The sequence below is a fragment of the Cervus elaphus genome, chromosome X, assembly GCF_910594005.1.
Source record: "Cervus elaphus chromosome X, mCerEla1.1, whole genome shotgun sequence".
NCBI lineage: Eukaryota > Metazoa > Chordata > Mammalia > Artiodactyla > Cervidae > Cervus > Cervus elaphus.
Genome location: NC_057848.1, coordinates 50,834,081 through 50,906,169, shown reverse-complemented (window position 1 = coordinate 50,906,169; position 72,089 = coordinate 50,834,081). Strand labels below are relative to the sequence as shown.

General features: G+C 37.5%; 1 pseudogene; it reads right to left on the bottom strand.

Annotated features, from left to right (window-relative positions):
- Positions 1-18,886: 18,886 nt before the first annotated feature.
- LOC122690305 lies at positions 18,887-48,841 on the bottom strand (annotated as a pseudogene).
- Positions 48,842-72,089: the final 23,248 nt, after the last annotated feature.

Here is a 72,089-nt window from a genome sequence, read left to right as displayed (position 1 = left end):
TTCTCAAAACTAGATTCTTACAATCTCCATAGTTGCATATTAACCACACACTAGTATAGATAGGTAAAATCAGTTCCCTGCTGTTTTCTGATAAAGGAAAATTTTTTTATTAATAGTGGAATATATTTTCTTTTCATTGTTTTTATAGGTATTGTTGTATGGTACAATGGTTAATTGCCTGGCTATTTTATTTTGCATTAGTCTGAACACTGCTGTTTAATAAGACAATGGCTTACATTTTAACAATTACCATCCTATTCATTGAGATGGAGGCACATTTGCATGCTGACAATAAATGAGGGACAAACAAGAGTTTGTTTGAAGGCTGAACAGGAAACAGAAACACTAAGTGTAAAGTCAATAATTAGAATCATTACTTATGTGCCACTGAGGATTTATTTTCATTGGCAATAGTTATTATAACAAGTTGATGATTCTTGGAAAAATAATTCTCTATTTTGAGATGGATGTTGTCATAATTTACCCTGGCAATCTCTTAATCCTCTAGCAACCATAAGATTAATATCCATTAGTTAACAATCATGCTTAGGTTGATATAAACTGAATAGAATATTTAACTGATAGCTGATGTCCTAGCTGTGAATGTTCAGTTCTATTGCTCAGTTGTGTCCAAATCTTTGCAAACTCATGGACTGGGGCACTCCAGGCTTTCCCTGTCTATCACCAACTCCTGGAGCTTGTTCAAACTCACGTCCATCGAGTCGGTGATGCCATCCAACCATCTCATTCTCTGTTGTCCCCTTCTCCTCCTGTCTTCAATCTTTCCCAGCATCAGGGTATTTTCCAATGAGACAGTTCTTTGCATCAGGTGGCCAAAGTATTGGAGCATCAGCATCAGTACTTCCAATGAATATTCAGGGCTGATTTCCTTTAATATTGACTGGTTGGATCTCCTTGCAGTCCAAGGGACTCTTATGAGTCTTTTCCAGTACCACAGTTCAAAAGCATCTGTGAATGTTAGCACATTACATAAACATTTTTTAAAGCAGAGTATTACACTTGTGTCCATTTCTCCCCTTTCCCAAATTTGTAAAATATTTTTTGCTGTTCTGAAAATCATGTATGATGACTGAGAATAAAAATATTAAATTAAAACTACCAAATTTTATTATAATTTATAGATTACCATAATTGCAATAGTATGTCTGACTATCAGTGCATTTGCAACATTTCCACAGACTAACTTTTACACACCCTGAAAGTCATTGTACCAGGACTGTCAGAATTTATCTCAATTGTTTCTAACCTAGCTTTGTGCCTTCACTCTTTTTTTCCCTCTTGAATAACTGTAATCGTCATCAAATTCCTTCACTCATCAAAAAAATACATTGAGAAATCTAACAAAAATTCTTTAGTGTAGATCAAATTTCTATTCTTGATGATAGTCTTGTTCACACTACTTGCTTGGATTCTGAGTTCTTGTAGCTTAATCTAATTGCTAAGACCTGATGTAATTCACCTTGGCATATGATCCAACTCTAATTCTGAACTATGAAACTTTCAAGTCTTATTTTCTCACCTATATAGATTAATTTTCTATTGTTGCTGAAGCAAATTGCAATAAACTTGTTGAATTAAAACAGTGCAAATATTTTATCATTCTGTACCTCAAAATTCTGAGATGGGTCTTACTGGGCTAAAATCAAGTTTTTGTCAATACTGCATTCTTTTCTGGAGGCTTGAGGGGCAAATCCATTTATTTTTCTTTTCCAGCTGCTATAGGCTTTCTGCATTCCTTGGCTTGAGAATATCTTCCTCTATCCTGTCCTCAAAGCCAGCAACCATGGGTTGAGGTCTTCTCACATCAAATCACTTTGAACTATACTTCTGCCTCCCTCTTCTACTTTTAAGGATGCCCTTCATTTGGTTCCATCCAGATAAACTACCATAATCCTGTTTTAAGGTCAAAGGATTAGCAACATTAATTCCATCTGCAGTCTTAATTCCCCTTTACTATGTAACCTAGCAAATTCACAGGTACTAAGGATTAGGATGTGCGCATATTTGGGGGCAATTATTCTGCCTACCACAGTTACAATAAATATCTCAATTTCACTTCTGATCAACATTGAACTGGACTTACCTTCCCACCTAAAATAATTTAAAATTCAGAAAAAAATATATGAAAAAATAATTTCCAGGTCAAGTAGAACAGGACAGTAATTTCTAAAAACAGGGTAAGGAGACAAGGTGAGCCTTATAATTGTCCCAGATTACTGCCTAGAAAGAGTTTAAAGGTTTCAGTGCAGGGATCAGGAACCCAGACAAAGCCTGGCAATCTCTTTGAGTTGAGGAGATAGAGGCACAAGTCTGGGAAGACTAACACAATTAAAGTTCACAGGACAGAATAAAATAAGATGATCTTCCTCAATTTTTCTGCTGAGTACTATTTTAGTGCATGCAAATGAGGAAACTACCTGAGGTCAAATAAACAACCAAAAAGAGCCAGGGAAATAATACTGTTAACTCACTTTGGGAATAGTTCTTGTTTCCACAGGCCAAAGTTGGAAACCTCATAATATATGGGGTGTTAGAAATAACACTCAGAAGGGTATTTTCTAAGTAGGGAGACAAAATTAACACTAGATAAAGGTTTCTGTGGTCCTAACTAATAAACTCAAAGTAAAATCCCCAAAGTAGAAACTATTTCCAAGTAACATAATGGTGTCCAAGACGAATGCTAAACTATATTTATTGGAATACAATGATTTCCAGTACTCAGTGGCAAAACAAAATCACAATATAAGATATTCAAAAAAAAGTTGCAGTGCATGAAAAGAAGTAGGAAAATATAACACCAAAAAGAGAAAATTGATAGAAGCAGTCTCATCAATGATGGAAATTATATAATTAATATACAAAGACATGAAAATAATATTGAGTATATTCCATATGTGGTCCACTGGAGAAGGGAATAGCAAACCTCTTCTGTATTCTTGCCTTGAGAACCCCATGAACAGTATGAGAAGGCAAAATGATAGGATACTGAAAGAGGAACTCCCCAGGTGGGTAGGTGCCCAATATGCTAATGGAGATCAATGGAGGAAATAACTCCAGAAAGAATAAAGTGATGGAGCCAAGGCAAAAACAATACCCAGTTATGGATGTGACTGGTGATAGAAGCAAGGTCCGATGCTGTAAAGAGCAATATTGCATAGGAAACTGGAATGTTAGGTCCATGAATCAAGGCAAATTGGAAGTGGCCAAACAGGAGATGGCAAGAGTGAATGTCAACATTCTAGGAATCAGTGAACTAAAATGGACTGGAATGGGTGAATTTAACTCAGATGACCATTATATCTACTACTGTGGGCAGGAATTCCTTAGAAGAAATGGAGTAGCCATCATGGTCAACAAAAGAGTCCGAAATGCAGTACTTGGATGCCATCTCAAAAACGACAGAATGATCTCTGTTTGTTTCCAAGGCAAACCATTCAATATCAAGGTAATCCAAGACTATGCCCCAACCAGTAATGCTGAAGAAGCTGAAGTTGAACGGTTCTATGTAGACCTACAAGACCTTTTAGAACTAACACCCAAAAAAAGATGTCCTTTTCATTACAGCGGACTGGAATGCAAAAGTAGGAAGTCAAGAAACACCTGGAGTGACAGGCAAATTTGGCCTTGGAGTAGGGAATGAAGCAGGGCAAAGGCTAATAGAGTTTTGCCAAGAGAACGCACTGGTCAGAGCAAACATGATCTTCCAACAACACAAGAAAAGACTCTACACATGGACATCAACAGATGGTCAACACCGAAATCAGATTGATTATATTCTTTTCAGTCAAAGATGGAGAAGCTCTATACAGTCAGCAAAATAAAGACCAGGAGCTGACTGTGGCTCAGATCATGAACTCCTTATTGCTAAATTCAGACTTAAACTGAAGAAAGTAGGGAAAACCACTAGACCATTCATGTATGACCTAAATCAAATCCCTTATGACTATACAGTGGAAGTGAGAAATAGATTTAAGGGACTAGATCTGATAGACAGAGAGCCTGATGAACTATGGACAGAGGTTCATGGCATTATACAGGAGACAGGGATCAAGACCATCCCCATGGAAAAGAAGTGCAAAAAGGCAAAATAGTTGTCTGAGGCAGCCTTACAAATAGCTGTGAAAATAAGAGAAGTGAAAAGCAAAGGAGAAAAGGAAAGATATTCCCATTTGAATGCAGAGTTCCAAAGAATAGCCAGGAGAGATAGGAAAGCCTTCCTCAGCAATCAATGCAAAGAAATAGAGGAAAACAACAGAATGGGAAAGAGTAGAGCTCTCTTCAAAAAATTAGAGATGTCAAGGGAACATTTCATGCAAAGATGGGTTTGATAAAGGACAGAAATGGCATGGACCTAACAGAAGCAGAAGATATTAAGAAGAGGTGGCAAGAATACACAGAAGAACTGTACAAAAAAGATCTTCATGACCCAGATAATCACAATGGTGTGATAACTGACCTAGAGCCAGACATCCTGGAATGTGAAGTCAAGTGGGCCTTAGAAAGCATCTCTACGAACAAAGCTAGTGGATGTGATGCAATTCCAGTTGAGCTATTTCAAATCCTGAAAGAAGATGCTGTGAAAGTGCTGCACTCAATATGCCAGCAAATTTGGAGAACTCAGCAGTGGCCACAGGACTGGAAAAGGTCCATTTTCATTCCAATCCCTAAGAAAGGCAATGCCAAAGAATGCTCAAACTACCGCACAATTGCCCTCATCTCTCACGCTAGTAAAGTAATGCTCAAAATTCTCCAAGCCAGGCTTCAGCAATACGTGAACTGAGAAGTTCCAGATGTTCAAGCTGGTTTTAGAAAAGGCAGAGGAATCAGAGATCAAATTGCCAATATCTGCTGGATAATCGAAAAAGCAAGAGAGTTCCAGAAAAGCATCTATTTCTGCTTTATTCTGTGTGGATCACAATAAACTGTGGAAAATTCTGAAGAGATGGGAATATCAGACCACCTGACCTGCCTCTTGAGAAACCTGTATGCAGGTCAGGAAGCAACAGTTAGAACTGGACATGGGACAACAGACTGGTTCCAAATAGGAAAAGGAGTACGTCAAGGCTGTTTACTGTCACCCTGCTTATTTAACTTATAGGCAGAGTACATCATGAGAAATGCTGGGCTGGAAGAAGCACAAGCTGGAATCAAGATTGCTGGGAGAAATATCAATAACCTCAGATATGCAGATGACACCACCCTTATGGGAGAGAGTGAAAAGGAACTAAAAAGCCTCTTGATGAAAGTGAAAGAGGAGAGTGAAAAAGTTGGCTTAAAGCTCAACATTCAGAAAACTAGCATCATGGCATCTGGTCCCATCACCTCATGGGAAATAGATGGGGAGACAGTGGAAACAGTGGCTGACTTTATTTTTTGGGGCTCCAAAATCACTGCAGATGTTGACTGCAGCCATGAAATTAAAAGACGCTTACTCCTTGGAAGGAAAGTTATGACCAACCTAGACAGCATATTAAAAAGCAGAGACATTACTTTGCCAACAAAGGTCCGTCTAGTCAAGACTATGGTTTTTCCAGTGGTCATGTATGGATGTGAGAGTTGGACTGTGAAGAAAGCTGAGTGCCGAAAAATTGATGCTTTTGAACTGTGGTGTTGGAGAAGACTCTTGAGAGTCCCTTGGACTGCAAGGAGATCCAAGCAGTCAATCCTAAAGTAGATCAATCCTGGGTGTTCATTGGAAGGACTGATGCTGAAGCTGAAACTCCAGTACTTTGGCCACCTCATGCGAAGAGTTGACTCATTGGAAAAGACCCTGATGCTGGGAGGGATTGGGGGCAGGAGGAGGAGGGGACAACTGAGGATGAGATGGCTGGATGGCATCACCAACTCGATGGGCATGAGTTTGAGTAAACTCTGGGAGTTGGTGATGGACAGGGAGGCCTGGCGTGCTGCATTCATGGGGTCACAAAGAGTTGGACACGACTGAGTGACTGAACTGACTGACTGATATTCCATATGTTCAACAAGGTAGGGGGAAGATCGAGTATGTTTAGTAGATGCATGAAATATATAGAAACACCCAAATAGAACTTCAAGAGATAAAAAAAATACAATGTGTGGAGGTAGAAAATAATTGTATGAGATTATGCAGTTTAGACACTACAAAAAAATTTGTGAACTTGGAGATAAAGCAACTGAAACTATCCAAATGAAAAGCTAAGGCAATACATGATCTGATTTTAAGCTATATTTTAAAGCTATAGTAATTAAAACAGTGTGGTACTGGCATGAAAATAGATACATTAATCAATGGAACAGAGTTGAGAGTCCAAAAGTCAACCCAGGCATATATGGTTAACTATTTGACATGGGAGTCAAGAACACTTGAAGTAAAAGCAGTCTTCTAAATAAATGGCACTGGGAAAGTTGGATATTTATATGTAAAAGAATGGAAGTAGACCCCTATCTTATATCATACACAAAGATTAACGCAAAATGGATTGAAGACTTAAATATAAGACCTGAAATCATAAAACTAGATGAAAACAGAGGACAGACTTCTTGAAATGGGTCTTGGCAAAGATGTTTTGGATGTGATACCCAAAACACAAGCAACAAAAGCAAAAACAAACAAGTAGGACAATATCAACCTAAAATGCTTCTTCTGAGTAAAAGAAACCATAAACAAAATGAAAGGGAACCTATGTAGTGGGAGAAAGTCTTTGCAAATCGTGTATTTTCTAAGAAGTTAATGTCTAAACTATGTAAACAACTTTTACAAAATGATGATAATAATAATTTGTTTAAATGGGCAAAGGACCCATGTAGACATTGTTCCAAAGAAGATATTCACATGCCCAGCAGGCATATGAAAAGGTGCTTAGCATCATCATCATTAGGGAAATACAAATTAAAACCACAATGAGACATCACGTCACACTCATTAGAATGGCTGTTAGACAAGAGATAGCAAATGATGACAAGAATGTGGAGAAAAGAAAACCCTTGTGCACTGTTGGTGGGGATGTATGTTGGTGCAGCCACTATGGAAAACAGTATGGAGGGTCCTCAAAAAACTAAAAACAGAGCTACTATACTATCGAGCAATTCTACTTCTGGGTATATGGTGAAGGAAACAAAATCTCTATGACACAGAGACACCAGCACCCCCACATTTATTTTTTACAGTAACCAAGACAGAAACAACTAAAATGTCCATCAACAGATGAATACAAAGAAAATGTGGTATATATGTACAATGGAATACTATTCATCCATAAAGAAAAGGAAATCCTGTTATTTTCAACAACATAGTCAGACTTTGAATCTGCCTTGGGGCTCAGATGGTAAAGAATCTGCCTGCAATGTAGGAGACCTGGGTTTGATCCCTGGGTCAGGAAGTTGCCCTGGAAAGGGGCATGGCAACCCACTCCAGTATTCTTGCCTGGAGAATTCCATGGGCAGAGGAGCCCATGGGGTCACAAAGAGTCACACAGGACTGAACGACTAACACACACAGACAAACCTTGACTGTAGTTTGCTAAATGAAATAAGTCAGACAGTAAAAGTGCTGTGAGTTTGATTAACAAAGAGAACATGTAAAATTGTCATTAGAGATATTACAGAAATTTACCAACAAAAAAATACTTAGTAGGTTTTCCAGAGTGTATCAAAGGCTCACTTGAAGTCTGTGTTCTTTTCAGAGGAGTGCTGAAGCACCACATTTTATATAGCTATGCATCCTTGTTTCCTATAGCTACCATAACAAATTAACAAAATTGTAAGTGATTTTAAAAAATACAAATATGTTATCTCACAATTCTGGAGGTTAGAAGTTGAGAATGGGTCACACTGGGCTAAAATTAATGTTTTAGCAGAGCCATATTCCTTCCTGGAGGCTTTCTGTGCTTTTATTAAATTTCTAAGTCTGTGATAACAAATTACCACAAACTTAGTGGCTTACAGCATTACAGGTCGGGGCATAGACTTGGATTACCGTGATATTGAATGATTTGCTTTGGAAACGAACAGAGATCATTGTGTCATTTTTGAGATTGCATCCAAGTACTGCATTTTGGACTCTTTTGTTGACTATGATGGCTACTCCATTTCTTTTAAGGGATTCTTGCCCACAGTAGTAGATACAATGGTCATCTCAGTTAAATTCACCCATTCCAGTCCATTTTAATTTGGTGATTCCTAAAATGTTGACGTTCACTCTTGCCATCTCCTGTTTGATCACTTCTAATTTGCCTTGATTCATGGACCTAACATTCCAGGTTCCTATGCAATTTTGCTCTTTACAGCATCGGACCTTGCTTCCATCACCAGTCACATCCACAACTGGGTGTTGTTTTTGCTTTGGCTCCATCCCTTTATTCTTTCTGGAGTTATTTCTCCACTGATATCCAAAAGCATATTGGGTACCTACCAACTGGAGGAGTGCATCTTTCAGTATCCTATGTTTTTGCCATTTCATACAGTTCATGGGGTTCTCAAGGCAGGAATACTGAAGTGGTTTGCCATTCCCTTCTCCAGCGGACCACATTTTGTCAGAACTCTCCATGACTAGTCTGTCTTAGGTGGCCCTACACGGCATGGCTCATAGATTGAGTTAGACAAGGCTGTGGTCCATGTAATTACATTGGTTAGTTTTCTGTGAGTGTGGTTTTCAGTCTGTCTGCCCTCTAAAGGATAAGAGGATAAAGGATAAGAGGCTTTGGAAGCTTCCTGGTGAGAGAGACCAACTGAGGGGGAAACTGAGTCTTGTTCTTATTGGCCATGCTCAGTAAATCATTAATCCAATTTTTTGTTGATGGGTGGAGCTGTGTTCCCTCCCTGCTATTTACCTGGGGCCAAACTATGGTGGAGGTAATGAAGATAACGGTGACCTCCCTCAAAAGATCCCACACATGTACTGCTACACTCAGTGCCCCCAGCCCTGCAGCAGGCCACCACCAACTCACACCTCCACCAGAGACTCCAGGACACCCACAGGCAAGTCTGGGGCAGTCTCCTATGGGGTCACTGCTCCTTTCTTCTGGGTCCTGGTGCACAAAGTTCTGTTGTACCTTCTGAGAGTCTATTTCCCAGTCCTGTGTAAGTTCTGGCAGCTCTATGGTGGGGTTAATGGCAACCTCCTCCAAGAGGGCTTATGCCATACCCAAGTCTGCTGCACCCAGAGCCTCTGTCCCTGTGGCAGACCACCGCCAACCCGTACCTCCACAGGAGATGCTCAAACACAGTTCTGTGTCAGTCTCTGTGGGGTCCCTGGGTCCCGGTGCATTCAAGGTTTGTTTGAGCCCTCTAAGCATCTCTGGCGGGAATGGGGTTTGATTCTAAATGCGAATTCGCCCCTTCTACCACCTTACTGGGGCTTCTCCTTTGCCCTTGGACGTGGGGTATCTCCTCACAGCTGCTCCAGCGCCTACCATCTTACTGGGATTTCTCTGACCTTGGACTTGGCCAGTCCAGCGAAGAATAGCTACCGCTCCTGACCATGGACGTGGGGTATTTCTTCATAGCTGCTCCAGCAAAGCGCAGCTGATTATACAGTGCAAGTGAGAAATAGATTTAAGGGACTAGATCTGAGAGACAGAGTGCCTGATGAACTATGGGCGGACGTTTATGGCACTGTACAGGAGACAGGAATCAAGACCATCCCCAAGAAAAAGAAATGCAAAGAAGCAAAATGGCTGTCTGAGGAGGCCTTACAAATAGCTGTGAAACGAAGGGAAGTGAAAAGCAAAGGAGAAAAGGAAAGATATAACCATTTGAATGCAGAGTTCCAAAGAATACGAGGAGAGATAAGAAAGCCTTCCTCAGTGATCAATGCAAAGAAATAGAGGAAAACAGAATGGGAAAGACTAGGTATCTCTTCAAAAAAATTAGAGATACCAAGGGAATATTTCATGCAAAGATGGGCACAATAAAGGACAGAAATGGCATGGACCTATCAGAAACAGAAGATATTAAGAAGAGGTGGCAAGAATACATAGAAGAACTGTACAAAAAAGATTTTCACGACCCAGATAATCACGATGGTGTGATCACTCACCTAGAACCAGACATCCTGGAATGTGAAGTCAAGTGGGCGTTAGGAAGCATCACTATGAACAAAGCTAGTGGAGGTGATGGAATTCCAGTTGAGCTATTTCAAATCCTGAAAGATGATGCTGTGAAAGTGCTGCACTCAATATGCCAGCACATTTGGAAAACTCAGCAGGGGCCATGGGACTAGAAAAGGGCAGTTTTCATTCCAATCTCAAAGAAAGGCAATGCCAAAGAACACTCAAAGTGAGAGTGAAGTCGCTCAGTCGTGTTTGACCCTTTGCAACCCCATAGACTGTAGCCTACCAGGATTCTCCATCCATGGGATTTTCCAGGCAAGAGTATTGGAGTGGGTTTCCATTTCCTTCTACAGGGGATCTTCCTGACCGAGGGATCGAACCCAGGTCTCCCACATTATAGGCAGACGCTTTACCATCTGAGGCACCAGGGAAGTCCAAGAATGCTCAGATTACTGCACAATTGCATTCATCTCACATGCTAGTAAAGTAATGCTCAGAATTCTCCAAGCCAGGCTTCAGCAGTATGTGAACCATAAACTTCCAGATGTTCAAGCTGGTTTTAGAAAAGGCGGAGGAACCAGAGATCAAATTGCCAACATCTGCTGGATCATTGAAAAAGCAAGAGAGTTCCAGAAAAATATCTATTTCTGCTTTATTGACTATGCCAAAACCTTTGACTATGTGGATTACAATAAACTGTGGAAAGCTCTTAAAGAGATAGGAATATCAGTCCACCTGACCTGCCTGTTGAGAAACCTGTGTATGCAGGTCAGAAAGCAACATTTAGAACTGGACATGGAACAACAGACTAGTTCCAAATGGGAAAAGGAGTATGTCAAGGCTGTATATTGTCTCCATGCTTATTTAACTTATATGCAGAGTACATCATGAGAAATGGGCTGTATGAAGCACAAGCAGGAATCAACATTGCCAGGAGAAATACTAATAACCTCAGATATGCAGATGATACCACCCTTATGGCAGAAAGTCAAGAAGAACTAGAGAGCCTCTTGATGAAAGTGAAAGAGGAGAGTGAAAAAGTTGGCTTAAAGCTCAACATTCAGAAAACTAAGATCATGGCATCTGGTCCCATCACTTCATGGCAAATAGATGGGGAAACAGTGGAAACAGTGGCTGACTTTATTTTTTTGGGCTCCAAAATCACTACAAATGGAATTGCAGTGATGAAATTAAAAGACACTTACTCCTTGGAAAGAAAGTTATGGCCAACCTGGCCAGCATATTAAAAAGCAGAGACATTACTTTGTCAACAAAGGTCTGTCTAGTCAAGGCTATGGTTTTTCCAGTGGTCATGTATGGATGTGAGAGTTGGACTATAAAGAAAGCTGAGCACTGAAGAATTGATGCTTTTGAACTGTGGTGTTGGAGAAGACTCTTGAGAGTCCCTTGGATGGCAAGGAGATCCAACTAGTCCATCCTAAAGGAGATCAGTCCTAGGTGTTCATTGGAAGGACTGATGTTGAAGCTGAATCTCCAATATTTTGGCCATCTGTTGCAGAGAGCTGACTGATTTGAAAAGACCCTGATGTTCGGGAAGATTGAAGGCAGGAGGAGAAGGGGACGACAGAGGATGAGATGCCTAAGTGACATCCCTGACTCAATGAACATGAGTTTGGGTAAACTCCGGGAATTGGTGATAGACAGGGAGGCCTGGCATGCTGCGGTTCATGGGGTCACAAAGAGTCGGACACGACTGAGCAACTGAACTGACTGAAATGATTCATTGGAAGGACTGATGTTGAAGCTGAAACTGCAATACTTCGGCCACCTGATACGAAGAGCTGACTCATTGGAAAAGACCCTGATGCTGGAAAAGATTGAAGGCGGGAGGAGAAGAGGACAACAGAGGATGAGATGGTTGGATGGCATCACTGACTTAATTGACATGAGTTTGAGTAAACTCCGGGAGTTGGTGGTGGACGGGGAGGCCTGACATGCTGCAGTCCGTTGGGTCGCAAAGAGTTGGACACGACTGAGTGACTGAACTGAACCAAACTGTAGTGGCTTACAAAGGAGAGAAATTTATCCTTTTATATTCTGGATGCCAAAAATCCAAAATCAAGGTGTCAAAAAGGGCCACCGTCACTTTTTGGAACTCTAGGAGAAAATCCTTCCTTGCCTCTTTCAGCTTCTGGTATCTTAACATGTTCTTTGACTTGTAGCTATATCGCTTCAATCTGTACCTTCATCCTTAATTGCTTTCTTCTCTCCTCTGTCTTCCATACTTCTGTCCATCTCAAATCTCTCTGTTTCTTTCTTTAAATTTCTATTTTTACTTTATAATAATTTTATTTATTTTTTACTGTACTGGAGTTTCACTGCTGCATGGCTTTTCTCTAGTTGTTGTGAGAGGGGGCTACTCTCTAGTTGAGATGTGTGGGTTTCTCATTGTAGTGGCTTCTCTTGTTGCAGAGCACAGACTCTAGGGTATGTGAGCTTCAGTGGTTGCAACATGTGGTCTCAGTAGCTGTCGTACATGGGCTTAGTTGCTCCGACGCATGCGGGGCCTTCCCAGACCAGGAATTGAACCCATGTCTCCTGCTTTGGCAGGCAGATTCTTATCCATTGAGCCATAAGCGAAGCCCCTCCTTTTTTCTTTTCTTTTTTTTAACTCTCACTTTGTAGTGGTATATTTAGGATTAGGTGTGACACAGTTATTTATTGCTGAGTGAGCAAACCCCACCCCCTAGTGGGGTCTGCAAACTCCAGTGCTCCCCACACTGCCTGTGAGCTGCCAGCCCCTCTGAGCTGGCCGTCCTGCCAACACTGCCTGCACCCAGCCCCACTCCCCCTGGCTCCTAGGAATCCTCAGGTCCTCCCTTCAGGCTCCCCATCACCTGTTTTCTTTATAATAACATTTGTCTTTGGAATTGGAGACCACTCAGATAATGCAGGATAATCTGATCTCAAAATTTGTAGTTTAGTTGCATCTGAAAAATTATATTTCCCAAGTAGCATTTCGTTTACACATTGTACAGGGATTTTACATAGACATGTCTTTTGTGGGGCCATCATTTATCCCAATATGGACACAATTAGTTTTCTTATATTTTTCAGCTTTTGGATGCTGTCTGAGTTCTTTGTCTCATAGCACCTTTCCATCTTCAAAATAAAAAATGGATAATTGTGTCTCCCTCATACTATATGACCCTGACTCTGATTTTCCTGCTTTTGCATGAAAGAACCCTTGTGGTTACATTGCCTTCTCACCCCATCCTGATACTATCACTTTCATCCTGATATAAAAGTATAACATTCCCCTCTCAAAGTCACTTAATTAGCAACCTTAATTACCTAATTTAAGTTCAAGGGAATAGGAGTTGGATGTTTTGAGAGAACAAATATTCTGCCCACCACACTATAGAAAATAGGACTGCCCTTTGTTCATCAGAGATGCATATTTTCCCATATTTTTCATAAGTCTATTCAATGTTCATAGTAACAAAGTCAGGTGCATTTAATTTCCATTTAAGTTATTATCCAGTTGAATTCTAAACTGTCTGCACAATGTTTGTGTTATTCTCTCTGTAAGAAAGCAGAGACTGCTTATTAATTTTAATCACATTTGGATTTCATCATATATAACTTTGTGCTCAACTTGCTAATATTTACTCACATGCAGAGTATTTTTCTTTCCTTGGAAATGAAAATAAGTCAAGGGGTGTTGACTGGATTATGTTGATTTAATTATATTATTCTTACTATAGTCAAATAAAAGTTTTTAAAATAATAACTTAGAAGTCATATTGGGGGTTTTAGTTATAAAAGTTTTTGCAAAAGAAAAGCCAAGTGTTTGTCTTGGCCTATGGAAATGGAAATGGGCTGAATTTTTTGCTTCTTTGTTTTATTTTTGTTTTCATGCTCTTATTAATGGTGATCTTATGTTATTCAAGCAAATGTAATTATTACTGGTGTTACTGTTGATTTTTCATAGCGTTATTGTTCATACCATTACATACCATTTTTGCTTCCAGTTTTATTGAGATACAGCTGACATATAGCACTGAATAAGTTTAGGGTATGCTGCTAAGTCACTTCAGTCGTGTCCGACTCTGTGCGACTCCATAGACGGCAGCCCACCAGGCTCCCCTGTCCCTGGGATTCTCCAGGCAAGAATACTGGAGTGGGTTGCCATTTCCTTCTCCAAGTTTAGGGTAGACAGCATAATAATTTGATTTACATACATTATGAAATGATGACCACAATATGTTTAGTGAACATTTATCATCTCATATAGATAAAAAAATTAAAGAAATAGAAAAACATTTTCCTTATGATGTGCACTTTCAGGATTTACTCTCTTAACCATTTTCATACATACCATACGGTAGTGGTAACTGTAATCATCATGTTGTAGGTTACATCCCTAGTACTTATTTAACTTATCCCTGGGAGTTTGTGTTTTCTGATCACCTTCATCCAATTCCCACTCCTCGACCTCTCTTTCTGGAAACTACAAATATAATCTCTTTTTCTATGAGTTTGTTGGTTTGCTTGTTTTTGAAGAATCCATTAGTGATCTTTTAAAGGTAGAATTTGAAAAACTTCTGAACTAGGTTTACTTTAGTAAATATGAAGGTTTGATAATTTAATAGAATTTTATATTCTTCTTATAGTATAATGAGAAATATTCAAAATTGATTCATTGAAATATTTTTCTTATTTCCTGCATTTTATTAACCCAAAGTATAAAGTTTACTGATGTTATCAGTTTAACAATAATCTAAAAAAAATTTTTGTAAAATCAGGTATGTCTATAATCAATTACATTGACTGCATGATGATAAAAATAGATATGAGATATAGGTTTAATCAATAAAGGTGTATTTCCTGGTTTAGTGATATCACTCCAAAATGCTGAGCACCAAATGAGTCATAAATCTGAGAAAGATCAAGTCACAGTTGTATATATATTACTGAAACACAAAGTACATAGAGGATGAAATAATAAAATAACTAAGTTAGTATCATTCAGCAATCTATTCAATAAATATATTTTGATCATGTTATGTATGATGGATATAATAGATCAAACAAGCAAATAAATCTAATGCAGTTTGGTATATGCCACTGTAGAAGATATGCAAAGTCCTGAGAGTGTACATATAAAGCATTCTAATTCCTAGAATATGAAAACACTATAGAAGATATAATCCTCCAATTTTTTTTCTTCAATAAGTTCTATAAAGTTAAGTAAATTATATATGTATTAGCATACAAAGACAACAATAATAAATCAAATACTATAAAGGATTTGGAATATAAATGCTAAAAAGATGTAGAAAAAATAAAGGTCACTGGAGCAGTGAACTAATAGAATTTGAGCAGGACCCTGATGAAAGAGTTGGCCTTCAGTGAGTGGAAGTGTAGTGCAAGAATATTATAGTCAGAGTATACAACTTGCAATAGAGGAACAGTAACAAAAATGGCAGCTAAGAAGATGGGGAATAAAAAAGAGGCACAGTGAAGACTAGAACAAGAATTTTGTGGAAGGGGATAGTATGTGATAAGCTTGATTAAAAAAAATAGTGGGCCAAAATTGTGAAGTGTTAGAGATTTTTGGTTTGTTCAGGTCATTTATAATGAGCTCTTGGGTCAACCATAAAAATACAGCTCTAAGATCTCGTACTACAGAGAATGTAATAGAAGATTCCAGGAGCTGCCAGTGAATGACTGAATGCCACAGTGATACTAAGGCAGATCCATTCTTATGAGATGTAGGACTAATCTCACAGGGCAACTTTGGTCTCAGGACACTATATCAACCTGACCTTAATTTTCCTAAAACTGTATTGCAGTCTGAGACTCTTCATAGCTAATTCTTTCCTTCACAAAGGCCAGACTTGCAGTGAAGAGTAACAGTTCTTTCCCTCTTCTCTAGCTTCCTGTCTCAACTTCTCCATGCTCCCACAGGGCTTTATGGCAATAAAATTTCTTGCCCTTTGGATAACACAACTCTTATAAATTCTTAACCTGGAAAGTGCAATGATTAAAATGATATTTTATTAGGACTAAAATTGTAATGCTATACCAAAAGAAGTAAAAAGTAAAGCCCTGGAAATTGGGAAGGTATGGATTTATTTAAGAGCTATGTGAGATGACCACACTTATGGCAGAAAGTGAAGATGAACTAAAAAGCCTCTTGATGAAAGTGAAAGAGGAGAGTGAAAAAGTTGGCTTAAAGCTCAACATTTGGAAAACTAAGATCATGGCATCTGGTCCCATTACTTCATGGGAAATAGATGGGGAGACAGTGGAAACAGTGTCAGACTATTTTTGGGGGCTCCAAAATCACTGCAGATGGAATTGCAGCCATGAAATTAAAAGACACTTACTCCTTGGAAGGAGAGTTATGACTAACCCAGATAGCATATTAAAAAGTAGAGACATTACTTTGTCAACAAAGGTCCGTCTAGTCAAGGCTATGGTTTTTCCAGTGGTAGTGTATGGATGTGAGATTTGGACTGTGAGGAAAGCTGAGTGCCGAAGAATTGATGCTTTTGAACTGTGGTGTTGGAGAAGACTCTTGAGAGTCCCTTGGACTGCAAGGAGATCCAACCAGTCCATCCTAAAGGAGATCGGTCCTGGGTGTTCATTGGAAGGACTGATGCTGGGGCTGAAGCTCCAGTACTTTGGCCACCTGATGTGAAGAGCTGACTCATTGGAAAAGACCCTGATGCTGGGGGAGGATTGGGGGCAGGAGGAGAAGGGGACGACAGAGGATGAGATAGCTGGATGGCATCACCGACTCGATGGACATGAGTTTGAGTGGACTCCGGGAGTTGGTGATGGACAGGGAGGCCTGGCGTGCTGCATTCATGGGGTCACAAAGAGTTGGACACGACTGAGCGACTGAACTGAACTGAACTGAACTGAGATGATAGGAAATTCAAATTTGACAACACATATAGCAAGAAACCTGTGTTGGGAAGACTGCCCTGGAGGAGGGCATGGCAACTCATTCCAGTATTATTGCCTGGAGAATCCCCATGGACAGAGGAGCCTGGCAGGCTACAGTCCATGGGGTTGCAGAGGCGAACCTGACTGAGCGACCAAGCGCATCACAGATGGCAAGAAAATGGTAGAACAGGTATGATGTAGAATTATTTGCTCTGATAAAGAGAAGCAATACATATGTCCAATCAAGGATTTCCTTCCAAAACACACAATGAACTTCCTCAAATCAGTTTAATAAGACTGTTCAAGTCAGATTAGCTTAAACAGGTTCTTCCCTGTAGATGACGCCCAATCTCCAATAAACATATTAATATGTAGTCAGCATCAATTAGTCATTAAAGGGATGATAATTAAAATCAGAATGAGGAACTATTAAATGCTTGTAATAATGCCGAAATTTTTAAAAGCAGATAGATAGTACCCAGTTTTTGTTAAGATGTATGACAATCTGATTTCCTGTATACACCTGGTAGAGTAAACTGGTACATTCACTTTGGAAAAACATTTGGCAATAACTAATGTAGTTGACTATATGTAAACTCACTAGTCCAGGATTTCCATTTCATTCCTGGTATATTAATTCTCATTGCTGTGTAGTTTCTATTCTTTGAATATACTAAAGCTTATGTATTCATTCTACTGTATGTATATAAAGCCATATAAAGTTTGAAACCAAGGGGAACTAATCTGTGAAACTAAAAGTCAACACTGGTCATTCTTGGTTGAGTGTGCTCCAATGCTGTTGAAAATATTATATTTATTGGCTTGAATGATGGTTATCCATGTATTCACTTTGAAAATTCATCTAATTATATACTTATGACTTATGCATCAATAAAATATTGTATGTTGTGTGTTATACATGCATATTGTACTTATATATTAAGGGAAATTTTAAGATAACAAAAAGTTATGGTCTTGTGGCTTAGACAGTCAAGAGTCTGCCCACAACTTGGAAGACCAGGGTTCGATCCCTGGGTCAGGAAGATCCCATGGAGAAGGAATGGCAACCCACTCCAGTATTCTTGCCAAGAGAATTCCATGGACAGAGGAGCCTGGTGGACTACAGTCCATGGGGTCGCAAAGAGTCGGACACACTTTCCAAACTAAAATGTTCACATTATTCTTGTTCTATTGATCTTACTGTATACGGTTTTACTGTTGGATTTGTTCAATGTTTATTATTTTCTAGATTTATTGAGTTAAATAGGATTTGACTTTCCCATTAGAGAGCAAAATCTTGAGCACTAGGATAATCTTCATGTTCATTCATGGATCTCTCCTTAAACAAAACATACCTTGGTCCCAAAACCTTTGGTCATTGCTCTTGTATCTCCATTTCTTGTATGAAGGATGCACCAATACACACATATTCCATGTTTGTGTGTGCTAGGTTGAAAATTGTATGTATTTTTAACTTCCCAACATTATCACCTTAAATTTCCATTGCTATGTATTAATTATTAAGACCTTTTAATTATTTAAGACTTTTATTAACAGGTGCTTACAGTTTGTTGACGTTTTAAGAAAATCAAGCTGTAAACTTTTATTACAAATTAGAAATGAGGTTTTAAAAATATCAAAACTTGACCAAATATTAAACAATATTAAACAATTTTAAAAAAATGTATATAAAGAAAAACCAGGCTCTTCAGAAAAAAAAAAACACACACCGTTTTTATTAACAAAAAGAAATGTCTTTATCTAAAAATAATAAAAACTCCATGCTGAATAGATAATACAGACAGTTCTGGTTATCTGTTCAACAGACAAAAAGCAAGAACTTATGATCTTCTGTTCCAATATTTTGTTCATTTCTAATTGCTGGAATTTCATGTTAATTACTTCTTGTTGAATGACTAAACCAAATGATGGTAGAGATGATTAACTGTCATTGACTCAGCTCCTTTCTGCTCAGTCTAGGAAGCAGACAGATTCTTAGCTTATGGATCAGCTGCTTTTGTTTCTTTCCCATCTCCTGGTTGAGCATCTGTATCAGTAATTGAGGTTGCAGCAGTACCAAGGTTGAAGTGGTTGCTGACCTTGGGTCTCATCTTGATTTTCTTTATTTTCTTCATTGCTGTCCTCTCTGGGCTGTGTTTGGTGAGGAGGGCCCCTGTAGAACTGTGACCTAGGTATAATCCCATAGTTATTCTGTCTCACTGGTCTACTTTGTTCTATCGCACCCTGGTTGTCAGCACCCTCCATCACTTCCCCTGCAAATGATGGTTGGAACACTGTGATCATTGTCCATAGGGTCTCCATACGTACTAAAGTGGGAACGTTCGCCTGCCATAGGGCCTAGCATTCAGGAGTATTCTCCGATCTCTCATTCTCTTCCTCCTTCTCACTGTTCTGCTAATTGTGCTGGTAACTGGGTGGACATGGATAACTTCCCTAATGGTTCAGTTCAGTTCAGTTCAGTTACACAGTCATGTCCGACTGTTTGCAACCCCATGAACCACAGCACACCAGGCCTGCCTGTCCATCACCAACTCCCGGAGTCTACCCAAACCCATGTCCATAGAGTTGGTGATGCCATCCCACCATCTCATCCTCTGTAGTCCCCTTCTCCTCCTGTCCTCAATCTTTCCCTGCATCAGGGTCTTTTCAAATGAGTCAGCTCTTCACATCAGGTGACCAAAGTATTGGAGTTTCAGCTTCAACATCAGTCCTTCCAATGAACACCCAGGACTGATCTCCTTTAGGATCGACTGGTTGGATCTCCTTGCCGTCCAAGGGACTCTCAAGAGTCTCCAACACCACAGTTCAAAAGCATCAATTCTTTAGCGCTCAGCTTTCTTTATAGTCCAACTCTCACATCCATACATGACCACTGGAAAAACCATAGCCTTGACTAGACGGACCTTTGTTGGCAAAGTAATGTCTCTGCTTTTTAATATGCTGTCTTAGGTTGGTCATAACTTTCCTTCCAAGGAGTAAGTGTCTTTTAATTTCATGGCTGCAATTCCATCTGCAGTGATTTTGGAGCCCAAAAAAATAAAGTCAGCCACTGTTTCCACTGTTTCCCCATATATTTGCCATGAAGTGATGGAACCAGATGCCATGATCTTAGTTTTCTGAATATTGAGCTTTAAGCCAACTTTTTCACTCTCCTCTTTCACTTTCATCAAGAAGCTCTTTAGTTCCTCTTCACTTTCTGCCATAAGGGTGGTGTCATCTGCCTATCTGTGGTTATTGATATTTCTCCCGGCAATCTTGATTCCAGCTTGTGCTTCTTCCAGCCCAGCGTTTCTCATGATGTACTTTGCATATAAGTTAAATAAGTAGGGTGACAATATACAGCCTTGACATACTCCTTTCCCTATTCGGAACCAGTCTGTAGTTCCATATCCAGTTCTAACTGTTGCTTCCTGACCTGCATAGAGGTTTCTCAAGAGGCAGGTCAGGTGGTCTGGTATTCCCATCTCTTTAGGAGTTTTCCACAGTTTGTTGTGATCTACACAGTCAAAGGCTTTGACATAGTCAATAAAGCAGAAATAGATGTTCTTCTGGAACTCTCTTGCTTTTTCTGTGATTGAACAGATCTTGGCAATTTGATCTCTGGTTCCTCTGCTTTTTCTAAATCCAGCTTGAACATCTGGAAGTTCATGTGCTGTTGAAGCCTGGCTTGGAGAATTTTGAGCATTACTTTGCTAGCATGTGAGATAAGTGCCTCTGCCAGAGACTCCTGGACCCTCACAGTCTAACAAAACTTGCCCCACTGGAGAAGGCAATGGCAAACCACTTCAGTATTCTTGCCTTGAGAACCCCATGAACAGTATGAAAATTTGCTTTAGTAAATCTGAAAAATGCTGGTGCTCTGCAACTGACTTCCAAGCCTAGCAATGGTTTTAAGCACTTAATTCCTTGTATTAAATCCCTTTTCAGAAGAAATATCTAGAATGATTTTTATATCCCATATCATGCTGATATAGTCTCAATATTATAATGTTTGAGGAAATAACTACTTTTAGCAAACATAACTAATCCAATTACATTTTCTTAGGTGAAGTGTTCAATTCAGCAAGTACATGTGCTTTTATTGTTTTTAAAGTTCATTTTTATCCTTATATCAGCTTACGTTGGGGCTTCCCTGGTGGCTTAGCTGTAAAGTATCTGCATGTAATACAAGAGCCACAGGAAACACGGGTTCGATCTCTGGGTCTAGAACATCCTCTGGAGAAGGGAATGGCTACCCATTCCAGGATTCTTGCCTGGAGAATTCTATGGACAGAGAAACCTGATGGGCTGCGGTCCCTGGGGTCACAAAGAGTCAGACATGACTGACTAATACTTTCACAGCTTATGCTAGGGCACATGTAAATTACAATTATTCATTGATCATCTACAGGCGTGCCTCTGAGATATTATAGGTTTAGTTGAGTCAAGCAAATTTTTTGGCTTCCCAGGACATATGAAAGTTATGTTCATACTGTACTATAGTCTATTAAGTATACAATAGCATTATGTGTAAAAAATTTATATACCTTAATTATAAAGTAATGCTGAGGGGGAAGGATATATTAGGAGTTTGGGATTAATATATAGATATATACACACTACTATATATAAAATAGATAACCAAAGGACCTACTGTATAGCACAGGGACTTATGCTGTTTTCCATAATAACCTATAACAAAGATTCTGAAATGGAATATGTATAACAAAAGGTATATGTATAATTAAATCACTTAGCTGTATACTTGAAAACTAACACAAATTTGCAAATTAACTATCAATAAAAATAATAATGTTGTTGGAAAAATGATGCCTATACACTTATTTGAGGAAGGGTTACCACAAACCTTCATTATGTGAAAAGCACTATCTATGAAGAGTGATAAAGTAAAGTACATTAGAACAAGATATGCTGTACTATCTTTTTAACATTGTTCTATGTCCTGGTGTTATAAGAATATTTTATAACATACTTTTTGCTTATAATATTATATTAGAAATTATAATCCTTGGTTTGGTAACTAAGACTTCTGTTGTTATAAGGACAATTGGATTAAGTAAAATATTGTCTTATTTTATTCCACACTATAACCTGTCATATTGTAAGAATTGATTGCATTATAAACTTTACCATTTACTTAATAAACATAATTTCCTTCTATGTACAAAAATCTATGTTTGTTTGCAGAGTTACAAAGATGAATGCAATGTGGTCCATTTTGCAATACACACACAACCCAAGTGACAAGGATAAGCATAGTCATGGCAAATTATAATGAGTTTAGCTTATGTTGAACTCAACATAGAAGTATTAAAAAATGGCAAACTACGATAGCATAACCAAAGGGTTTCTTTCTGCATCAAGAGTTGAATAAACCTTGACATTTGAATAGAAATGTTATCTGCCCCTAATTTGAATTCAATCAAGGCTAACAAGGAAGAAGGACATTTTGGATATACAGAACAGCTAGAAAATAATATAAATGCATCAAAATCAAAGCACTATTAGGTAATCAAAAATATTACATGATATTGAAGTATAAATTTTATGCTATCAGGATGAGTTTGAAATTTATTCTCTAGGCAATCAGAAGCCAATAAAAGAGAGTTCGCAGTGGAAAACATGATCAAAGTTGAATTTAGAATTCCAGTGGTAATAGGAATTATGGAATAGAGGAGAGAATAATAGGTGTTCTGAAAATACCAATATCCTTCCTTTTCCTTGTCCTTAATGTCCATTTTGCAAAGGTGATGCTGTGTCATTGACATAACTGCTGGAGTGTAAGCGCTTGACATTAAACTTTTAAAATTATTGATTGTAATGTAAGTGTCTGATATTAAGTTTTTGATTGCCAAGGCATCCATTTCAAAGACATCCATCTCAAACATATTGTCAGCTATATGACATAGCTCAACTAAATGAAAAACCAGCCTGCCCCACCATGAGGTTTTCCTTTTAAAACCCTGAATAACCTAGGTTTACTGACAGTGACCTCTCTTTTTCCTTCCCATGCTCTAATTCCCACTCTTATGCTTAAATTCTCCAATAACGAGTGAACCTGTGGAGTCTTAGGCATCCCTTTTTTGGACACCAATAAAGGCAGAGCTCCAGGTTGGCATGCTTTCTCTCTATTTCCTCATGACTTTGCTATGTGGCCCTTGAGTGTGCCATCCATGTACCTTCTAGGACCTCTGTCTGAGTAATACATATCTTTTTTTTTTTTTTTTTTACTGCTACAGCCTTTTGTTTCACATACTACAAAAATAATGTTCATGACAGGAAATTTAGAAACTAGAGAAAAACAGAAAACAAGACAATAAAAATCACCCAGAGGTGATTATTAAGGTTTCTATCCAGAGATAACACTGAGTAATACGTATCTTTTTTCCCAAAAGTTCCTTGATGGATTTTTTGCTGATGTGCATCTTGCAATCAAAACAAGAACCACAAGAGCCTGTCCAGCCACAACACTGACTTTGGTTGGGAAGATATCTGTGGGGGATCTCATAAGTACATCAAACATTCCTAGACAACAGTGTCACTATTGATATGCTGAGAATGACAGTGAAAACCTGGCTTATAACAAAAATGAGGTACTTAACAACTGAAGTGCTTCAGAAGTGAAAATGAAAGTGAAGGTGGCTCAGTCATGTCCAACTCTTTGCAACACCATTGACTACACAGTCCATGGAATTCTCCAGGCCAGAATTCTGAAGTGGGTAGCCTTTCCCTTCTCCAGGAGATCTTCCCAACCCGGGGATCGAACCCAGGTCTCCCGGATTGCAAGCAGATTCTTTACCAGCTGAGCCACAAGGGAAGTTATTTAGACAAAGGTCCAAACCAATCTTTCAAAAATAATATTTTTTTGAATTCTGCTATGTATAATGAGAAATATTAATGCATGACTTCATGAACTCATACATGGTTTGTTACCTTAATATTATAATATTAATGTTTTGTTTTTTCAAAAAAGCATGCCCATTATTTGTATGGTTGGTCTAAATTCTACCCATTTGTATACTTTGTCTAATGACATTGTTGATCAATTTACTTTTTGAATAAATTTGGCCTATTATCAAATCCTCAATAAGCAGTGAAAACTGAGAAATCCTCCAAGCTAAAGAGAAGCATTAGTGATAGGATTTCAAACCTAAAATGGTTTATGACAGTCTATTTTATATTTAAGAAAATCAATGTAAAAGTGTCTAGTAAAAGCTAGCTCATTACCTATATTTCTCCAATTTTTCAAGGGCAAATATAATGTCTCTGATATTTTTCCCTTATTATTCTTTCTTTGGCTCTCTTTTTTGTCATTGAACACATTTTGCTGGATCCCAAGGGATGAAAAGTTCATTTTAAAGTCAAATATATAAGCTGTAATTAGGTTCAGGACTTGATTTTTTTAGTGAAAAAGCTGAGGTCACAGTATAGTTCTGGTTTACCCTTATGGATAAAGATGTTAAGATCCCTTCTTATTAAGTTTTGTACTTTTTTGATCATATTCAAGAAAGAAACAAAAAATTCAATTATTTAATCACTGTGTCTTTTTCTATGATGGAGTAATGGAATCATCATATTATTCCTCTGTTTTTATTATCCATCTTCCTAAGTTCTATTATGACTGATACAATGACAAAGTTAAAAACAATACTTTTTGTTCAATACTTCTGAGTGTCTTTGAATGCCATACTTTTGCACCAAACTAAACATTACTCTTAAAATTTATTATATTCCCAAAACAGGGAAGTTCCTCATAAGGAAATATTTAAAGAGTTTTACTTTCTCAAATTACCCTTGGATTGACTAGTGAGTGAAAAACAATGTTCTTGACTCACTGGGTTTTAATTCTCCATCAGAGTTATCTCCAGAGAACTGCGTTTCTACATCTAGGGAGACTCTTGCTTGTCATTCTTAATTGAGAGCAGCAGCCCAACTAACACAACAATGTAAAGAAAGACCATCAGTAAAAATGTCACATCAATATGAATTAAAGTAAATGGATTTTCTAGCTATCAGTGCATCTGTCAGGACATTGCCAGTCTAGATTCACATATCATATGTACGAACTGTTGATCATGGTTGATTTTTTCTGCTACAATATGTACACCAACAATTAGAGCAATTGCCTGCATGTTATAAAATCAGTTGGCATAAAGCTATAATAAAAATTGTGTGATACTGCTGGAAGTATGAGCATACAGATTAATTGGTCAAAACAGCAATTATAGAAGGACAAAGAGAAGTTAATTATTTAGTATATGACAAATAGAGCATACCAAATTGGAATGAAAAAAATTACTATTCAGTCAAGTATCTTAGGATAAATAGTGATTTAGGAAACATACATATGATTTCTATAACTGCATCTGTATGTTTACTTCATTTTTTTTTACTTCAATAGGTACTTTACAGACTAAAGCAGTGCTTTAAAGCCAGGAGATACATGTCAGAATAGCTTTTTCAGCTCTCTCAAAATATGCATTACAGCTGTATTCACTTGAAAAAATTGGGCAAACTAAAATATCAAAAACAGAAGATGTTATGTACTGGTACATCAAATTAAAAGACTATAATGGAAAAGATATAAGAATAACACCTAATTTTATTGATATGAAAAAACATCATAATATAATATTGAGAAAATTGACCAGGATACAAAACTACACGTGTAGTATACCAGAGGTAGGAAGAAAAAGAGAGAGAAGAATTAGAGAAAATACACCACAGAACAATAATGATTATTCCTAGATACTGGAATTAAAATAGATTTTTCCTATTTCCTATTTTTCCTGTTACCTTTGCTTATCTATATTTTCTAATTTGTCTTCCCTTGGTACATACTTCTTTTACATTAATAATATTATCAAAGTTAGAAGAAAGACTGAGTTATGTATTATGTGTTATAAATAATAATTATACATAAATAAGGCTTCCCTGATAGCTTACTTGGTAAAGAATCTGCCTGCAATGCAGGGGACCCCCGTTCAATTACTGAGTTAGGAAGATCCCCTAGAGAAAGGATAGGCTACCCACCCCAGTATTCTTGGGCTTCCCTTGTAGCTAAGCTGGTAAAGAATCTGCCTGCAATGTGGGAGACCTGGGTTTGATCCCTGGGTTGGGAAGATCCCCTGGAGAAGGGAAAGGCTACCCACTCCAGTATTGTGGCCTGGAGAATTCCATGGACTGTATAGTCTGTTGGGTCACAAAGAGTGGGAAGTGACTGAGCGGCATTCACTTTCATACATAAGTAATGCATTATATTATATTTAATGTGCAATTTCATATTATGTATTAGGGTTTCCCCAGTGACTCAGATGGTAAAGAATCTGCCTGCAATGCAGGAGACACAGGTTCGATCCCTGGGTTGGGAAGATCCCCTGGAGAAGGAAATGGCAACCCACTCCAGTATTCTTGCCTGGAGAATTCCATGGACAGAGGATCCTGGAGGGCTACAGTCCATGGGGTCACAAAGAGTCAGACACAACTGAGCAACTAACACACTAATATTATATATTATTTATATTCTGTATTATATGTGATATATTTCTATATTACTATAAATTTTATTCTGTATTATATATTATAATTTCTAAATTGTATTGTATAATTTATATAATTTCTATATTATATATAATATGTGCAATTTCTATAACCAGTTCTATTTCACCTAACATAATTATTTTTACTTACCTTTCTTTTTACTGTGTCAGCATGATATAAATATAACCTGTTGAACAGTGAAAATTGAAAAATCCAGTCAACTGTGCCTCTTTTCCACACATTTCTTCCTGTGAAGTGAATTAACTGAAAGATTGGATGACTTATAGAAACAGTGATAGAATACATTGGTAAATGAAAACTGTATCTGTCAAACTATAATCATTATAGATCTTTAAAATTGCAAAAGACTTTAGACATCATATAATATAATCCTATCTTTCTGGAAATGAGAAAACTGATTAATCAGTAGTCTTTTTGAAATATAGTATGGACTTTGAACATGTATTTCTCAAAAGACTGTATAGGAAACAGTGGAAACAACATAACAAGCCATACAAATTAAGAAGCAAGCCAGTGAAACACCAGCTACAATGTTCTGGTAATTCTTTCCAGGTATATGTAATTTTGAATTAAACTAAACTGTCCCTTTAGAGACAAGGTAAAAATCAGACCTAAGGAGTTGTTTTCAAAAGGAAAGGCTGATCATCTTGTTCTCCATGGCTTATCCTCATTCTTAAACTTGTATAAACATTTCTGAGCCTCATAGAAAAACGGTCTTCACTGTTATGGTGGTCAGATTTCAAGCAAATTAAAATTCCCAAGTAATTCACCTGGAACTAAAGCAATGGGGAAAAATAAAAGATCCACAAGTTCCAAAATCTTACTACAATTGGAAGACTCTGCCCATAAAACAGAAAGAAGCACAATGTATTGAAATTTCAATGAGGTGGTAGATTGAAGGCAGAATCACCATGATGATACCAGAGGCATACAGAATTAGAAGAGAAAATAAAACCAATATAGAAAGTTTTGTTGTTATAAAACAATTGTCACAGTGGTAAAGAATCCGCCTGCAATACAGGAGACAAGGGTTCCATCCCTGATCTGGGAAGATCCCACATGCCAAGGAGCAACTGAGCCTATGTACCACAACTACTGAGTCTGTGCTCTTCATGCTCAGGAGCTGCAACTACTGAAGCCCAGGCACCCTAGAGCCCGTTCTCTACAATAAGAGAAACCACCTCAATAGAGTAGCCCTTGCTTTCTGCAACTAGAAAATAGCCCGTACAGCAATGAAGACCCAACACAGCCAAATTAATTAATTTAAAAAATTGTCTATTACTATTCAAACTGCATCCATTTTTGTAATCAAAATGTATGATTTTTTTATTAATTAGTATTTTCTTTATTTAACACACATATATAGTGTATAGAGTCAAGCATGTTTTTTAATTTTATTTATTTATTTATTTATGTTGTTGCTCAGTTGCCCAGTCATGTCCAACTCTTTGTGACCCCATGGGCTGCAACAGAGGCTTCTCTGTCCCTCTGCATCTCCTGAAGTTTGCCCAAGTTCACGTCCATTGCATCAGTGATGCCATCCTGCCATCTCATCCTCTGATGTCCTCTTCTCCTTCTGCCCTCAATCTTTCCCAGCATCAGGGGCTTTTCCAAAGAGTCAGCTGTTCGCATTAGATGACCAAAACACTGGAGTTTCAGCTTCAATATCAGTCCTTCCGACAAGTATTCAGGGTTGATTTCCCTTAAGATTGACTGGTTTGATTTCCTTGCTGTCCAAGGGACTCTCAGGAGTCTTCTTCAGCACCACAGTTTGAAGGCATCAGTTCTTCAATGCTATGCCTTCTTTACAGTCCAGCTCTCACAACTGTACGTGACCACTGAGAAGACCAGAGCCTTGACTATAGAGACTTCTGTTGGCAGAGTAAGGTCTCTGCTTTTCAACATACTGTCTACGTTTGTCATAGCTTTCTTGCCAAGAAGCAATTGTCTTGTGATTTCATGACTGCAGTCATCATCTGCAGTGATTTTAGAACCGAATAAGAGGAAATCTGTCACTACTTCCACCTTTTCCCTCTCTGTTTGCCATGAAGTAACGGGGCCAGATGCCATGATCTTATTTTTTTTTGGTACTTAGTTTTAAACTAGCTCTTTCACTTTCCTCCTTCACCCTCATCAAAAGGCTCTTTAGTTCCTCTTCACTTTCTGCCATTAAAGTGGTAGTATCTGCGTATCTGAGGTTGTCAATGTTTCTCCCGCCTATCTTGATTCTAGCTTGTAACTCATACAGCCCAGCATTTCTCATGATGTGCTCAGTGTATAGATTAAACAAACAGAGTGACAGCAGACAGCCCTGTCATACTCCTTTCTCAATCTTGAACCAATCAGTTGTTCCATACAGGGTTCTAACTGTTGCTTCTTGACCCGCATACGGGTTTCTCAAGAGACAGGTAACACAGTCTGGTATTCCCGTCTCTTTAAGAGCTTTCCACAGTTTATTATGATCCACACAGTCAAAGGCTTTGACATAGTCGATGAAAGAGAGGTGGATGTTTTTCTGAAATTCCCTAGCTTTCTGTATGATCCAGTGAATGTTGGCAATTTGATCTCTGGTTCCTCTTCCTTTTATAAACTGAGCTTGGCCATCTGGAAGATCTTGGTTTGCATAACGCTGAAGCCTAGTGTGCAAGATTTTAAGCATGACCTTACTAGCATGGGAGATGTGTGCAATTGTCCAATAGTGAAATGGCAACCCATTCCAGTATTCTTGCCTGGAGAATCCCATGGATGGAGGAGCCTGGTAGGCTACAGTCTACGGGGTCATGAAGAGTCAGACACGACTGAGCGACTTTTCTTTCCCTTTCCCTTTAGCACATTCTTTAGTACTACCCTTCTTGGGAATTGGGATAAGGATTGATCTTTTCCAGTCTTGTGGCTACTGCTGGGCCTTTCAGATTTGCTGACATATTGAATGCAACACCTTGATGGCATCATGCTTTAGAGTTTTGAATATTTCCACTGGAATTCATCACATCCACTAGCTTTATTAACAGCAGTGCTTCCTAAGGCCCACTTGACTTTGCTCTCTGGTATGTTGGGCTCTGGGTGGCTGACCACACCACTGTAGTAATCGGGTTCTTTAAGATCTTTTTATTTATACCTGATTTATATTCTCACTAGACTTTCTTTCATATGATAACTTCTCCATTATTTTGTTTTATCTCTCAGTTTATATTTATGTCTTCAATTGTTATTTTCAAGATAAGTAGACAGTTTATTTTCAAATTTTTTACATATTACAACTTCATTTCTGTTGTCATTCATTAAAACAACTTGGTTGGTAGAACTGCTTGGTTCCAAATTATATCGGCTCACATTCTCTGAATGTTTCTTTATGTCTTGCCCAGAATGTTTCAAGAGAGTAAATCTGATGACAGCTTGATTCTTTTTTTTTTTTTCTGTTTGAACCAATTTGCTTTTCAGGTCTTAACGCATAAACAATTGTTTTGTAAATATTTGAAATATTTTATTTTGCCCGGATGTGTCCATATGTGGGCCGTTTTCTCTTGAATCCATGGCTGTATGGTGATTGTGGCTTATTGATTGTAAAATATTTTTGAGCACTGTTGAAGTAATCCTAGTATGAAAACAAATAAATTAGGGTGTAGTCTTTAGCCATTGAATGATGATCATTTTTTTTTGGGAAGGATTGATGCAAGGCTAGAACCTTATTTTTATCAGTTGCATGTGTGAGTCATCAATCAATTACATGGGCCTAGTGACAAAGGATAGTGAGGGAAAGTGTTTACTTTTAGTTTTTATTCGTGTAAGGCTCAAACTGGGAATTTCTTCTCATATTATCTTCATTATTACTACTGTATATCATCTCCACTGCATCAGAAAATATTTTATCTTAGGCATTTTCAGCTTTTGAAGTTTAAAGCTTGACTTTGGAAAGAATGTGCTGTACTGAGGCTCTGTAAATATTTAGAGTTTACTGTTTTAGGTTGAGACTAATTCAGTGATTTGATGTTGCAGGTGTGAATCTGTCTGATACCCAGTTACTGTCTGTCTGTCTTATAATGTGTCAGGGTAGATAAATAGGCCCATTATAAAGACTGAAAATATTAAAAATGTCAATAGTAATAAAGTCCAGAAACTGAACATATGTCATTATTATGTGTATTCTATACACCCTAATTTATATGAGTCTGATGGAATATGGATGATGGGAACTGGTTGCAAAAATCTACAAGTTAATGAAATTAAACTGTATTGTTTGTGATGGATGAAGTCTCAGTTACCAGATGTTTAATAATAGTATAGATAATGCAAGAACTGAAAAGGGATTCTGGTTTAATTATGTGTTTTCTGTGTAGCTTTGCTAATGAATTTAATTGGTCTCTGGGAGATAGCACAACTGAGATGTCAAAAAACATTTTCAACCTCCCAACCCAAAGTGGAATGGCACTTTAAATAACAATCCTTGAGTAATAGTAAAAGAAATAATATTAGAAAGATCTATTGAGATAAATACATGCAATTGTAACTAAAGCATAATATCATATAATTCTGTACAGCATCTGTGTATATAAACTATGAGAATTAATTCTTTGTATTTACTTTTTTTGATAATTCCCTGTTTTGAGTTTGATATATTAACACTTAAATCTCCTCTTAAAAAAATATCAGGAGTATGCTGTTTGCTGTCCTCTAAGCCATATGCTTTTTAAACGTCCCTATTAATTACTTTTACTTTTTCAAGTTTGATATATGCCAGCTGTCTTGGTTATTTTGGGTTGCTGTAACAAAAATTCCTTGGAAACACTTATTTCTTACTGTTCCAGCTTCATTGTCTGGTGACGGTTAACTTCCTGGTTCACAGATGGCCATCTTCTTGCTATATCCTTACATGTTGAAGGGGGAGAACTCTGGTCTTTCCAGTCTCTTATAAGGGAGCACTGTTCCCATTTTTGAGGGTTCCACCCTCATGCCTTAATTACCTCCCAAATGTCCCAGCTCCAAATACAAGCACACTGGGGACTTAGGCTTCAACATATGAATGTTGGGTGAAAACAAACATTCGGAGCATAGCACCAGCAAACTAAGGTATTTCATAAATTAAGATTGCTACATTATTATTTTCTAAAATTTATACATAAATGTTGGGGGCAAATGTAGAGGTTTTTCTCTACTTACATGCCAATATTGGAAGGTTTATCCATATTCTCACCATGATTTGGGCAATAGAGGATATTTTTCCCCTACCTTCTTAAGTATTGTCTGTGCATGAGGCTTGAAGGAATATTGATGCTTTCTGGGTTAGACTTTGTATGAGAGATGATTACTGAAAATCTGACAGACTGATTTTTAAAAATTCAGCAGATAGAAACAGCAAGCAAAAGTCAGTGGTCTTTTTTTTAAAAAATTATTTATTTGTTCATTTTTGGTTGTGCTGGGTCTTCATTGCTGTGTGGGCTTTTCTCTAGTGGCAAGCGGGAGTTACTCTCTAGTTGTAGTGAATGAGTTTCTCGTTGCAGTGGCTTCTCTAGCTGCGGAGTGGGGACTCTAGGGTGTGTGGGCTCAGTAGTTGCAGTTCCCAGGCTCTAGAGCATAGGCTCGGTAGTTATGGCACACAGGCTTAGCTGCCCAGCAACACGTGGGATCCTCCCTATCCAAGGATCGAACCCGTATCTCCTTCCTTAGCAGGCAGACTCTCCACCACTGAGCCACCAGGGAAGCCCCAAGTCAGTGATCTTTTACTTGCAAGAAAATATTGCCACATTTGAGCTATAGAAGGCTTTCCTGGTGGCTCAGCTGGTAAAGAACATGCCTGCAATGCGGGAGATCTGGGTTCTATCCCTGGGTTGGGAAGATCCCCTGGAGAAGGGAAAGGCTACCCACTTCAGTATTCTGGCCTGGAGAATCCCATGGACTGTACAGTCCATGGGGTTGCAAAGAGCCAGACACGATTGAGCAACTTTCACTTTCACTTTGAGCTATAGAAAGGACCTGCGTGATATAGAGAACAGACTTGTGGACACAGGCGGGGAAGGAGAGGGTGGGACAAATTCAGAGAGTAGCATGGAAACGTATACATTATCATGTGTAAAATTAGATAACCAGTATGTTATGCAGAGAGCTCAAATCCAGTGCTCCCTGGTGGGATCCGGTGAGAGGTGTGAGGAAGGTTCAAGAGGGATGGGACACACGTATACCTATGGCCTGATTCATGTTGATATATGGCAGAAACCAACACAATATTGTAAAGCCATTATCCTCCAATTAAAAATAAACAAAATTAAAAAAAAATACTAAGTGCCTTACCGAGACAACGATATCTGAGTTGAAAGGGAATGGACAGATCTGCTTTCATGGGATACAAATACATTCTAAACACACGTTACCCAGAAATGCAGTTATTAAAACACTGAGCCATTTTTGTATCAGAAGAATAGTCCAGGTTTTTGCAAAGCAAGTCCACTCATTCTGTGATAGAAAAGGTTGAGAATGAAAATTTGGCTTGGCTAAGACTTGTCTAATGCCACCTTCCTTAGTATGCACATCACATCCTACCTGCTGTACTGCAGGGAGCAAGCAGTTATCACACAAACGAGCATCCTCCAAGCCCGAATAAAAACACCGCTACTCTTCATCGAAACTAGTTTTATAGACGGAAGATAAAATAAATAGGGGCAAAAAAAGATGGACGGAGAATGATGAAAGGGGAGAATGAAATAACCCTTTTCTAAGAAGGCAACAACCAATAGAATCATTTTTTTTTTTTTTACCATTTTCTACTAGAAAAAATAAGTGTTATCTCAACCACTAAACCGAAGAGCCAATGACTAGGGTTCCAGGCTGTGAAAGGAAGTAGCAACTTATACCAGGTAGAAATTCCTTTCTGTCTCCTCTTTAATTTTTCTAAACCATGATTTCTCTATTAAAATCCTAGTACTGACTTCTAGAGATCTGGTGTCTGTCCTCTACCTGTTCCTGAATGAAAAAGCCCTTGGGGAAACTTCATTAATGACCTTCAGGATATTTATTGGAAAGGAGAGGAGGCAGTGCAATAAAAGGAGGCAGTCTCTACTTCTATTTTCTTGAGCAGAGGTCTGTGGAACATTAGGATGCAGTTGACAAAACTGCAGCTGTTGCCTATCTATGAACTCGTGTCCCAAATTAGTAAAAATTAGCTGTTTTGCAATTATAGAAACAGCTGTTCTGCTTATTTAGGAATACTGTTGCAATAGCTTTTATAAAACCTATCACCATATGTTTTGTTCTGTACAATAGGTGAAGTGGCTGAGGGTACTCAGACATGCTACAACTTAACATATTGTTTCCGTTTTCTGAATACGTTACACATATTTCATTCATAGTTTTTCAGCACTGAGTTTCTTTAGTGGCAGTTGTTTTTCTTACAAAAAATGGATGTCTTTCCCTTTTTCTACTGTATATATTTAGCAATGTATGCTTTTTCCATTTCCTGTACCTATTGGGATTTGAATGTGGAAGGCATTCTTGAATTTATTCATTTTACTGTGCTTCATTTATAAAATTCTTAGATAGTGAATAATTTATTACAAAATTCTTAACTTGATATTCATTGTTTTCTTAGCTCTCCTCTCATTTCTCATATTTAACTTGATTTGTATACTTAATTTCACTCAAGCCTTCATTTTCTGTATTAGATTTAGGTTAGAAAAGTGAGTTTTCAATCTGCATTTACTAAAATGGAATCTAAAAAAAAAATGATACAAATGAACTTATTTACAAAATAGGAACAGATTTAGAGAACAAAGAACTTATCATCACTGGAGGGGAAGGGTGGGGTAGAGGGATAGATAGGGAGTTTGGGACTGACAAGAAAAGAATCGTAAATTACTATATTGTGCACCTGTAATGTATATGATGTTGTATACACTACACATCAATAAAAAAGAAAGTGAAAAAAATTAATAAAGTTATGCTTCCTCTCACAATGAGTGGCTATTTTATGTTAAAATGTCTTTGAATTGAGCTTAATAAGATCCCTGTTTTCAAAAGTGGGATTTCAAACACAGTCATCATAACTCACCTAAGTACTAATATAAAAAATTATGGTAAATTAATGCATTATTATGAATGATCCATCTTAAAGAGTCTAACATCATGTTTGCAGTGTGACTAACTGTTTTGATTCATATGACTGTAGGGAGATTTATGCCATATATAAAGGAGGGCAATCCATTTAATGTGTGAATAAAATTAAGAATAAAATACTATGTGTGGGAAATTCTCTAGTGGACCAGTGGGTAGGACTCTGTGCTTTTACTGTCATGGCCCAGGTTAGATCCCTGGTCAGGGAACTAAGGTGCTGCAAACCATGGGGCACAGCCACACAAAAAATTATGTGTGTTTTATGATAGAACTGTGAAGTAAGGTTTTTGTTTTTATATTTGTCTTTGTAACTCAAAAATGAGAGTCAATATTTATTTCGCTACAAATTTTGTGCATACATAGGACTTATTTAGACGCATACAACTTTTAAAATACACTTAGGCTATTATCACCAAGAAACCAGTCAGTAAAAGCAGTGCACCATTAGTATTTTTTTAGTTCATTGTGATCAATTAATGTTTTCAACACAATGATTGCTACATAAAGTATCAGTATCCCCATAGAGGTGGCTTTTGGAATTGAATTATGCATGTGCTATAGTGTTTCCCCCAATAAGAAAAAAATAGAGAATTTATAAATTTTAAATGTAAAACATAATTTTACAAATAAACATCTCCTATTTGGTGTATTTAAAGGCAGCAGCACCTAGCATATGTGTGTAATAGAAAGATATAGCATTTCACATGACTGTTTCATTGTTCTTAGACTCAGCACTGTTCATTTATTTATTTTTGAATTATCTGCATTAATGAAAGATAGTGATGGCTCATATAAAATTGGATGATGGATGGTGTTCATTCACATTGTATTTGGTACTGGAAGAGACTTTTATTCTTCTGTTCAAATATGGATTCTGGGAATTCCTGACAATGCAGTCCAAAAACCAATCTCACAGAGAAAAAAAAAATCAGTAGATAGCTTCTGCATCTTTTGTTTTTCGCTCAGCCTCTTCTCTTGCCCTTTCTTTATGCACGACCTGATTTCATGTTCAGTACAAGAGAATCTCACAATTTGTACAATACCACATATACTGCTTTAATTGCCATTACATCTCTGTCAACTAGTCAGGAAACCTCAGTTGTAACATTTCAGGTAATAAGGATCATTATCTCCCTTTGGACTCTTTTGAACCTTTCTGAATACAAGTCAATTGTTCTATGTTGAGCAAAGTCAGATTGCATAGCATATTTAAGTGCTTTAGTTCTAGAATCAGAAAAACCTAGTTATGAATATTAACTCTCAAAGATAGACAAGTTGCTTACTTTCTGTGAGCTCAGATTCTTCTACACAAAATGGGAATAATAATAGCATTACCTGCTACGGTTGTGACAATTCAGTGAGCTAATGTACCGACAAAAGCTAAGCTCAAGTGACTTGAAAATAGTTCATTTCAGTTCAGTTCAGTCGCTCAGTCGTGTCCGACTCTTTGCAACCCCATGAATTGCAGCACGCCAGGGCTCCCTGTCCATCACCAGCTCCCGGTGATGCCATCCAGCCATCTCATCCTCTGTCGTCCCCTCCTCCTCCTGCCCACAATCCCTCCAAGCATCAAGGTCTTTCCCAAAGAGTCAACTCTTCGCATGAGGTGGCCAAAGACTGGAGTTTCAGCTTCCTTATCAGTCCTTCCAATGAACACCCAGGACTGATCTCCTTTAGGATCAACTGGTTGGATCTCCTTGCAGTCCAAGGGGCTCTCAAGAATCTTCTCCAACACCACAATTCAAAAGCATCAATTTTTCGGTGATCAGCTTTCCTCACAGTCCAACTCTCACATCCATACATGACCACTGGAAAAACCATAGCCTTGACTAGACGGACCTTTGTTGGCAAAGTAATGTCTCTGCTTTTTAATATGCTATCTAGGTTGGTCATAACTTTCCTTCCAAGGAGTAAGCATCTTTTAATTTCATGGCTGCAATAACCATCTGCAGTGATTTTGGAGCCCAGAAAAATAAAGTCTGACACTGTTTCCACTGTTTCCCCATCTATTTCCCATGAAGTGATGGGACCAGATGCCATGATCTTAGTTTTCTGAATGTTAAGCTTTAAGTCAACTTTTTCACTCTCCTCTTTCACTTTCATCAAGAGGCTTTTTAGTTCCTCTTCACTCTGCCATAAGCGTGGTGTCATCTGCATATCTGAGGTTTTTGATATTTCTCCCAGCAATCCTGATTCCAGCTTATGCTTCTTCCAGCCCAGCATTTCTCATGATGTACTCATAAGCAGGGTGACAATATATAGCCTTGATGTACTCCTTTTCCTATTTGGAACCGGTCTGTTGTTCAATGTCCAGTTCTAACTGTTGCTTCCTGACTTGCATACAGGTTTCTCAAGAGACAGGTCAGGTGGTCTGGTATTCCCATCTCTTTAAGAATTTTCCACAGTTTATTGTGATCCACACAGTTGAAGGCTTTGGCATAGTCAATAAAGCAGAAATAGATGTTTTTCTGGAACTCTCTTGCTTTTTCGATGATCCAGCGGATATTGGCAATTTGATCTCTGGTTCCTCTGCCTTTTCTAAAACCAGCTTGAACATCTGGAAGTTCTCGGTTCATGTACAACCCAATAAATATTAGCTATTTTTATTACTATTAACTCTCACCTACAAATCCTAGTTCTAGCTTTCATATTGTGGAAAAGTTGACAAAATCCTGAATGAAATCATGTATAAAAATTTCAATAAAAATTTGAGATTAAGGTTGGTCTTCAGAGTGTTCATATTGGAGATAATCTAAATTTTCTGCATGCAATCAAAAGTCATCTACAGGATATATATTTGCATATCTATATACATATGCCCATATATACAAAGGTATTCACAAATACCAGAACCAGAGGATATAATAAAGTGGAAAAGTCAAGAGAATATATCATCCCATATCTAAGAATTTTAGTATTCTTTGACATTAATTTATTAGAAATAGCTAAATATCTGTGAAGTTTTCCTATGCCTTCACTTCATTTGCTAGAAATCCATGTTCTCTGGGCTACTGATCAATTTGTGCTCTTTATTACTAATTTGATGTATACATTCCAACTGAAGTTTAACTGAATCAGTTCAGTTCAGTTGCTCAGTCTTGTCCGACTCTTTGAGACCCCATGAATCGCAGCACGCCAGGGCTCCATGTCCATCACCAACTCCCAGAGTCTACCCAAACCCATGTCCATCGAGTCGGTGATGCCATCCAGCCATCTCACCCTCTGTCATCCTCTTCTCCTCCTGCCCCCAATGCTTCCCAGCATTAGGGTCTTTTCTAATGAGTCAGCTCTTCACATAAGGTGGCCAAAGTGTTGGAGTTTCAGCTTCAACATCAGTCCTTCCAATGAACACCCAGGACTGATCTCCTTTAGGATCGACTGGTTGGATCTCCTTGCAGTCCAAGGGACTCTCAAGAATCTTCTCCAACACCACAATTCAAAAGCATCAATTTAAAAAAAAAAAAAAAAGCATCATTTTTTCAGTGCTCAGCTTTCTTCACAGACTAACTCTCACATCCATACATGACTACCGGAAAAATCATAGCCTTGACTAGATGGACCTTTGTTGACAAAGTAATGTCTCTGCTTTTTAATATGCTGTCTAGGTTGGTCATAACTTTTCTTCCAAGGAGTAAGTGTCTTTTAATTTCATGGCTGCAATTCCATCTGCAGTGATTTTGGAGCCCAAAAAAATAAAGTCTGACACTGTTCCCACTGTTTCCCCATCTATTTGCCATGAAGTGATGGGACCAGATGCCATGATCTTAGTTTTCTGAATGTTGAGCTTTAAGCCGACTTTTTCACTCTCCTCCATCACTTTCATCAAGAGGCTCTTTGTTCTTCTTGGCTTTCTGCCATAAGGGTGGTGTCATCTGCATATCTGAGGTTATTGATATTTCTCCCAGCAATCTTAATTCCAGCTTGTGCTTACTGCAGCCCAGCGTCTCTCATGATGTACTCTGCATATAAGTTAAATAAGTAAGGTGACAATATACAGCCTTGACGTACTCCTTTTCCTGTTTGGAATCAGTCTGTTGTTCCATGTCCAGTTCTAACTGTTGCTTCCTGATCTGCATAGAGGTTTCTCAAGAGACAGGTCAGATGGTTTGGTATTCCCATCTCTTTAAGAATTTTCCACAGTTTATTGTGATCCACACAGTCAAAGGCTTTGGGATAGTCAATAAAGCATTTTTTTAACTGAATAATAAAGCATATATACTAGTTACACTTTTAACAGTGGTTTTTAATGAATTGGTCACAGTATGTTAATAATTGGGACAACTGCAGACCTCCAGGTAGGGTGATGGAGGAGCTTTGTGAGATCTGTAAGAAATTTTTAAATTAATATCATGTAAACAATTGACCAATACACTTATATATATGGTCACATATACCTATTCTATCTGTAGGTGTGCCATCTTAATATGTTAAATTGCTAAAATAACATATAGTAAGGTAGAAGGAATGTTAGTATATTTCTTATAAACAATTGGAAATATTCAAAGGAAGATCATCAAGTTTCTATTTTTATTTTTACTGTTTCAGAGGACAGAAATTTTGGAATATTGATGAATGGTATAAAACAGAGAGATTCAATAGATTTGTGTTTTGGTAACTATGTCTGATAGATGCTCTTCTGTTCTCTGTTTTAATGCCATAAAAAATAGGCAGAAAAGCTGAATTATGGCATTTGGGGGACCCATTTTATTCTTTAAAAAACTTGCAGTATCAGGTACAATATTTTGTCCAATAGCTCAAGGATTGAGCATGTAAGTTTAGCTAATAAAAGTGTGATGAAGAACTCACCAGGCTGAATGGACTTTCACAATCTATATTATTGATCAATAGGAAGTAAAATAGTGAAATTAGTTTTATCTTTGAGGAGGCCAAAGTTGAAAACATGGAACATATTTCACTTCCTTGAAAGGAAAAGAGTGATGTAAGAATAAAGAAGAATTTAGATATTGAGAATATTATCATTTAACTTATATGTTACCTGATTCTTTTGAAAAAATAAATAGATGCAATGGAAGTGCTTATGCATCCTGAAAATGAACAAGTATGATGTCTTTTCAATATTGTTTCATGCACATTTATGAAAAAGGCAATGTATCTCTTGAATGTAAATTGTTGTTTTCTCAGATCTACTTTTGGAAAGAACTTGAAAGTTCTTCTGGTAGATTTTCTTCCATGACTTAAGTGATTCATTGCTCTACATGCAATATATATATTGGTTAATTTTCCTAAGCATGTACTGCTTTTCATAATGAAGTCACTCAGTTTATCTACCAAATTCAGTGTAATTTTTCAATCCATTATAATTGTAAACATTATTCCAATAAACTTGTAGATATCTTAAAATAAGTTAAAATATTCTCTAAAATTCAACTGCCTAGAATTTTGCAAGATGTATTACCTGCATACTGAGGTGATATGTCTTCTAGTAAATAATCATATTGTGGTGCAGAAATTCAGCAATAGAGATTGTCCTGCTAGGTTCCCCATGTTTGAAGAATTATATTCTTTCCTTTACATATATTGGACAGTGCCTTTGATGCGGACACAAAGTAGTTGCGCAATATAAGGGGAAAGCACAGCCCTCACAAAATAGAGTATTTTGGACAAATTTATTGAAGCAAATGTTCCCATTTCCCTATTCCACCTCTTCATCATTTAAGTATGAATTAAGTTTAAGTACAAAGTAGGTTTGTACTTAAAACATAAAGTAAGTTTGCCCCATATGGGCTGAAAGATCACTTTATCTATTAAATGTGAAGCTGGGCCTAAAATAGGGTACACTGCTGAGAATCATGAATCAACTTCTGACTGGTCTACTTTCTCACACTGAAAATTAACATTGTATTTCACTACTCTAACAGTAATATTTATGCTAATATAAACAGCAATTGGCTGTTCCCCGTGGTCACAAATTCTTATTCACGAAGGATTAAAGAAGAATTCCCTTAATTTTCATACTGCTTGTATGTATTTTGTATAATAGAGGAGAGTCCTATAGTACAGCTTAAATGAGACCTAGGAGAGAAATTAATTGGGCTTGCTGAGTACCTTATAAAAAAATAGAAATCTAAAACTCAAAGATCCATATCAGTGACATATTTTCATGTAGAAGGCTCCTTGTTATGAGTTTTGCCAGTCAAAGAAAGAAATGACATTGGAATAATTTTTAAATGACTAATAAATTTATTAGTAATCATTTCTCAATCACTCTATATAATTATACTATTGTGAAAGTAAATAGGTGTAGGGCTATTTTTCTGCACACTGATATACATACAGGAAAGTCTGAAAAGCATTGATGTTCAAAGAAGAATGCAGTATTCATTATTGGTTTTTAAATATTTCCACTGTTGATAATATATGAACCCTATCATTTGTCTGAGTATTTGAAAATAATTCTGTATATAATATTATAAAAGTGACAGAGATAGAATCGCTATAATTTTTGGAAAAAGGAAGTAATGATGCTGGCAAAGACATGGAGAACCTGGAACCTTCATACATTGCTGGTGAATCCTCAATAAGTTCAACACAGAATTAACATATGACTCAGCAGTTTCACTCCTTCATTCCTATGTTGGAGTCTTAACCACCATTACCTCCAAATGTGACCTTATTTCAAGAAATAGTCTACAGAGGTAACCGAGTTAAAAATGAGACCATTAGGGTGGACCTGAATCCAGTATGATTGGTGCCCTTATGAGAAGGAGAAACGTGGACATGGACATACACATAGGGAAAATGACATGTGAAGATGAAGGCAGAGATAGGAGTGATGCTTCTATAAGCTAAGGAATGCCACAGATTACCAGAAAGCCACCAGAAGCTAAAGTAGAGTCATGGAATAGATGTTTCTATTTTTCAAAAGAAAACAACTCTGTTAACATCTTGATCTCTGACTTCTAGCCTTCAAAACTGACAACACAATTTTTTTTTTTTGCTGAAGCCATACCATTTTTAATACTTTGTTACAGTACAGCAACCCTAGAAAACTCATGCAGCACCCAAGATTTTAAAGCATTTATTCAAATAAGAACTTGCATGGAATGTTCAGAGCAGCAGTATCTACCATAACCAAAAAGTAGTGTCAGTGAGCCAATGAATGGATTAAAAAGATGTGGTATATCTACACAATGGAATTTTATTCAGTCATAGAAAGAAATTAAATACTGATACATGCTAGAATATGGATGAACTTTCAAAGTGTTATTATGTTAAGTAAAGGAAGCCAGGCACAAAATGTCACATGTATGATTCCATTTGTGTGAAATATCCAGAATAGGCAAATCCATAGAGACAGAAAGCAAATTAGTGACCACCAAGGTTGAAGGGAGGAATGAATGCAAAATGACTGCTTAATGAGGATAGTTTTTTTTTTCGCAGGGGGGATAAAAATATTCTGGAATATGATAGTAGTTGCATAACATTGGAAAATACTAAAAGTCACTTGAATTGTACACTTTAATATCGTGAATCTTATGTGAATTTTATCTCAATAAAAATAGTGAGAGCTATATTTCAGGCATGGGAATTTGAATTTCATTGTTTTTCTGAGGCAGGAAAGAATATAGATATTGCAATTCAAAAATCAAGGTTTTAGCACTGCAATTTAAGGAGACAATCATCCTTTTACTAGTAAACTGAGACAATTTTATATGAAAGTCATTGAAGAAAAACATTTAATCCCCTCGTGTCATTTTTATTATCACTTTTCTCATCTTAAGAGCAATTATAAAACAGAAGTATGAAAAATTATGTTTATGGGTTTCTCATTTCAGTTGACTTAGTATTATTTATGACTTTTTTGTGAGATGACCTTTGTTTTCTATGTAATATTTATGGCAGACTATTTATTTTATAGCTCAGATGAGTCATAAGAAAGTGAACAACAGGATTTTATTACATCTAATTGCTGGGCCCTTAGCTACTATTGCCTAAAAATCACTCTATTCAAAATCCAAGTCTTGTCATTGGTATGGAAACATTACTAATTGTCAGTATGTTTTTTGAGTTAGTCAACTCCTAGTGTTTAATTTGTGATTGAATTAAGTCATTCCTGAACTAAAGTGAAAAACTACCACCCACTACCACACCTTATTATTCATCTTTAGCTTGAATACTTACAGTGAAGGGAAACTCATTAATTCTTGAAAAAAAATCCTTATTATTTTCGATAGTTTAGGCTATCAGAAAGTTTTCCCCCTTCAACTTCTATTCGTTTGTCATAGTTTTGTTATGTAAGATAATATGGAATGGATGTAATCTTTCTTTCATACATAATTAGGAGTAAGAAGCAGTCTGAATTTTTTACTAACTTCTTACCTACTTCATTACTCCATTACATCCTAGAAATCCATTCAGAAAGATTGCATGCCACCTTACTTGCTGTATTTCCCTTCAAATATTCCTCTATGTCACTTGACAAGGAGATGCCTACCTCCTTCATAGATTTTCTCTGTACTTGCTAAGACATATGCTGCATCCTTACTGTTCTGTGCAAAGTGAAATGTGTACTTTGATTCTATTTCTATGCAAAAGTCTGAGGAGTTTTCTCACTTATCTTCAAAATGAATTGGACCCTTTGATAGCAAGGAGGGAGTAATACTAAATTATTCAAAAATTAAATGTGTGATATTATGCAATGAGATAAAAAATAATTATAAGAAAAGAATTGGGGCTCGTGAAATTGTTTTTAGTCATTAAATACCAAGCATTGTTTTATAGCATTCTGTTTGAATTATTTAATAAATCTACTGGGAAAAATTTTAAATAGTATATAAAGACTACATTTGAAATAATATTGTATCAAGAGTGTAGAGTAGATGGTGATATAAATGATAGAAATGGTGTGTTTATAGTTTATTGTGACAGCAAATTTCCAAATAGACCTCAGCGAATTCTCAGAGTTGTTCTGGCAATCATTCTGATTTTTCAAGACTTTTTCCCAGCACTTGATGAATTCCAAAACTGGTTTTATACTCATTGACTTGTTGGTTGTTACTTGTTGTTAGTTGGTTGTTAACTAATATGAGACATACGCATAAGCACACCTGGATTTATATGGTATTGAATCATGGTATTAGAAGAAACCCTAAAATGCCACCTTGTACTTTTGCTTGCTCCTAGACATCAGATAGAGTAAAAGTAATCTTCAGAAACAGAGAATTCAGGGAAAAGGATTTAGTGAAAAATCACAAACATACATTGGTTTTGATTTTTAATAGACTCATACATTATTAACTCTATTTTATCCACAGGCATTTATCCAATTACATAGAAATTCTCTTCTCCACAGATAATCCAAAGCAAGGACAGCTCATTAATGGTAGCCAAATTTGGTTGTAGAAAAGCAGGAGGTAGTTTTCAGTGTAGATTTAATTGACTAAAGTAAAGTCTCCTTTGTGACAGGTTGATACAAAATTTAATAATATTTCATACACTTTTCTTATTATTCATGGTTGGCATTTTGATAATATCTTTTGTTTCCTGTCTCTCCCATGTACCTTTAGACTCAATTAAATGCATTCATCAGCCTATTCTCCCACCCTTTCAGTTTCATGCTTTTTTTGCTGGAAGCTTATGCACTATCATTTATAATCTTGTTTGTATTCTCTTTACTATGCTGCTGAACTTTGTTTATAGCTTTCAGTAGTTTCTACACCTACTCAACACTTCATGCTCTTACCGTTTCTTTTCACCATCTTTATCAGTAATTTACCATAAGTGTCATCACTTTCAAATGAGACATGTATTAGGATAAGTGTAATTTCTATCTTGTTGTTTCTATAGTTACTCAATAATTTTTATCAGTAATCACAATAATCAATGTCATAACTATAACTTATAATTTTTGATCATGCTAAAAATTCTACATAGTTCCTCATGTCCTATAAGCTATTTGATGACTTTAAAAAAAATCAAACCCTGTATCTAAAATTCTTTAAACTTTTTATCTGAAACTAAACATGGGATTTCTTACTCAGCAGAAAGGCATTACAATACTCATTTGTTTCTTTCATTATTCCATTAAAATTTATTTAGTGTCTTCCATAGTTCAGATACTGTATAATACAATAAAGATTTAATTGTGAGCAAGGCAGGCATAGTCCCTGTAATCACACATGTCATCATTTGCTTGGAAATAAAGAAGAAATATATGTGGGATATAATAAATTTAAGATTCAAATATGCTGATGGTAGTATATAGGAGGACTAAGTTTTAGGTTATGGAATGAATTTACAGTCACAAGTGTATAATTTGTATATAGTAGTAGGCTAAAAATTAGCCATGCAAATATGTGTATATGTGTGGATTTGTTTTGCCTTGCATTTAGCAAATTGCTCTTTCTAAACCCAAAAACCATAAACTAAAAACTCACCAATAACAGCTAAAGCATACTGATTTTTTTTTTTTTTTTGCTTCAGCTAATCCAGAAGGTTTCCAAATTTTCATGAACTGAGTATGATTGTAGTATGTAGTTTTGCGTCAGTGGAGCTTCATTTTATTGCATTATATTTGCATTGTTTTCCCCTCTGTACAAACCTTCATTGATTCTAATAATAGTAGTGTCTTACATTTATATAATGCTTTCAAATTTCATAATATTTTAACATCTATGATCTCATTTTACTCTTAAAGTAACCCTCGTATATGATAGATTGTATTATCTCCATTTGATAAATGAGGAAATAGCAACTCAGGAGACTTATAGAGAGCACCAAATAAATTGATGGTGGAATTGAGATTTGGTTACTCACATATGTTGAGTATTCATGTACCTAGAGTAGCTTTAGATGTATGCTTTCCATAATGTGCAAAGCCCGTAACTCCTCCCCTTGAAGAGTTCTTATTAGAAGAAGAGATTTTTTCCTTTTTTTGAAATGAGAATCTTCCATGACATGGAGCTCATAGTACTTCTGTGTCCAGAGAGTGAAGATGATCCTTATTCTCATCACAGGTAGGATACAAGTATATTTTCAGCTGCTGATATCCTCATCATTTTAGATACATGCATGGTTTTCTGTGTTCTGTTCTTTGATTTGGGCTTCCCAGGTGGCTCAGTGATAAAGAATCTGCCTGCCAATAAAAGAGATGTGGGTTCAATCCCTGGGTAGGCAAGACCCCGTGGAGAAGGAAATGGTAACCGACTCCAGTATTCTTGCCTGGGAAATCCCATGGACAGAGGAGCTTGGTGGGCTACAGTCCATTGGGTTACAAAAGAGTCAGATACAACTTTGCAACTAAACGACAACAAGAGCAACAACATTCTTTCCTTCATTAAAATATCTGGATCAGAGTTTACAGTCAAACAATAAATATTACCAAAGTATGAGTATGCTACTGATTGATAGAAAGCTAAGGATAGCTTTTTAAAAAATGAGAACTGACAGTAGATGACAATGCCCCTTTTAAAAGCTGCAATAAGACAAAGAGGATGAGAAGAAACCCATATCAACAGAGACAGTTAATGCTTTTACATTTAAGAAGAGACCCTTTCCGTACCCATGTTACTGGCAATATTAAGTTTGTGCTTAAGCAGAAACAGTCTACCAGTGTTAACACCTTGGACTGTGAAAGTAAAGCTGAAGGTCAAGGCAAAGTGAAGGTTAACAAAATTAAATCCTGATGAATCAAATATCTTCTTACTATTTTTAATGCAAATAAAATAAATTAACAATAAATATTAAAATGTTTGTAATGACAGAAAATTCTGTATCATAAGGTGAAACAACCACAAATACATAGAGTTTGTCAGCATTCAACATGAATGGCATAGATTTACCATGGTTGATAATTCTAGTTGCCATGAAGGTCATTTAGTGTGTCTATTCTCAAACAAATGTAATGTGTAATAATTTGGAGGCTACTCCTTTCATTTTTAAGGGAAAATTCTTAGATAATTTATGTTGATTTAATTATCACTTATATATGCCTTAGAACTGGAATTATCTAGGGTTACCTAACACCATTGACATATTCCATCACCACTTGTAATTTTAAGTAAAAACTTTATGGGAAATTACTCTGTCCAAAAGGAACTTAGATGGGATATGATACAATAGGCTTTCTTACTTCTGCTACAATGTCCTTTCAGCCTATACAAGACTAAAGCACTTGTTTTGATTTCTTTAGTACAGAAATAGAAATAGGAAATTTTAATATCAAAAGTATGATGGGACGGGGAGAAAAAAAAAGTACTTATTTTTACTTCCCCTTCAGTTCAATGTCGTTGTTCAGTCGCTCAGTCATGTCCAGCTCTTTGCAATCCCATGGACTGCAGTATGTCAGGCTTCCCTGTCCAAGTTCCCTAAGTTCATAAGGGAAGATATCTAATAATTTATGCTTTCTCAGTGAAAGCCTTTCCCATGAATACTTTCTCCGCTCCAACTGTGGCTCTCCTCCTTTCAGTGTTGTACTCATATCTTCAAAGCATTCTTTTATTCAAGTATTTCAGGCATAAATACTATCCCCATCCTTGAGAAAATCCTGCCCCTTTCCAGAGGCAGAAAAGAGTTTCTCTGATCCTGACCAAATCCTACAGTTTGAGGTTTTAATAGTGTCTTACTCTGTTCTGGCTACTGTAACAAAATAACACAGACTGGGTGGCTTAAAAATAACAGAAATTTTTTGCTCACAGCTCTAAAGGCTGAAAGTCTGAGGTCAAGGTGCCAGAATAATTGGGTGAGGGCTCTTTTCCAGGTTTCAGACCTGTCATTGTGTCCTTGAATGGCTGAAGGAGCTAGAGAGCTCAGAGGGTCTCCTTTTATAGAAGCACAAATCCCATTTATGAGGACCCTACCCTCATAACCTAATCACCTCCCAAAGACCCCGCCTCCAAATACCATCATATTGGGCATTAAGATTTCAGTATATAAATTTTATAGGGACATGGACATTCAAACCATAGCAAGCAGTAATCCCAGAATCCTCAGATGGCTTTAGCTGGATGGGCATTAGTAGTTCTTTCTGAGATTCTCAATGATGATTTTATTTTCAGTATCCCAAGCAGTGAAAATTCTTAGCCTGATAGTTATTTTATTATTTGGCCTATTAAATGTGCACATCTCCGAAGGTAAATTTATTTTCATCAGAAATAGCCCAATCTTATACCATGTTGAAGAAAAAAATATCCTATAAGCAAGATTTTGGTTCTGTCATGAAGTAAATGTCTCTTACAGAGCTAGGAAATATCTTTTTTTTTTTTCCTGAAATAATCAGAAAAATGTCATATAAGTTTATTTCCTCAGGGAATGCTGCTAGCCTCAACTCAGTGTTTTTCATAAAACCGAGGAGTGGTAGGTAGAGTTCTTGCAATCGTTCTCACCACACATCATCTCTAAAAATCAAGTATCTATAACAATAAAGAAGAATCAGCAAATCTATGTTATGCCTAATTTTTACAGATCAGTTCAGTTCAGTTGCTCAGTCGTGTCTGACTCTGCGACAGAATGCACCGCAGCACGCCAGGCCTGCCTGTCTATCCCCAGTTCCTGGAGTCCACACAAACCCATGTCCATTGAGTCGGTGATGCCATCCAACCATCTCATCCTCTGTCGTCCCCGTCTCCTCCTGCCCTCAATCTTTCCCAGCATCAGGGTCTCTTCCAATGAGTCAGCTCTTCGCATCAGGTGGCCAAAGTATTAGAGTTTCAACTTTAACATCAGTCCTTCCAATGAACACCTAGGACTGATCTCCTTTAGGATGGACTGGTTTGATCTCCTTGCAGTCCAAGGGACTCTGGAGTCTTCTCCAACACCACAGTTCAAAAGCATCAATTCTTCTGCTCTCAGCTTTCTTTGTAGTCCAACTCTCACATCCATACATGACTGCTGGAAAAACCATAGCCTTGACCAGACAGACCTTTGTCGGCAAAGTAATGTCTCTGCGATGGCGCACAAGCGTGGGCGGCTGCGACAATGCACAAGTGCAGCCGAGAGGAGCTACCCCACGTCCGAGGTCAGGGGTGGCGGCTGGGAGGAGCTACCCCACGTCCGAGGTCAGGGGTGGCAGCTGGGAGGAGCTACCGCACTTCCGAGGTCAGGGGTGGCGGCTGGGAGGAGCTACCGCACGTCCGACGTCTGGGGCCGCGGCCGGAGGAGCTACTCCCACGTCCAAGGTAAGGAGCAGCGGCTGCGCTTCGCTGGAACAGCTGTGAAGAGATACCCCACATACAAGGTAAAAGAAAACCAAGTAAGACAGTAGGCACTGAGAGAGGGCATCAGAGGACAGACAGACCGAAGCCACATCACAGACAACTAGCCAATCTGATCACAGGACCACATCCTTGTCTAACTCAATGAAACTAAGCCGTGCTGTGTGGGGCCACCCAAGAGGGACGGGTCATGGTGGAGAGGTCTGACAGAATGTGGTCCACTGGAGAAGGGAATGGCAAACCACTTCAGTATTCTTGCCTTGAGAACCGTTTTACAGATAGACTCACCTAATTAAATCCTTAGATTAACTCTAAGGACTGTTAAGGGCTAGAAAGTTTTTCAAGAGATAGTCAAGTCCCAAATTATCTTTAGATATAAAAATGCTGAGGCTTAATGAAGAAGTGACTTGTCCAGTTATCTCAGCCAGAAAATTTTATATTTCACAAGCGTATGTTAAATGATAAGTCCTGAATTTACTACCAGGAACCCATTTCATCCAAACTATATTCTCACCTCTGTTAGCTAACTGTAGAAGTGTGCTTAAATTTCTTGTTTAATCAGTAAGTTGTGACCGACTATTTTGCAACCGCATGGACTATAGTCCACCAGGTTCCTCTGTCCATGGGATTTCTTAGGCAAGAATACTGGAGTGGACTGCATTTCTTTCTCCAGGGGATCTTCCCAACCCATTGATCAAACCTGCATTGGCAGGCAGTTTCTTTACCTTTGAGCCACCAGGGAAGCCCCAGTGTGCTTAAATAAACAGTTTTAAATGAATGGTCCCACAGCACTACCATAAATTACTTGACATTTAATATTTTATAGCTAAACACACATTTTCCATATTCCATGTATACTTAAAGGTAAAAACATTGAGTAGTTTTCAAGAGGGAAATAAGTGAATTAAAGATATGCTGATGAGCAGTGATTTTAAAAATCATCTAGAGAATGGGAAAATAATGGGAACATTTGGATTTATTATTTATTTTCATTCTACAGAATAGTGATTACCAGAAAAAAGTACAAATTTATTTCTTCCATTTTATGTGATTTAAATTTAGTTTACAGAAATTTATGCTTTAAATCTGGCCTATCTGGAAACCAAATACAAAATTAATCCATGAATTATATAATTATATTGAGTGCTCATTTAATACCCATGGTGACTGTGATGAAATTTAAAAATATTTAGAAAAAATAGAGTTTTTATGTTTAGAATATGATCTCAGAGCTTTGATTAATGATCAAGATAGAGAATAAAGAGGGGATAAAAGACATCCTATTCTTTAGAACAAAAGAGAACCATATGGCTATATGTTAGGAAGGTAGTCAGTTTGCCAAAGAACTGTATTATTTGCTGAAGGAAATACCTTTTTAAGTTCATTCTTCACAACTTAATGGAGTTTATATACAAGAGCTCATAATAAATTCCATTTTGGAAGAGCAATAATTTCATGTGGCAATTTTCTTAGTATTTTTATTACGGTAAAATATTGTTCTAAAAATATAAGCCAGGCTTAAGTGACTAAAAAGAAAAAAAAAGTAGATTAATCTTGTAAGTAGTAGGACATATCCATTACAAATTTGAAACTGGACTTTAAAACAAGCATTAAAGAAATTCATGAAATTCTAAAAAGATTAAACTCATGCATAGGTGGTAGCTGTAAAACACAATTTTAATATATTACCTTATGAATAGGTATCTTGCACTACAATCTCTCAGTCTCTCATCCTGTCTCTGTCTCTCTCCACTCTCCTTTTTTTCTCTTTTTTTGAATATTCACTAGGTTAAACTGGGTTTTTTAAAGGGTTTTGACATAACTTTTTTTATAATTTTTATTGTTGTCTGCAATGGGTCTTCATTGCTGCATGTAGGCTTCCTCTAGGTGCAGAGAGCAGCAGCTACTCTCTAGTTGCAGTGCATGGGCTTCTCTTGTTACAAGAACACAGGTTCTAGGGCACACTGGCTTCAGTAGTTAGTGCACATGGGCCCAGAGGTTGCGGTGCACAGGCATAGTTACCCCATGGCATGTAGGATCTTGCCAGCCAAGGGATCAAACCAATGTCCTCTGCATTGCAAGGTGCATTCTTAACCACTGGACCACCAGGAAAGCCTTTGATATATCTTTTTAAACTTGAAATCATTAGGGAAATTTGGTGTTTTCCTGTAGTGTATTTAAACCTCAAAAAAAAATTAAAGCTGCAAATCTATAAAGGAAAAAGAGACAAATATATGCAGTATGTAAAAAAGTTAGAAGAAAACGTGAACTTGAAGGGCATGATAGAAATAGGAAACCAAGAAAAAGAAAAAGATTGGTTAATTAGAGTTAGTTTCTGAAGATTAAATGCTGTATCAGAATTATTTCATTTATATCCTTCCAACACATTTATGTATGTCCATAAAAAGTAACATAGTTTGGTTTCCATGTAGGATGTATAAGGCAGAAGGACTACTGCTACCATAATTAACAAATAAAAAAAATTGGATAATCTAAAATATATTTATTTTCTTGATCTCATCAAAAAGTTGATGACACAGGGCAAACATGGAAAATAGGGCAAAGAGGTCTGAATTCCAAAGAGACACAAACCTTTCCCAAAAAAAGGGACCCAAGAGACAGAAAGTCTATCCCCTGAGGGAGAGCAGTCCTGGTCAGGGGCTGGAAATGTAGGTTGCGGATGGAAGAGAGGGCTGACTACAAAGTAGCAGAGAGACCAACTTGTGATTATGAAAGTGTTCTAAATCTTGACTATGTTAGAGGTTGCATTATTATATGTGCTTGTCAAGATTCATAGAATTATATCTAAGAAGAGTGAGCTTTAGTACATGTAAATTATACTTCAATAAACTGAATTTTGATAAAATGTACTAAAATAATTTTAGTATTATTATAATATTAGTTGTAAAATGTATAATAGTATTAATAATTATTTATTATTAAAAATAAAATAAGAGTTAAGAGGCTGAAGAGTGAAGAAAAATAAAATAAGAGTGAAAAGTGAAAAAGCTGGCTTAAACTCAACATTCAGAAAACTAAGGTCATGGCATCCAGTCCCATCACTTCATGGCAAATAGACAGGGAAATAATGGAAACAGTGAGAGACTTTATTTTTAGGGCTCCAAAATCACTGCAGATGGTGTCTGCAGCTGTGAAATTAAAAGACACTTGCTCCTTGGAAGAAAAGCTATGACCAACCTAGACAGCAGAGACATTACTTTGCCAACAAGGTCTATCCAGTCAAAGCTACGGTTTTTCCAGTAGTCATGTATGGATGTGAGAGTTGGACCATAAAGAAAGTTGAGTGCCAAGAATTGATGCTTTTGAACTGTGGTGTTGGAGAAGACTCTTGAGAGTTCCTTGGACAGCAAGGAGAGCCAACCAGTCAATCCTAAAGGAAATCAGTCCTTTCATTCAGGACTAATGCTAAAGCTGAAACTCCAATACTTTGGCGACCTGATGTGAAGAACTGACTCATTGGAAAAGACCCTGATGCTGGGAAAGATTGAAGGCAGGAGGAGAAGGGGATGACAGAGGATTAGATGGTTGGATGGCATCACCGACTCTATGGACATGAGTTTGAGTAAGCTCCAGGAGTTGGTGATGGACAGGGAAGCCTGGCGTGCTGCAGTCCAGGGGGTCGCAAAGTGTTGGACACACCTGAGCGAGAACTGCTCACTCCTTTTGGATCTAATTCTATGAATTTTGACAAGCACATATAATAATGCAACCTCTAACAAACTTTGAAGAGGTTTCAGCAAATGCCGTGTGTGTGTATAAAATGAGTTAATTCTTAGAAATCATAAATTTTAATTTTGTTTTATATAGTAAAGAGATTGGAATATACATTCTTGATTGGGAAATTAGCTCAACTGGTGTTTGATAAGCAACTTACATTAACAAAGCTGTTTATCATTTATCAAGTGCTTCCATTTCTCATTAAATACACAACTGGGATATGTTTACAACAGAGGACTTTGTATTGTACCAGGATCTTAATTTTTAAAAGTGACTGAATGATGACATAGGCTAATTCCATTGAAAGAAAATTTTAAAAACAGTTCCCTAAGAAATGACAGGCACAGCAGACCATGCAGGATCACACAAGGCTTATCATATGAAGCAGTCAGTAAGCAGAGGGATTGGGATTCTGCCTTATGACTATGATGTGACTTATGATGTGACCTTATGATGTGACTAGGTGGAGATGTCTTTTATTGCAGTAGTCCCCAAATTTTTTGGCACTGGGGACCGATTTTGTGGAAGACAATTTTCCACGGACTGGTGTGGGAGGGGTGGTTTCGGGATGGTTCAAGCACATCCCATTTGTTGTGCACTTTATTTCTATTGGAGAAGGAACTGGCAACCCACTCCAGTCAGTATTCTTGCCTGGAAAATCTCATGGACAGAGGAGTCTGGTGAGCTATAGTCCATGAAGTCACAAAGAATCAGAGATGACTGAGCGACTAACACACTTATTTCTATTATCATTACATTAGCTCCACCTCAGAGTGAAGATATTAACAATTTTGGTCATTAAATCTGGCCCTGTGACCTAGTGAACTTATGGAGAGGTTGGGAATAATTGATGTCAAATATCCAATACAGAATTTAGAAACATGTTTAACACAGACAAATGTTATTTCTACCGAAACTGAGGCTTACACACGTTAAACCACTTGCTTAGAAACAGACACAAAACAAAGAGCAGAGGCACTTTTGAAATCAAAGTCTTATGAGACCTCTTCAACAATTTTCAAGTTATCCACCCCAGAGACACACATACAAATCTACATGTAATAAGAACAAGCATTTTGATAAAATTAATTTAAAAATGCAAGTATACTAGGCACTACTTGAGATCCTGGAAATGAAATACTGAAAAAAATCTCATTTTTTATTGCAGGCAACAACTAAATTGACAATAAAGGGCTCAGTTTCACAGAACATGTAATCTTTACATTACCAACACTATGTTTGCCCCAACCAGTCTAAGACTCTCAGATAAAAATACTCATTGTTTAAAATCCATCTAAGGACTTCCCTGGCAGTCTAGTAGTTGAAACTCCGTGCTTCCATTATGGGGTGCATGGGTTTGAATACTGGCTGGGGAACTGTGATCCCACATGCCATACAGTCAAATAAATAAAAATAAAGTCCATCTATTTAAAAATCATATAGGTATCTTCTTTTTTCTATAAGAAGAGGAAAAAGCTTTTAGATCATTTATAATAATGACAATGACTAGTTTATATAGTTTTATAGCTTTTATATGCCTGGATTAATAGGCGCTCTTATAAATACTATAGATATAATACCTCTCTTAATCCTCACAAAAATTCTCTGAGTTATATACTATTATTTTAGGCTTTTTACATATGTTAACCAAGAGGGATAAAATATTATTTAAATAGAGATAGAGTTGAGACTTGAACCCAGGAGCACTGTATCAGTCCTTATTCTAAACTACTACATTAAATGGCATAATATTCTCAAACAATATAAACTTGGGGTCACTGAGAATGAATACAATGAAACTTGAAAAGTAATGTCCCAAGGCAACTTAAATCTATTGTTCACTTAGGAGAAGATGAAGACATTAAGCCCCACAGAGTCTCCCAATTGTATGATAGATTGAGCACTAACAAATACTGTGCATGCTTTGAGAGGTAATATGGCTTGGTGGAAAGAAAACAGGGCTTTGGGTAACATAAATTGTATTCCAGACTCTCATTTATTAGGTCTATGGTTTTGCAAGCTACTCTAGTCAAGTGGGCCTTAGGAAGCATTACCACAAACAAAGCTAGTGGAGGAGATGGAATTCCAGTTGAGCTATTTCAAATCTTGAAAGATGATGCTGTGAAAGTGCTACAGTCAATATGTCAGCAAATTTGGAACACTCAGCAGTGGCCACAGGACTGGAAAAGGTCCGTTTTCATTCTAATCCCTAAGAAAGGCAATGCCAAAGAATGCTCAAACTACTGCACACTTGCACTCATCTCACACGCTAGTAAAGTAATGCTCAAAATTCTCCAAGCCAGGCTTCAGCAATACGTGAACCGTGAACTTCCAGATGTTCAAACTGGTTTTAGGAAAGGCAGAGGAACCAGAGATCAAATTGCCAACATCTGCTGGATCATTGATAAAGCAAGAGAGTTCCAGAAAAACATCTATTTCTGCTTTATTGACTGTGCCAAAGCCTTTGACTGTGTGGATCACAACAAACTGTGGAAAATTCTGAAAGAGATAGGAATACCAGACCACCTGACCTGCCTCTTGGGAAACCTGTATGCAGGTCAGGAAGCAACAGTTAGAACTGGACATGGAACAACATACTGGTTTCAAATAGGAAAAGGAGTACGTCAAGGCTGTATATTGTCACCCTGCTTATTTAACTTATAGGCAGAGTACATCATGAGAAATGCTGGGCTGGAGGAAGCACAAGCTGGAATCAAGATTGCTGGGAGAAATATCAATAACCTCAGATATGCAGATGACACCACCCTTAGGGCAGAGAGTGAAGAGGAACTAAAAAGCCTCTTGATGAAAGTGAAAGAGGAGAGTGAAAAAGTTGGCTTAAAACTTAACATTCAGAAAACTAAGATCATGGCATCTGGTCCCATCACCTCATGGGAAATAGATGGGGAGACAGTGAGAAACAGTGTCAGACTTTATTTTTCTGGGCTCCAAAATCACTGCAGATGGTGACTGCAGCCATGAAATTAAAAGATGCTTACTCCTTGGAAGGAAAGTTATGACCAACCTAGATAGCATATTAAAAAGCAGAGACATTACTTTGTCAGCAAAGGTCCATCTGGTCAAGGCTATGGTTTTTCCAGTGGTAGTGTGTGGATGTGAGAGTTGGACTGTGAAGAAAGCTGAGTGCCAAAGAATTGATGCTTTAGAACTGTGGTGTTGGAGAAGACTCTTGAGAGTCCCTTGGACTGCAAGGAGATCCAGCCTGCAAGGAGATCAGTCCTGGGTGTTCACTGGAAGGACTGATGTTGAAGCTGAAACTCCAATACTTTGGCCACCTGATGCGAAGAGCTGACTCATTTGAAAAGACCCTGATGCTGGGAAAGATTGAGGGCAGGAGGAGAAGGGGACGACAGAGGATGAGATGTTGGATGGCATCACTGACTCGATGGGTATGGGTGGACTCTGGGAGTTGGTGATGGACAGGGAGGCCTGGCGTGCTGAGGTTCATTTGGTCTCAAAGAGTCAGACACGACTGAGCGACTTAACTGAACTGAACTAGTTTCCTCATTTCTAAAAGGAGTTTCTGTAAGTATTAAACATATATTATGTAGTGCAGTATTTGAAACAGCACTCAGTATCAGTTTCTTCCATTGCTTCTTAAAGATATTTGCATCCAATACTTATCTTTATTTTTTATTTATTTTTTTATTAGTTGGAGGCTAATTACTTCACAACATTTCAGTGGGTTTTGTCATACATTGATATGAATCAGCCATAGATTTACACGTATTCCCCATCCCGATCCCCCCTCCCACCTCCCTCTCCACCCGATTCCTCTGGGTCTTCCCAGTGCACCAGGTCGGATCACAATACTTATCTTTAAAATGTCTCTTTTGTTCTTACCACACCAAGCTACAGTGTTTTTCATGAAATAATAAAATAGTATTAGTGACTTTTCTTAGAACAGCATTTTAAGGAGTTACTCACCATTGATTTAAAACAAAGCAAAACAAAACAAAAATGCCCCCTGAAGAGTGTAGAGACAAAGAAATAGGGACTCTCATTTCTAAGTTAAATGAAAAGGTGTTCTGGTTTACTTCTTCCTCTGTACTTTTTAGCAAACTGTAATAGCTCAGACTGTCCTAACAAAATACCATATACCAGAAGGGTTAAACAACAGAAATTTATTTCTCACAGTATTGGAGGCTGGGAAGTCCAAAATCCAGATGCCAGACCATTTGGTTCCTGATGAGAGCTTTAATTCTTACATTTTTTATAATTGAAGTATAGTTGCTTTATAATATAGTGTTAATGTATACAGCAATGTGATTAAGTATTTTTGCAATTATATTCCATTATATGTTATTAAAAGATATTAGGCATAATTTCCTATACCATACAGTAAATGCGTATTGCTTTTCTATTTTTTTTTGTAGTAGTTGGTATCTATTATTCCAATACTCCTAATTTAGCCTTCCCCTGATCTTCCCCTTTGGTAACCACAAGTTTGTTTTCTATGTCTGTGAATCTGTTTCTGTTTTGTACCTACATTCATTTTATTTTTTAGATTCCACATATAAATAAAATCATACAGTATTTGTCTTTGACTTATTTCACTAAGTATAATATTCTCTAGGCCCATCCAGATTGCTACAGATGGCACTATTTTATTTTTTATGACTGAGTAATATTTCATTGTGTGTATCTGTGTGCACACACATTCATACCACATCTTCTTTATTCATCTCTTGATGGGCACTTTGGTTGCTTTCATGTTTTTACTATTGTGAATAGTGCTGCTATGAATATTGGGACATATGTGCATGTATCTTCTTCAATTAGTGTTTTTTTTTTCTGGATATATACTCAAAAGTGGAATTATTGTATCATATGGTGCAAGTGAAAGTGTTAGTTGCTCAGTCGTGTCTGACTCTTTGCAACCTCATGCACTGTAGCCCGGGAGGCTCCTCTGTCTTTGGAATTCTCCAGGCAAGAATAGTGGAATGGGTTGCCATTCCCTCCTCCAGGGGATCTTCCTGACCCAGGGATTGCACCCAGGTCTCCTGCGTTTCAGGCAGATTCTTTACCACTGAGCCACCAGGGAAGCTCAATCATATGGTAGTTCTAGTTTCAGTTTTTTGAAGAACCTCCATACTGTTTAATATATTAGTTCCACTAGTTTATATTCCCACCAAGAGTGTCTGACGGTCCCCTTTTCTCCACATTCTGGCCAACATTTGTTATTTGTAGACTTTTTGATAATAGCCATTCTGACAGGTGCAGGGTGATATGTCATTGTGGTTTTGATTTGCATTTCTCTAATAATTAGCAAATTTTAGCATGTATTCATGTGCCAGTTAGCTGTGTATCTTCTTTGGAAAAAAATATCTGTTCAGGTCTTCCACCCAATTTCTGGTTGGATTGTTCTTTTGATATTGAGCTGCACGAGCTATTTGTATATTTTGGTGATTAACCCTTTGTCAGTCACATTATTTGCAAATATTTTCTCCCATTCTGTGTCTTGTCTTTTCATTTTGTTGATGGTTTCCTTTGCTGTGCAATTGTTTTTAAGTTTAATTAGGTCTAGCATTTATTTTTGCTTTTATTTCCTTTGCCTTAGGAAATTAAGAAAATATCGTTGCAACTTATGTAAAGAGTATTTTGCTTGTATTCTCTTCTAGAAGTGTTGTGGTCTCAGTTCTTACAAATAGGTCTTTAGACCATTTTGAATTAATTTTTGTGTATCATGTGGGGTGTGTTATAATTTCATCATTTTACACGTGGCTGTCCTGTTTTCCAGGCACCAGCTGTTGAAGAGACTGTATTTTCTCCATTGCATATTGTTAGCTCCTTTGTCATAGGTTAACTGACTTTAGTTATGCTGGTTTATTTCTGAGATCTTCATTCTGTTCCATTGATGTATATGTCTGTTTTGTACCCGTACCACACTATTTTGATTACTGTAGATTTATAGTATAGTCTGATGTCTATAGTATATATACTATACTATAGTATATATCTATACTATAGTATTGTATAGTCTGATGTCTGAGAAACGTGGGGCTGGAGGAAGCACAAGCTGGAATCAAGATTGCCGGGAGAAATATCAATAACCTCAGATATGCAGATGACACCACCCTTATGGTAGAAAGGGAAGAACTAAAGAGCCTCTTGATGAAAGTGAAAGAGGAGAGTGAAAAAGTTGGCTTAAAGCTCAACATTCAGAAAACTAAGATCATGGCATCCAGTCCCATCACTTCATGACAAATAGATGGGGAAACAGTGGGAACAGTGGCTGACTTTATTTTTTTGGGCTCCAAAATCACTGCAGATGTTGACTGCAGCCATGAAATTAAAAGACGCTTGCTCCTTGGAAGGAAAGTTATGACCAACCTGGGCAGCATATTAAAAAGCAGAGACATTACTTTGCAAACAAAGGTCCATCTAGTCAAGGCTATGGTTTTTCCAGTGGTCATATATGGATGTGAGAGTTGGACTATAAGGAGGGCCGAACACTGAAGAATTGATGCTTTTGAACTGTGGTGTTGGAGAAGACTATTGAGAGTTCTTTGGACTGCAAGGAGATCCAACCAGTCCATCCTAAAGGAGATCAGTCCTGGGTGTTCATTGGAAGGACTGGTGTTGACTCTGAAACTCCAATACTTTGGCCACCTGATGCGAAGAGCTGACTCATTTGAAAAGACCCTGATGCTGGGAAAGATTGAGGGTGGGAGGAGAAGGGGACGACAGACAGAGGATGAGATGTTGGATGGCATCACTGACTCAGTGGACATGGTTTTGGATGGTCTCTGGGAGTTGGTGATGGACAGGGAGGCCTGGCGTGCTGCAGTTCATTCGGTCACAGAGTTGGACACGACTGAGTGACTGAACTGAACTGAACTGATATCTGAGAAAGCTATATCTTCTGCTTTGCTCTTTTTTCTCAAGATTGCTTTGGCATTTGGGTTTTTTTTTGTAGTTCAAAATAAATTTTAGTATTACTTGTCCTAGTTTTGTAAAAATGTTCTGAATATTTTGATAGGAATTACATTAAACCTGTAGATTGCTTGGGTAGTATGGCCATGTTAATACTATTACTTCTTCCAGTCTAAGAGCATGAGCTATCTTTTCTCTGTATCACCTTCAGTTTCCTTTATCAATGTTTTATAGTTTTCAGTATATGTTTTTTTCACCTTGGTTAAGTTTATTCCTAGAGTCTTTTTTGGATGTATGTATAAATGGGATTTTTTTACTTCCTCTCTTGATATTTCACTATTAGTTTATAGAATTGCAAAAGATTTCTCTAAATTAATCTTGTATCATGCAGCCTTGATGAATTCATTTATTAGTTCTCATAATTTCTGGCTTCTTCATGGCTTCCAGATAGCCACCTTTTTGCTGTGCTCTCATATGCTCTTTTCTCATTGTGTGTGTGTATGCATGCACCAGAATTGTAAGAAAAAAGGAGAAAGGAGAGGAGAGGAGAAGAGACAGGGAGACACACACACACACACACACACACACACACACACACACACACACACACACACACACACACACACACACACACACACAGAGGAAGCTAGGTTTTTAATGTTTCTTCTTACAAGGACACCAATCCTCTCATGAGGGCCCCACACTTATGATCTTGTCTAATCTTACCTAACATTACCTCTCTAAATTCCCATCTCCAAATACAAAAAATTGTGGGTTAATGATTCAAAATATGAATTTTGAGGGGAAATATTCCACCCATAAAAAAAAAAGCCAAATCTTTTCATCACTTTTTTCTTACTTGTGTGTTAAAAACATATAGCTTTTGACATAAATATTTCAGTTGATGAAATGTGACAGGATATTTAGAAGCTTGAATTGTTTTAAAGATATTTTTAATTACATATTTTACTTTGTGTGTTGATTTCTAAAATAATTTTATTATAATGAATCATCACTTTGAAAATCAGGATGACTTTTCAGCAGAAAACTACTTAAATGCTATGTCTGTAGAGATCTTGGAGCTCAAAATTTGTCAATATGGATTTTAAATCTATATAAAAACAGAATATATGGCTTAAAAAGCTTATTTATTTGACTGTAGTTGTGGCATGTGGGATCTTTGTTGCATCACACAGGATCTTTTGTTGTGGTACACAGACTCTCTAGTCATGGCACATGGGCTCTGGAGCACATGGGTGCAGTGGTTGTGGCGCAAGAGCTTAGTTGCTCTGCAGCATGTGGGATCTGAGTTCCCCCACCAGGGATCAAACCCACATCCCCTACACTGCAAGACAGAGTCCCACCCACTGGAGCACCAGGGAAGTCCCATCTGTGTCTTAATCATTTGTTTTCCAGAGTGACAGGGTATCTACATTCCTATTTGTATTTACTTTGGTGAGTATATATCAAACATCAGCAGACATGTAGAATATGCCTATAAATGACCTCCATTTTCCCACATATTTAATTTAATATCTGGTTGTTTACTCTCTTTACTAGAGACTTTACATTTTCAGAGTCATTGTTGCTTGATTATTTTTTTCATCGTGCAAAACTGATACATGATTTTTACTTGTTCTTCCTAAAAGTTAATTGATCTATAATACTGATACAGAGACTGACAACTGATCGTAGAAATAATGGTCATTGGTCAAAATAACAAACAAATAACCTGGAAACCCAATTTTAGCAGAAGCACCATTTAAAACTTTGTGGATTTTTAAATAGGTCTTAAACTAAAATATAAACACGTTAATTTAAATTTGAAAACCAGTTTCTTTCCAGAAAATATGCAACTTTTCTCTTGAATCACTTTTCAATATCAGAAAACCACTTGATATATACCAAGGATATATTAGTATTGCTTGGCTTGAAAAGTAGTTAGCTTGGTACTTTTAAATAGATGCAGTTATTTATAGAAGATGAACTTCCACTTTCCTTGCATTATGAAAGAAGTCAAAGTGCCATCAAAAACCACTCAGTGGCCTTTGATAGAAACCATCATAGGAGCAAAGCTCAAGGTAGTTGGCCTGTGACCAGTGTCTGAGCCAGTTTTGCTGCTGTGTTAGGAAATATCTCTTGGAAGCCAGTGATCGTAGATGCAGATGCAGTTCACTGGAAACAATCCATGGCATACTTTGATCAGTGATTTCAAGTGGTTGCCAATTTCAAAGTGCCTCCTGTCTTAAAAAAGAAAAAAAAAAAGAGATTGATTGGTACTAAAGAGCAAGGCTACAGCTCATCCAAGAGAAGACCAAAGGGATCCACACTGAAAAGCAACTGATAGGAGAAGATCCCTAAAAGCCCTTTTGAAAGCATAATTGTGCTGTGGCACTGATCCATATTCAATCTTTTAAAGCCTTAAAATGTCCACTGAAAAATCAGATTCTCAGAATTTCAACTATGGAATGTATGATTACAATTGGAGAGAGATGGCCAGATTTCCTAAAATAAATTAATAAATAAAAAAATATACCTAAAAATAAATGAATAAATAAAAGTGGAGCAGAGAAAGAAGAAAAATTGCTGAGTAGACAAGGTCAGTCAGTGGTTATCTGAATTCAGGACTGAATTCTATCTCATATCATTAATGTATATTCTAGGATTAGTGACATCTCATTGAGAAAGGATGTCACTACTTTTATATACAAATGTCATGAATAAATAATACAAAAGTTTACAAAGTAAGAAAATGTTCTGTGAATATTGCTTGTGTGGCTAGTAGAGATTACAGATATGGTAAATGAGAGACTTAGAAAAAAATGTTTACTTTTAAGCTACCCATATGGTTTTGCTTCTTTTAATCAATATAGACATATGAGATGGCTGATCCACGTTAAGTAGGCCACCTGGAACCACTGAGCAGTTTTCCTTGCTTTTCTTTCCCTTTTCTGAACGAAGCAAACCAATATGAATGAGCATAAAATCAGAGAAGATAGCTTCATTACCATAGTATCCAAGTTTAGAACCCGAGGAAATAGAAATACATTTTTATCTGTGTGTGTTTGTATATACATACAGTTGTCCCTTGGTATCTGTGGGGGATTCTTTCAGGACTCCCCAAGGATACCAAAATCCATGATTGCTCGAGTCTCTTGCATAAAATGGTGAAGTATTTGCATATAACCTAGACACATCCTCCTATATACTTTAAGTCATCTCTAAATTACTTATAATACCTAATACAATGTAAACGCTATGTAAGTATTTGTAAATACAATGTAAATGTTATGTAAATATTTGCCAGTGTACTGCAACTGCAAGTTTTGTTTTTTGGGACTTTCTGGAATTTTTAAAAAGTATTTTGATCGACAGTTGATTGGACCCATGATTGTGGAACTTGTAGATAGAGAGAGCCAACTGTATGCATATATTTGTACATATATAAATATATATATATATACATCATTAAATATATACATTTATATTTCCAATGTTGGAGAAAATAAATATTAAGCATTCAAGTTGAGTCGTAAGTGACAGCAATATGAAGCTCCTTTCAATTCCTAAAAGAGTTTTAAAATATACACTTCATAGCTATATTTACCTTATATAAGGAAGAAGGAAATTAATGGGGAAGAGTTGACAAAGGAGATGAGGAAAGTGGCAGCTGTACAATTTTAATATTTTTCAAAGTATGAAGAGGTAAATGTTACCTCATTTACTAATATCCATTTATTTATTCAGAAGTATTTATTGAGCACTTAAGATATGCTGTTTACTGGTCTGGGCATTGGTGACACAACAATAAACAAATGGAGAATGTCCTCATTTTCATGTAGCTTAAATTTTATGAAGATAAATAAACACTGAATATTTTCATATATGTGAGGTAATGATGAAGACAAATAAGGCAGGAGAAAGGAAACAGATTGCCAATGGAAGGTATGGGAATTGGGAGTGCAATTTTTGAGAGAGTAAATAGAGAAGGCCTTTCTGAAAAGGTGACATTAGAAGCTACTTGAAGTGAGAGAGCAAATCCTAAAGCAATGTGAGAAAAAGTGTTATAGGCAAAGAATGCATTATGTACAATGGCCCTAAAGAGCTGGCTAGGTATATCCAAGGGATTTCAAGGAGGCTAGTGACTGGAGTCAAGTGAACAACAGAAAGAATGGTAAAAAGATCAGGTAATAGAAGTAGTGGAAGACCAGACTATGTACACACTAAACACAAAAACATAAACTTTGTGTTTTGTTCTGAGTTAAATTGTAATGCATTGGGACTTCTGTGTAAAATAGCAACATGATATGTATTTCATAGAAGCAACTTTGGCTGCTGTGTGGAGAATGGTAAATAGAGGGGATAGACTTTGTTCTTTTTTATTTTTCAAGATGGTTTTGCCTATAAAAGACCTTGAAATTCCCAGTGAATTTAAGATTAAAATCTCAAGATCAAATTTCTTAAGAAATCTCTGTTGCTGCAAAAAGTTCAGCTGGCATTTATATAGGAATTTTAATAAATTTTAAATTGCTTTCAGCTGTATTGAAATATTTTTAAAAATATTTATTTATTTGACTGCTCCAGGTCTTAGTGGTGGCATATGGGCTCTTTTTTTAGTTGTGACATGTAAACTCCTAGTTACAGCATGCAGGATCTAATTCCCTGTCCAGGGGTTGAACCTGGACCCGCTGCACTGGGGAGCACAGAGTCTTGGCTACTGGACCACCAGGGAAGTCCCTTTATTGACATCTTAATAATATTAAATTTCCCAGTCCATGAACATATACTATATTTATTTAAGACTTTGTTGTTTGTAGTGGAAAATTCTTGCACTTAAACTTTTTAAAGTATCTTTTAAAAAAATATGATTATAAATAGATTTAAAAGTTTTTTTCTTTCTGATTGTTCATTGGTATTGTGTACAAATATAACTGATTTGTGTATATTCTTCCTGTATCCCATAACTTTGTTGAAATTATTTATTATATCTACTACATTGTGTTTGATCTTTAGAGTTTTCTATATATAAGATCGTTCCTTCTGTAAAAAGACAAGTTTAATTATTTATTTTTGATCTGAATCTTATTTTTCATGTTCTTACTTTATGGCTTTGGCTAGAACTTCCAGTAAAATGTTGAACAGAAGTGGCAAAAGTGGACACTGTCCTTTTTTCTGACCTTAGGGAGAAATATTTCAGTCTTTTTCCATAGAGTATGATGTTAGCTGTTTTTTATAGAAGCCCTTTGTGAGGTTAAAAAAGTACCCTTCTATTCACAATGTTTTAAGTGTTTTTTACAATTTAAATGTGTAGGATCTTGTCAAACGCATTTTTGTGTGTCTTTTGAGATGATTTTTAAATTTGTTCTATTAATATAGTATATTACATTGATTTTGCTTTGTATGTTGAACCACTCTTGCATTTCTTGGTTAATCCCAATTGTTCATGGTGTAAAGTCTTTTTCATATCCTTAATTTGGTTTGCTAGCATTTTCTTGAGGATTTTGCAATTCAAAGGGATATTGGTCTTTGGTTTCCTTTTCCTATGATGGTATCAGGTAATTAGTGGCCCTGTAGAATGAATTAGGAAATATCCTCTTTGCCTCTATTTTGTGAAAGAATTTCCAAAGGCTGTTTTTTTTCTTCAAACATTTGGTAGAATTAACCAGTGAAGTTGTATGAAACTGAACTAAAAAATTAACAATGTGCTTTAGAATGAAAAATACAGAGTAAGACATCTTTCTTATTTAAAATGATACATTTTAGTAAAAACAATAAATTCTGCACAATTATTAACATTTTTACATAATACCTCTAGAATTTGGGGTAGCCTGTCCATTACAGAGATAATGAGGTGGCATGAAATATAATTATTGACTGTAACAGACTATCACCCAATGTCTGATAAATTTTCTTTTTGCTCTCATTTTAGGGGTATTTCATATATTTTGAGAAGTCGTATACAACTTTAGAGGATTAAAAGAAATGAAATAAATACCAACTCACAAAGCTGGTATTCAATATGATTTTGCTAAAAGGTTGATTTGTAACTGAACCCAGGTTCAGCTGCTTGCCACTAAAGTGCCAGTAGTAAAGAAAGGTGCTTTAATCAGAAACTGACAATCTGGGGAGAAGGTGGACTCATGTGCAAAGACCAATTCCAAAGATTCTGCTCAGCCATGACAGTTTGTGAAATGAAAAGTGGAAGGAAGACTCTTAGTGAATCATCAAGGCAGGAGGTTGGGTTCTGCATCCTTTTCCATTGTGTGCAGACTGACTGATTCTCTCTTTAGATGCTATCTTGTCTACATGATCTGCCTTGTAGGATTCCTTAGTGGGGCTGTTGCAGTCACTAGACAGCTAGTCATTTAAAAAAATATTTATTTATTTTTGATTGGTTGATGATTGGTTTGCAAGACTGGTTTGATTTCTGTCATACATCAACATGACTTAACCATAGGTGCACATATGTCCCCTCTGACACAGGAAACTCAAGCTGGGGCTCTGTAATAATCCAGAGGGCTGGAAATGGGCAGGAGGTGGGAGGGAGATTCAAGAGCTAATCATTTTTAGACTGCTTACTTCTCTATTCTTTCATTTTATTTAGGAAAAGAATCAACAGGTTAGACAACACATGGTGTGTATTCAGGAGAGCATAAGTCCAGAGTTAGTTTCAATGGCTTAGTGATCTCATTCCTATAATTAGGCTCTTTTAAGGTTAGAGGGGAACAGAAATGGGCAAACAGAAAAGGGACTTTTGGATATACCAATAAGCTATCTAAAAATACTCAGCGTAGCCTCAATTTATCTGGAATTTACATTTATCATGCTCCTCAATCTTATACTTATCCATCAATCAGCAACATCATTCTAGCCAGCCTACATTATTTCTACTTAAACACAACTCATTCATGCATTTTTGCATAGAAACCCATTAATTTGGTAATATACCTCTAAATGACTCAAATAAAAATAGACTTAGAGAATAGCAGTGACTGTCCCTATTCAACTAGTCTCTAAATTTGTTAGATCTTAATAAATCTGTGAATTAATGAAAAGATATGTTATTAAATCTGTGAAATATTAAAGCCAGACATGCGAATCTTTGCTCCTGGCCCTGAAGTCACAGAAAGACAAACAATAGCTGCAGAGGGCATTAAACCATGTTTAAGAGAAAGCTGCTATTTGAAGCATGCAACAAAAGATTTACACTTACCACTTCACAATTCCTGTTCAAAACCTAATCCAAAGAGTGGAGTAAAAAGTAAATCAAAGGAATTTAAGTATATTGCTTAATGTAAGTATTACTGTAACCAAAAGGAGGGGTCAGGCTGCTCTCTGATCAAAAGCAAATAAAGAGGCAAGGTTGACGGAAAGGAAAGTTTGCTTTATTTCAAATGTCAGCATGGTGGGCAGGGGAGGGGGAGATCCTATTCCAAAGGCCAACTTCTCCCACACTAACAATCTGTGGGCAAGAGCTTTTATAGATGGAGGCAGTGGGGGTTAAGGGGTACATGCAGAAACAGTACAGTCAGTTCTGACAGTCAACTTGAAATTGGTCATGTGGTGATATGACCAACATCATCTTGATTGCTTAAGGTACAGTTAATCTCTAGTTCCAGGGGTGGTTTGTTCCTATATCTTTGAGGCCAGTTCTCAGAACTATGGCTACTTTTGTCATGGCTACAGTCTGGTCATCATGTAGTTAACTTCTTTCACCTGCTGAAGGTTTAAGTATCTATAAGACAGCTCAGGATATGGCTCAGAATATTATCTATAGCCCTTGAGAAGGAACTAAAGGTCCTTGACTATGCTTACTGACTAAACTATTATTTGGTCTCCTTTGTTTTCCTTTGTTTCTGCATTTTCTCTTTTCTCTGATTAAACCCATTCTTTGGCTAAAGTTTTTCCACAAACAAAAGGCAGGCTGAGGATATGGTGGAGAGGTGGGCGGCAAGGACCATAGTGTCTTGCTCTGTTTCATTAACACACTCAATTTTTTCTTCTACCATCTATCTTTTTCTTTTCCTAACCTCTAATATAGAGGAGTGGATATAAATGTATGGTGTTTTCCCTAAACTTCCGCTTTGTACCTAGCTCCATCCTGTGTTCACACACTACGCCATAATTGCTAGAATAAACCACTTTGACTTGGTCCAACCAACACTTAACAAAAGTTGTAAAACAGGAGGTTTATTTTCATTGTCTTATCAACTTGCTTTCTATCCTTGAGTTCTCATTCAATTCTTAATTTCTTTGTCATCATGTCACCTGATTGTACGTTAAAGCCAACCAATAAAAGTTTCTGCCAATATCTGTTTGCTGTAGATAAAGCTGTATAATTAAGCATTTTTGCTGCTTACAAGTAATTTTCTATGTCTCATAGATATAAGGTCTTCCACCTCAAGTTAGATTAAAAATTATATGTCAGTTTCTGTGTTAAGATGTCATTTGTGATAGTAACTGAGACACATTTGCAGTTTATCAAAGAAAACACCTTTTACCAGGGGTTCTTATTTAGGGATCACAGACCTCTTATAAAATTCAGAATGTTCATAAACTTGGGTGGTGGGAACAAATAACATCTCCATTTTCTCTGCAAAGGCACTGAAAAATAGCATTTTCTTCTATTGTAAAAACTGACAACAGTCTAGCACATTATTAGGACTGGGATTGCCTCAGTGACATAAAGATATATATTGTTCACATTTGTTGTAGTTGTTGCAGATAAATGCCATTGATGTTCATCACTTATTAAAAATTCTGATACAGTAAGTCCCCTACAATACGAACCTTCAAGTCACAAACTTTCAAAGATGTGAATGTAGTTAGCATGTTCAGCTATGTAAGTTAGTTCACGTGTCTGGCATACATTGTTATGTGCATGCACCCTCTACAGTTGGTTGGGATTTTGTGTACTTTATTATACAGCATGGTTACTGTGCAAAGAAGGAGCTTGCTAATGAAGACATGATGGAACTGAAGGCCCAGAGAAAGGACAAAGAGAGAGAAGAGGAAGAAGTAACTGAAGAACCAAAGAGAATCACAACACAGGAAATGGCAAGGGGCTTTTCTTTGAGGAGGCACTGTTAATTTTTGAGACACAGGACCCAAATGTAGAATGGTTAATGAGGGTTGCAGCAGCCATTCAGAATGCAGTCCAGTGCTACCATGTCACCTATGATGACGAAAAATGAGCTACTGCCCAGTTATCACTTGTTTTTTAAGAGAGTAGATAGAATTCAATGCAGCAAAGAACCAGAACCTATGCCATGAACATCAGGTGCCAGTGAAATTGCAGCTTGCCTTCTGTCTCCTATTGCTGACCATCCTTTAGCTCTACCATCTCCCATCTCCTCTTTGGCCTCCATTCAGCAACTCTTCTTGCCCGTTCACTTGATGTCAGCCCCTGTATGCCAGCTGTTATACTATCAGTTCAGTTCAGTCGCTCAGTCGTGTCTAACTCTTTGCGACCCCATGGACTGCAGCATGCCAGGCTTCCCTGTCCATCACCAACTCCCGAAGCTTGCTCAAACTCATGTCCTTTGAGTCGGTGATGCCATCCAACCATCTCATCCTCTGTCATCCCCTTCTCCTCCTGCCTTCAATCTTTCCCAGCATCAGGGTCTTTTCCAATGAGTCAGTTCTTCGCATCAGGTGGCCAAAGTATTGGAGTTTCAGCTTCAGCATCAGTCCTTCCGATGAATATTCAGAACTTACTTCCTTTAGGATTGACTGGTTGGATCTCCTTGCTGTCCAAGGAACTCTCATGAGTCTTCTCCAACACCACACTTCAAAAGCATCAATTCTTTGTCACCCAGCTTCCTTTATAGTCCAACCCTCACATCCATACATGACTATTGGAGAAACCATAGCTTTGACTAGACGGACCTCTGTTGGCAAAATAATGTCTCTGCTTTTTAATGTGCTGTCTAGGTTGGCCATAGCTTTTCTTCCAAGGAGCAAGTGTCTTTTAATTTCATGGCTGCAGTCACCATCTGCAGTGATTTTGGAGCCCAAGAAAATAAAGTCTGTCACTGTTTCCATTGTTTCCCCATCTATTTGCCATGAAGTGACAGGACTGGATGCCATGATCTTAGTTTTCTGAATGTTGAATTTTAAGCAAACTTTTTCACTCTCTTCTTTTACCTTCATCAGAGAGGCTCTTTAGTTCCTCTTCCCTTTCTGCCATAAGGGTGGTGTCATCTGCATATCTGAGGTTATTGATATTTCTCCTGGAAATCTTGATTCCAGCTTGTGCTTCATCCAGCTGGGCATTTTGCAAGATGTACTCTGCATTTAAGTTAAATAAGGAGGGTGACAATATATAGCCTTTACTTAATCCTTTCCCAATTTGGAATCAGTCCATTGTTCCATGTCCAGTTCTCACTGTTGCTTCTTGACCTGCATACAGATTTCTCAGGAGGCATGTCAAGTGGTCTGGTATTCCCATCTCTTTCACAAATTCTCCAGTTTGTGTATATACACAGTCAAAGTATATAGTTATACTATACTACTGTACTCTCCAAGATACTGTAAAATTAAAAGTTTATTTTTTATGCATTGTATGAAAAGTATTATAAGCCTATTACAGTACAGAACTATATAGCTTGATTATGTTAGTAGGGTACCTAGGCTAGCTTTGTTGTCCTCATGAACAAGTTGGACTTACGAAGTCACCCTTGGAATGGAACTCACTCTCGTATGTAGGGGACTTACTCTAGTAGATTCATTGTTACATGTTTTCAAGCAAGTTAATTGCTATATATGTATATCATTATATCACAATTTTTAGTATTTTGATAATTATGTCACTAATCATCTTTCATTGCCATTCCATGTATTTTATTTTATTCATTTATATATTATTCTTGCCGTCTCTCTCACACACATACACAAGCATAGACGCATGCACTCAGACAAATGTGCTCTCGGGAAGAAGTCCAACACTGGCACAATGACTCCTCTCTGGTCCCCAGGAAAACTTCTGTGGTCACTCGGGGACCTTCTGTGTTCTGGGGCCCGCTCCCACCCTGCCTGGCCTCAGAGCTGCACAGCCGGGCCTTCTACTCCAAGGCTGGTTAGCAAACACCTCCGAGAGAAAGTCTCCCCAGCACCGACCCCAGGCAGCTTCCAACAGAGGCTTGCAGGCAGCCTGGGGCGCTGGGAGAGCTACCTGAGGGTCAGCCGAGGTGGGCCGGCGGCTCATCATAGGTACATCATGGCTCTTTCCCCGACTTGGATCTTGGCTCCTCCAGGGTAACCACCCAGCAGGTGCCTGGTGGGGAACACAGTGGATCTTGGACATTTACAGAGTTTTGTCCCCAGCTCCAGGCCAGGTCTTGTGGCTGGGGTTTCCAGGTGCAGATCTGCCATGTCCGCGTGGGGCCGCTCCCCCACGTTCCCGCCCTGCAGCCTGTGCGCCACGCTACGTAACGTGCGTAACATGCGTAACGTGCATAACGTGCATACCCTACGTAACCGAGGGTCTTTTGTTTCCGAGCAGCTGCGGCCGCACCCTGCTTGCAGCTGGAGAGGCAAAAGCTGGATCTTGCCGTCCACAGGGACTTCAACTTCAGGGTCTCCCAGCCTTCTGGTGGCTCAGAGGTACTTAAATATTTCTTTTCTTACTTTCGCCACACTTTTCTTCGGGTCTGCTGGTCCCCTGCACCTGGGAAAGCTTGGGGGAGGAGTAGAAGCCAGCTCTAGTTGACTGCGCATGAGGCTAGCCATGGGGCTTGGGGTTTGGGACGGGGCAGGTTTTAGCATCTCCTCAAGTTTACGCATCTCCTCAAGTTTTAGCATCTCCTCGAGTTTACTTGTTTACGATGGCAGTCGTGTTTTCCAAACTCCGTATCTGAAATGGTATTTAGAAACCAGGAGCAAAGACGTGAACTCAAAACTTTCTCCCAAATTCGTGTGCAGCATCTCTAAAATAGCACTTTCAGAAGAGCCGAGCTTGTGGTAGGCTGGTGGTTGGACAAGTTTTTCTCTTAGGCGTACCAGTGGAATGGCTGTCTTAAAAAGCTTCCTGGGCGAGGTCTTCCCCCAGACGCGTAGGGACCTCCCTGGCCCTGTGCGCTCTCCCGGCAGCCATGCCACAGAGGGTAGCCACCTCCCTGCGCATGTGCAAATGGTGAAGGCAGCCAACCCAGGGACAGCCCAGATAATAAAACCCATAGAGAGCGAAGAGAAGAGTTCCTATGGAAATCCCTGTGCTTGCTGGGTACCCCATGTGGTCCCAGATATAATCATTAGGAGCAGCTGTGTTAGCAAATAAATTGCTCCTTGCTTACAAAATCACTACTCACGGATGTTGATAAAAAAGAAAGTTGCCTTTAATCACGAAACCAGCAATCTGGGCAGGTGGTGGGCACATCCTCCCCCCCAAAAACCACCTCTGAAGCTTCTGCTCACCATGAAAGTTTTTAAAGAGGAACAGGGAAGTAATCTCAGTCCATCATTGGAATAGGGGATCAGAGTTGTCACCACCCCTCTCTGCAGGCTAGTCAGCTAGCTCCTTGTGATGTTCTAGACATTATCTGGTTCACACAGTTTGGTCACATAATTTGTTTAGGTTACTGAAGAGGAAGCTAGGGAAGAGATCTGATCATCTGTTAATTATGTGTTCATT